Source organism: Macadamia integrifolia, chromosome 11 (assembly GCF_013358625.1).
Source record: "Macadamia integrifolia cultivar HAES 741 chromosome 11, SCU_Mint_v3, whole genome shotgun sequence".
Taxonomy (NCBI): domain Eukaryota; kingdom Viridiplantae; phylum Streptophyta; class Magnoliopsida; order Proteales; family Proteaceae; genus Macadamia; species Macadamia integrifolia.
Window position 1 is genome coordinate 13,169,250 of NC_056567.1, and position 63,304 is coordinate 13,232,553.

Here is a 63,304-nt window from a genome sequence, read left to right on the forward strand (position 1 = left end):
GCTGATACGGAGTTGTCAAACCTTGCTTAGGAACCAAGAATTAATCAATCGTCACGCCTTACACGAAAGCATTTTACATGCGTACGTACAATCAAACGTGAAAACCAAAGACATAAGGACGTGCAGATTAGAAACTTCTCCTAGACGACCCCGTCCAACTCACCTTCTTTGACTTTTCGTCAAGTTATTATCCAATCATGTGAAAGTACAAACTACTTGGAAAGTCTCTACCATCTGATCGTTGGTGTGGGGCTTAAAAGCGTCCTCCATCAAACGGTCTAGATTTGGAGGCGTACGAATTCCTGGAACCCATGTTAAGGTGTTCCGGAACCGGGAGTCAAAAGGTCAAAATAATAAGTCTTATCCAATCAGAAATTCTTTTCTGCTAATATAGAAAACATCATAATGACAAAAATAGCCTTACCGAACGTTAACTGCCCCCAAAGGCGCCAAAAGGCTTAACGAAATGGTAGTTCGTTCAAGATTCCCAATAATTCATTTCCTCTTTCTGGTTAAAATACGCGAAAGCGTTCTTGACAAGAAACCTTTGCTTCCCTCTCTAATCTCTATATAATATTCCATCAGAACTTCTTTTCTTCTTTGATCTCAAGTTTCTGCAAATTCCTCACTTCCTCTCTTTCTTCCAAATTCCAGAACTGAAGATTCATCATCACTGAAGGTTAAAGAAAAAAGATCTGATTACAAAGTGAATACTAGATTATCTTTACTGTTCTTAATGTTTTAATCCGATTCCTCGTGGTTGCAGGTGGATTGAATTCGTGAAAGAAGGTTTGTTTCTTCGAGATCTTCTTCATTCTTGTTCAAGGTTTGTGTTTGCGTTTTTTCGTATTTCTGAGAATTAGGAATTGTTGTTTCTTTGACGGAATCGGTAGTAGAATTCTTTAATCTTTCTTTAACCTGATATTTCGTGTTTAAGGAGGAATGTACGTGGAGAACAAGTCGCTTGAAAGTTTCCTCATTACAGCTTCTCTGAAATAAATTGTGGTGAGAAGAATGAAGCTGTGAATTTGATAATTTTTCTCTGTTTCACAGAGCGTTTTGTGGATTTTGATGCGAAGAGGTTAAAATGTTGGGAGATTTCATAAATAGAAGTCTTGTGTATGTACTGATTCTTTTCTTCCGCTTTGTTAATTTAGTTCCAGTTCTTTCTTTGAAGTTTTCCATTTCATCTCCTTAAATTTCTGTCAAGAAATGAGAAACTTAAGTTGATTTGTTGGATTTGGGGATTCGTATATACTTTCTTGGATTTCAGGATGCTTTTCGGATATGCATTTCCTGCGTTTGAGTGCTACAAAACTGTCGAGAAGAACAGAGTCGAAATTGATCAACTCCGGTTTTGGTGTCAATATTGGTAACAAAAACCTTTCGATTCCTATTTAATTAGTTCTCTAAAATATATAAGTGATTCAGTTTACCTCTGCTACTCTGCAACATATCGAAATTTGTGATTGGAATGATATGCGACTCTTGATGGCGCTTTGAAATTTTGAAGTTTTAATCCCATGATTTAGTTGACAACGGAATTTGAACTTGTTCAACCAAGACTCAGCTGGGTTGACTCAATACAAATGTCGATCGACTCATTGAAGTTCAAACTAGTTGTAATCACTGAGTCAACTCATGAGTTAGCTTCACTTATGACTTAGTTCAAGTTTTACATCTTTTCAAGTTCTAGTTATCCAAAGAGGGTAAGTATTTTTGCTTCCTATTACTTTTTGGAATTTAGGTTTTAGGACACAAGTACACAACTACATTCTTGTAAGATCCAAAATCAAAATAAACTCAGTAGCTACATAAAACCATTAGTTTATTAAAATATACACAGGGATTGATTAATAAACAACGAACAGAGGAAAGATAAATTTGATCTGAAGCTCATAGATTCTTTTTGAAAGGTTGAAAACATCAACTCACTCAAAATTCTAGAAATGAGGATAACTTCAGTTCATAATTACCAGTTGGATGGAGTGGCAGGAACCCCACTCTGTGATCTTTACTCTGCAGACCCTGAGACTCCAAACTGGAGTCATAAACCTCTCACCAACATGCTACTAATTTCATTTGTACCTCCTGCATTCAAATGTTGATTCCAATTCAAAGTCTCTTGACTGCTCTAAATGGAAGAACAATAATGTATTCTTCGTTTTATTGGTTAATTTTATGAGTAAATGTCATGAATATAGGTCATAATCCCAATTAGATTTGTTTAGTGATTCATAAATGTGGATTTTACAGGATCATTGTTGCACTATTGACAGTACTCGAAAGGATCGGGGATGTTTTCGTCTCATGGTATGCAGAGCTCTCTATGAATTTGTAGATATTGAGAAGTATCAAGTTCTTATAATCAATAGGCTTTTTGCTAATCCTTGCGTGAAGGTTACCCATGTATGGTGAAACGAAGGTGGTCTTCCTCCTCTACTTATGGTACCCAAAAACAAAGGTGATTCCCTTCACTGATGAATAGCCCCCATCCCTTCTTTTCAAGAGACTTAATAGTTGTAATGCCTCTGATGTCCTAATCCCAGGAGCTTAAACTGTGAATTTAGGGAACAAGCTTTGTTTATGAAACATTCTTTCGGCCATATGTTGCAAGGCATGAGACAGACATCGAAAGGAAGTTTCAGGAACTGAGAGTTCGAGCCTGGGATTTAGCAACTTTTCATTGGCAGAACACCGCCGATTTTGGGCAGACCACATTCTTCCAACTTCTCCAGTATTTCGCTTCTCAATCTTCAAAGGCATCTTCAAAGGCTGAAGGCCTCCGCTCTCAGGTATATCTATCTTATTTAAGTGCTCAGTTACATACAAAACAAAAAACGATCACCATCATAAATATAGGATCAAACCCATATGCATTCAATCGATCCCTACTCATAAACCACCAAATTTCTTCTGAATTTTGATGTTGAACCCTGCAGATGATCGAGCAGCAACCTTTCAATTCAGCAACTTCTCCAAGGGCAAGACAGCCACAACAGAGGAAGGCCACTCAGCAGTCAAGTAAGAAGTGGCCGTGGTCACCCTCAGCACCACCATTGTCGTCGATGAAACGATTGGAGACCCAACCACCAAAATTTGATATTGTCCAAGAGCAACTACCCAGTGAAATATCATTACTAGCTACTATGATGGATACAGATACAACAATATCGGCATCCGATGATAGAACAGATCCTCCTGCCCAGATCAGAACACGGCGTTCCCAAGCCCGTCCACACCAATGAACCCAAAACAGAAAAAAAAAACTATGTAGTTCGAAACAAAAATCATCAACTGTGAATTAGTGATGTGATTGATGATTAAAAATTGAAAATTCTTCCCCAATTGAAAATTTAGTTAATTCTTTTGCAACCTTTGCAATTCTATACTCTCTCTCTCTCTCTCTCTCTCTCAATCTCTCAAAAGTCTCAGTTTAAAGCAGATGATGAAAAAAAGGAGAAATATTATTTACAAATTCGCAAAGAAGAATCTATTCTGTGAAACTGCACAAGTCCGTAACAGTCGGAGTTACCATCAATTGTCGCAATCGCTGCTACCGTTCCTTGTTCCTCCCAACCCAAATCAATCCGAGCAACCGATCAAACACACGAGCAATCTTGGAAACAACGTATTGATTCAAGAACTCAAAGCAGGCATTGACCGAATTCCTCAAGTATTCCCTTAGGAATTGGAATCTGTCCCAAATCCTTTGAAAGAAATGTCGACCAGAGGAGCCCGGCGTCACAGACTTGGGTTGTAAATAAGCCCAAGCCGCTTGCTTAACAAGTCGATTTCTGATGCAGATCTCATACCCAGACTCAACACCTGGAACAGCCCTAGGAGACTGGATACCAGCGGCGGGCGATGATGGCAAGAGATCCTTCAAAGACGTGTAATTCGTCCGCGTCCTTAATGATATAAGCTCGAGATCGTCAACGGCATGTGAGACTTTACTTCCACCGTTAACGATAGGGAAGTTCAAGGTCTCATCAGAAGAAAGATTGAGCTTTGCAGGAATTACAGAAGAAGCAATAGAGTTTCTCCGTCGGCGAACTGGTTCCCGCATAGTCGTCGTCCCCATTAAAGCTGCAGGAGGAGGCATAGTAGAAAACAAAAGAGAAGATGACAAACAGTTGGGATTCTTGTGAAGACTTGAGGAGTAGGAGGAATTCTAGGTTAAATTGGGTTGAACGAAATGAAACTTCAAACTTAATTGGTCTCTGATCAGGTCAATCGCAGTAGGTAGAACACTAACCAACGGAGGAGATCAGAACCGTTGGCCTTTTCCCCTTCTCTCTCTCTCTACTTTCTCTCTCTTGGGGAAATTATTGGAGGAGGCTTGGATCATGTAGGGTGGGGGTCATTGTCTCATTAGCCATTACTCTTGGTTCATGCTGTTTAACAATATTTTATTGGGCGATGATGAGAAATTGCTTTCCTTAGCTTATTCTGATTGTGATGGAAGTAGTTTAGTACCATAAATATGCGCATAGTTAGGCCATACAAATCGCATCTAATGGAGGCGGGTACAGATCAATGGTTGTAATTAATCCATTAGAAAATAGAGCAATAAGGAGAAGATCTTTTAATAATTGGTGGGCTGTGGTACGTAAAAAAACCCATCCTCGAGATACTTAATTGTTACCTACATTCCTCTATATCAAAAAAAAAAAAAAAAAAAAGCTTCGATATTTGGTCAGTTTAAATAATGTTTAATAGCCACGTGGTTACTCTCTCTCTCTCTCTCTAGGTTGGTTGATGTTTTGGTGATATGATGATGATCATGATAATGATGGTCTTTGGGCTGTTGGACCACCCCACCACCAGGATCACGATTGGGGAAGGGGATCTGATAAGCGATGACGTGGTAGGATGAAAACCATGGGCCCCACAATACGCGTTTGTTTTGCGCGGAATCTTCTCAACGATGCGACTACCGTAAAAGGGCAGTTTCCACGTAAGCCCACGGGACTTTTCCTAATGAATTTGACTTATCTGGATAAAAGATTCAAGCATAGCCAGAAGAGTAAGTACAGTAGATAGCTTATTATCAGAAAAAAAATATATATATATATATATAGATAGCTATATATTTTTAACCATATGAAAAAGTAATCTGAAATTTCTGAATGTTCAGGCTTTTGTGAAAATGATTTGAATCCTTCATATGTCAAATTTCAGATTGGGTTTTAATGGATACTCTTATATGTAAAAGCAAAAGGTTTTATGCATGATTGTGAATATTGCACGATCAATCGGCGAGCGTGTGATATAACAATTTTGCAGTCAATTGGTCACAAGTTCAAAACTTAGAAACAGCCTCTTCTACGAAACGAGGGGTAATGATGACTTCCATCCAAGGAGATGAGGGTCTATTGTGCATTAATTCAATGGCAAGGCAACTAGGTAGTTGGCCTATAGGGTAAGTCAGAGAAAGTCGTTGATACTAATAGTGTGTTAGTACTTAATAATAAAAATAAATATAGTCTCTCACCATCTTACTGGTCCCTCATGGATCCCTATCTGGCCCAATGGGTCTTGCACTAAAAGAAAATAACACAAACAAAATCCTAATGGTTGCACCTATGCATGCTCTCACCTGTTGGGCCATACAAATAATCTCACAGTGTTCATGGCCACTCATCTTTATTTCATTTTGTGGATGAAAATGGCTGTTAGGGCATTACCTTCTTTGTTGTGAAACTTGGAACTCCTGATATTGATGTTGTTTCAAATATTATATATGGCACCAGATAGGTTTCAAGTCTGGTGCCAATGTGGGCCTTGCACCCAAAAAAAAAAAAAAAAAGAGTATTATGGCACGAGAATTTCCTACATCAATTAAAGTCTTAGAAGACAAAGAGGCTTATGGGCCTAACAATCCCCTAACAAATCCAACCAGGTCCTTATCCATCATCTACGGTGGGCCAATGCCCACTGAACTGAACCAGACACATTTCTTCTCTCTTCATAAACCAAAAACAGCCAAAGTAATATGAAACACATGCATCTTTTCTCTTTTGATTATTAAAGCTGGGTTTTCACTTCCCCCTATAAGCCAAGAACCTTCCCAAGGCTAGTTTTATGTGGATCTCCCACCCATTATTGGCTTCTTGCCAGGAGAGAACCCACACTCCTATGCGGCACCCAAACTGAAGTTCCACACTCACTCCTGGGACCCATAATTTGGTGTTTTGCTTAGAGAGGCAATATTACAACATCGAGATTGGATCCTCTGCATGTATATTCATCTGGGCTTATATCTGAGGATTCAACACATGTCCCATTTTCTATCAAATTATTTTCATAAAAATTAAGTTTCTTTTTTATGATTTTACCCATGATATCAATATGATACCTGATCCTGAATCGATCAATTTTTACGATTGATTTCAGCCAATACTAATATGATACGGACGATCCAATACCAATACCTAAAACTATGCTCATAGGTCCTATCCACACTCCAAAGGATTGTTTCATCCCATTTACCTGGTAATATGTACATGAAACTCTTACATTTAAGTTCTCATCCTTGAGTAAAATGACATTGTTCATATGTCAACTTTATGCCATTTAGATTCTTTACTACTCGTGGCACAGTAGATGGGTGTGGTGGCTTCAAGTAATAATGGAGTTGGATTTGGTGTGTTCATCAAGCTTAATTTAATTGGTTAGAGTTAAAAATTTGCATGATATTGTTGGGCGTTGGTTATTCTTAGGCATATACTAGTGATAGAATTGGACATTTTGTTCACATATTGTCACATTATATGTTTTCAAGACTGGTTATTCCAAATACATATGTGATATGCCTTTGTAAATTGAATTGAATCACCTGGGAATACTTGAAAGGATTACTATGAGTATTATAAGTAATAAGATTCTCATTAAGACTTTTTGCAATTTAGCTTTGGCTATGAAAAGGCATTGTGGTTAGATATTATAGGTTTCGGTGTACTAGCATTTGATGCCTCTTGTTACATATGTTAGCACCTGGATTCATAAATGTTTACCTATAAGTGATGGAGATGCTCAATAAAGAATACATTTCTCATACAAGAGTAAATATCAAGAGAGATGATTTGTTCATTATTGAACTCAAATTCTAGATCCGATGACATTCTCTATAAATTATTTTAAAAATAAATAAAATATTAATATTTATTTTATAAAGATATTAGAGATTGTTTTATGTTCATTAGTGGTATAGATTCTATGTATACAACGTTCCAACGAACTAAGGGGTGACCAGTGTTATCAATTCGGCCGAATAATTCGTGAATTATTCGGCCGAACCGAATTTTTCTGAATTTTATCAAAAATTCGGACCGAATCCGAATTAAAAATAAAATTCTTTAAAATTCGCGATTTTTTCAAAAGTGAATATAAATCACGAATAATTCGGACCGAATCCGAATTAAACCGAATTATTCGGTCCATTTAAACATTATTTAAAAAAAAACCAAAAAAAAAAACCCAATAAGCTTTTTTGACCGCTTTTTTGACCGAATCCTTAAATTAATCAATCGAATAATTCTCCGCCCGAATAATTCCCGAATCCGAATTTGCTAACTATGGGGGTGACAACAAGTAATTCTTTGCTCGTAAATCAATCATGTGATATTATAAAGTGAAGAGACTTTTATAATAAAAATATGGGCGCGGGTCCCCTACAGGCAGCATCACCCCTGCGCTAGTATGGAGACCAATTGGAGTTGGCATGAAAGCATTAACAGGGCCATATTTTCGTCTTTCATGAGGGGTGGGGTGTTCATTTCGCCTCCTCCCCATGTTTGGGTGCAGAGGTCACTCTGCTTTTTAGGCCTCTTTAAATATTATCTTCACCTAGAAAAGAAAAAAAAAGTGTCATATTCACTTTTGGGTGTCTTTATGTGTACATAGATTTATTTAAAAAATTAAAGGTTTATCGCATAAAGATCCAGTGGGATACCACCTCTAGACAAATTTAGCAACATAAGGAATCTATTAGTAGTTAAGACAATAAATACCAAGCATGAGAAAAAGAGACTCTCTCTCTCTCTCTCTCTCTCTCTCTCTCTCACATATCCACAAAAGTTTGTTGACGAGATGCTGCTTCTTCCCTATAGCGTGTTGCCTTGATCAGTAGCATTCCTAGGAGGATTTGCATCTGTGGACCATCATATAACCCTAAGCCTTCTTTAAGTAAATTAACTTATACCTTATTGTTACATGAAGTATAACTTTGTATAAAATTTAAAAGTGCTATATTTATCAACAAGAGGACCTTATGCCAATCTCATAGGTTAAATTTTAACATGAAATAAACCACATTAAGCAGTTAAAAATGTGTTAAAAGCCTCAAAATATGAATCATGTGCAATATGTACCTATTCCCCTCCTATATTGCACAATATATCACGTTACAGCGTGTAGCATTTGTCAATTTTACCAAGATAACGACCTCTCTATACTGTGGATCTCACATGTTTTACATACCATTTTTACATCAAAAGCATTCTCAATCAAATATGCCATTAACCATTTTTTTTTTTTCCATTTTTATTTTACATCACTTTTATCATTGAAAACTCTATTTTATTTTCAAGTTTACACAAACCCCTCATAGACAGATTATAAAGAGGTCATGGCTTTTGGGTACTTCATTGATACAAGGCCCATTATTTCCAGCTAATATGAGCAAAGGCCCATAAACCACGACCCATGAAATCGTATTGGAGATCATGGATTCAGATACTAGGAAGCGAAATCCATCTCGCGATCTGACGGACCAATACCAAACCAATCCCGATCACCCTTACAGACTTTCATCGGACAGAAATATCCTTGGTTGTCATTAAAAAACTTATTTTTATTACCTTATTACCCTTCAACCGTTTTCAACCGTTCTGAATTCTGATCATGAAGAGGATTGGGGAGCAAACATTTCGCTTACGTAAACAAACATTTCGCTTACGTAAACAAAGTGTCGTCACAGAAAGAGAAATTCCATCACTAGATCTTCAACCTGTTTGGCCCTTCTCCTTTCTTTAAATTTGCAGACCAATCACTACATAATAGTTGAACTATTCAGTAAAACCAAAGAATGGACCATGCATTTCCTTTCCACTATCCACAAGTCTGCCATCGCATCCATGGTTTTAGTGCACGTTACCAGAACGAGTATCAACCATCTCAAAAACTGATATGATATCAGATCATCCACAAAAATACCCCTGATTTTTCTCAAAAAACATATTTTTTTATCCATATCGTTCAACCAATACAGTATCGGCCAAGTATCAAGATCTGAGACATGCCAAATCAATCAACCATATCGAACGATCCGATACCAATACTTTGACCATGATCACATCAAAATAATTGGTGCGCTTTGTCATTTGCTATGACCACAAAAATGAATAGAGCTGACTGCTGATGCTGGAAACATACACATTAAAGGGACTACAACAAAGATTTTATTTTATAACTTGATAACGGGTATCAACTATATTATGCAGAACTGTACATTGGACACCCTACCTTCCACATACTTTCTTCCTGGGCCTCCTCTTCCAGTAACTTCTCATGGGATCATACAGTTGTGAGTTGTGACCACCCCGTGTGCATTGTTCAGTACCACCTCTACCATTGAATCAATAAAAATACAGGTGGATGGGAACCAGAGGCTCTGATGTCATAGCAGAGGTTTGATGAAAGTCCATCAGCCCAATCACCTCTGATTGGATGTACCATTAGATGGTACTTCTACAATACCTGAAGGAGGAGTTTGTGGCTGTGGTGTGCTGAGATCAGCCATCACGAAATCAGCATCCACATCACCCCATTCTACACCAGCTACATCGGAGTCAAGGTGACCAATCAAAATATATAAGGGGAGAAAAGAATGTGGTAATAAGAACAAGGCAGCATTGCCGAAGAAAGGATACGCTCAGTCCTCCACATGTCTGTGATGCTAACTCCAGCATCTGATAGAAGCCAGTAATCTGCATCGCTCTGCAAAAGGAAAGAATAAGTAATGTTAATATGACCACAGCAATGGGTGAAAAAGAGTTTTAACTTTTCAACATGACCAGGACACACAATTACAAGGAACCCCAATACATAAAAGAAAAAATAAACATGCTAAATATATTAATGTGTCTGTGCCAGTACCCCAATGCACAAGGCTCCAGCTATTGCAGGGTATGGAAGCGGCAAATGTAAGCATCCTTACCCTCTGCTTTGCACAAGAGGCTGTTCCAAGTTTTGAACCTGTGACTAACATGTTGCAATAGTGCAACTTAATAGTGCAATACCATTGCGCCACAGGATCACTCACCGTTTGTGCCAGTACATAAGCAACAATTTTCAGAAGTAGGTTTATGTTGTACACAGAAATGTAATACACATGTGCAAGTTGCTAGCAGGAACCATGGATTAAAATGAGAAAAAAAAGAAGCAAATGTTTTCCATCAACTTTCCAATGAAAAAAATCATCAACAGATCAGAAATAAACTTGTAAACCATCAGAGCTTAGATCAATCACTTACATCAACATCTGAGGGTACAATCTTCATGATACCACCCACCAAGTCTTGTGAGGCATTCAGATCTGAGCACATCCTATGATCATCTTGTCCCTGCACCTCTATTTCTTTTCCTCTGCTCTCTTCAGTGACCATTGTTGCTACAGTATTCTCATTGGATCCTGAACTTGATGCAATTGGAATGCTTGGAGGTGCCTCCACACCATTCAACTCCTCAAACTTCTCTTCAAATTGACTGAAAAGAAAGAAATAACAAAAGGCACTGAGCCACTGAAAAACTCCACAAAAATCATGCATCTTATCTAAAACCAAATTGACATATTGTTAAAGCCTCATTTTCGCACAGCAGATAGAACATCAATGCTCATAAAAGTTACATCATTGTAGTTGCAGCAATACCTAACAAGGTAAACATCGATAGGACCCATTGTGCTTCTAAGTACAATTCTATATCTCCTTTGGGGATAATCAACTGCCTGTTAGAAGTGAAAAGTAATGCATTAGAAACAGGAAATGCAGAACTTCCTCACGTTGGTCTTTCCTTGAATCTTAACTACCTCATCAGGATCAGGGACTTCCAAAGTAGTTCCATGTGGAGCTTTAATTGCTATCAAGGTCTCATTCTGCCAGAAGCAAGGGAAAAGAGGTTCAAACATCTATTAGTTACAAACAGTGAACTAGAACTTAATGTCTCAGAAACAGATATCTAGGAAAGTGGAATATTTACTAGATTGAAAATGCCACTAGAAAACTTGACAGATAACAAACCAACCTGGAAGCAGGGCAGGCCTTTGATGTCTTCCTCGGTTACAAAAAGCCACCTAAACAGTTGGAAGAAATAGAAGTGGGTGACTTGATTTAATTGATATATTACTGATAATAACAGAATCTCAATGCACAAAAGAGGCCAAGATATTCTACTTTTGATTGTTTTCGTCCTCACTGAGGTCTCTCAATCTTTCTTGCATTTCTCTGCAACAAATTAAGAATCAGCATCGTGCAATGGTCACAAGTAGCAAAGATACAATTTCGTACAACTATACTAGCAATTGAATTAAATATATAACCTTATTCGATCATCTAATCTGCGCTCCTCCAAGGAAAGGTTTCCAACTTCTGCCTGCAGGGCGGGGTGGGGTAGAACAGATAATGAACTCTTTTCCTGAACACCAAAAAAATTCTATAGAAACTGCAGATGCCATCTAGGTCAGTTGGTAGTCTGGGAGGTTCTTCACCCTAGACCTGGCACCTCATATTCCTTAATGTCCAATGGATTCAGACAGTTCCAAATAAAAAAGAAAGAAAAACTGAAAGATATGATAGTCTAAGTCATCTAAGTGTTTGCATGGTAGTGAACCAAAATCATTTTCTACGTACCTGTAAAATAGAAACATCATCATCAACTTCCCCCGGTCTTGAGACATCAAGTCCCCTACTCAAACAATCAATTTCATTTAAACACCGATGAGCTTCAATTTAGAAACCAAAATAAATAAATAAAACCGTGAAGAATATATAAATATATATATATATATTAAAAATAAATAAATAAATCAAATTACTTCCAACGTATTCTGTTCTTTAGCTTCTTCTCTATAAGCCCAATTCCTTCCAAGACATTTGTAATGTCATATATCCTCCTTTTTTGTACCTGTTAAAATAGGAGCCCATTGATCATTTAGTAAATTTTGACATATCTACCAAATTTGATCATGTATTGAAAATTGAAATGCTAACCTCCAAGGTGTCAGCTGCTTTGTTTAGATCAAGAATCCCATCTTCTGCACGTTTTATCAAATTGATAAACTTCTTTGTCAAGAGACCTGAAAGAGTAAAAAAAAACATCATCATCTTGCTTTCAAAGGTAAATGCTCTATGAAAACTCAAGAGGGGAACACTGCAGAACTGATCATTTTTGGTGGAGATCAGAGGCAGGGACTTAAGAACAGCCACAAATTATATTACCTAAAGAGCTGTCATAGCGACAAGTACCAACTGGGGTAAGAGTATTGCCAGGGGAACCTGCACATTGAACGTGAAATATCCTATTAATATCCCCTCTTTATTCCTCTTTTTTTTCCCCTGAGATCGCTCCAAGAAAATTAATTGCAGAGAAAGTAGACTTTCATGGAGAGAGAACAAAATTTAATGTCCCAGAACATAATGTGCATGGAAAAAAAATTTCTCACCGGCATTTGATGCAGGAGTTTGAGGCCCAGCTCTACTTTGCTTTGAGACTTTTGACTTGTTATATATCTTGCCCCCTTTTCCTGATCCAGGTGTGCGAATGGGGCTGTTGACCACTTCAGTGTATCCAGGACTGGTAGTCCACTCACTAGACTCAGCTTCAATGTCTTCTGCTTCATTCTTCCGCTTTGAAGGCTGCAAAGTGCCAAATATTTTCCCAAATTGCAGTCAGCGAGCTTGAAGAAATCAATTTAATTGCAGTACTACTTTAAATCAAATGTGCATAATGGCACTATTGTATGATAAACATAACCACTATGGGGGTATAAAACTTCACATATTCAAACTTTAATCATTAGCTTAACCCAATCCAATTGAAGCAGAAAATATTAAAAGCTTGCAATGCAACTAAGAGGGAGGAAGCAAAATTTCATTGTTGGTCATAAAAAGGGGAAGATTTGGCTAACAGGATAAGTACACATATATGTTAGACAAGTATGTTGTCAAGAGACCAGACATGAAGTGAAGGCTGGCACAGCATCACTGAGGTTTTTTAAACCAGAAAAAAGGACCAGTATTTGTAGTGCTGCAACACCAGAAGATCCTTAACAAGTAGTTCTAGAGCAATATAAGATGGAAATTACCATAGAAACTACATTTCCAGCTGCAGGAAATGATGATCAAGGAAGTCGGAGCCATATGCCAAATGATAGATGACAAATTAACGGAGCAGGTTCTTAAGATGTCTTTGTGAATTCAACACAGACACAAGGTAATCGACACTGATGTGATGGCTATGAAAGGCTCCAAAGAAGCAAAGGCTAAAGCAAATCACTGCTTAAACTAGATTTTTTTTGGATAGACGCTTAAGCCAGAGTAGTAATTGAGTGGTTTTTTTTTTTTTTTCTGAAGAGGGGGAGGGGTGGGGTTGGGGGTTACCTTAAAGCTCACACTGTAAGACCGTAGAAATTTTTTCTTTAGCATATTTGCAGAAAAGCCAAAGAAGTTGGCCATCCCAGCCAGTGAAAGTAAATTTTAGTCATTTGCACAATCAGTTGCACAGTCGAATCACCAACTGGGATTTCCCACCTGTTCTCCTTGCAACTAGCTTGAACCTACACATGCACATCCATAGGCATCACATACCAAATTTAAAAAGTCTATGTTGAACAGCTGCCCAGTATCCACAACGTGTTGGTAAATTGACTGCTTTTTTCCTTTACAAAGTCCTCGCTAGCAAAACCGTACTTAGCTAAACTGAAAGAAAAAATGATGGGCTAGGTACAGATGTAGATGAAATTATTAAAAGGGCAACAAAAAAGGTAAGACAAAGCTCACAGGCCCAAAACAGCATGCATTGTGACAATTCAACTAAATTATTTGCCCTGCAATAACCCACCCTCAGAGATCTAGTTATTTGAGCACTTCAAGGTACCAAAACCACTTTCAAGCAGCAAAACATCACATTTCTCTCAGTTTGAACTGAACTAGAACCCCAAGTTGAAAGACTATGAGCTGCATTTAATCTAAAATATTTGCCACCAGCTGGGAGCGTAGTTGTCATGGTGTCTAGGCAACCCTAGGAGTTAGAGGGGGGCTGGATGCAAGGTGACCAAGGCGCCTGGACGACTAGGCAATGCCTTGACAACTATGGCTGGGAGAGTGAAAGCACTAAATATAGATTTATGAGTGAATGATATATTCTGGTAATATCATTTGAGTAGTTGATTTCACATAAAGGTAACCTGCATTTCAGGTACAGTACAGGCTACTGATGCCACTTTGCATCATATAATGTAAAGGACATTCCATCTGCAAGTAGTTCAAAACTGGATAAGAACAGGTTATAAAGGAGTAGGGCAGCCAGGAAGGTACACAAAACATCCAGTGGCACATGTATTAGTATACCAAGCCTCAGTATTGATAGGCAGAGAACGACAGACTAACACTTGAAAACTATAATCCATGAATGGAAAAGAAACAAAGGAGAAAACATATTTACAGGAAATTATATGAAATCACCAATGAAATGACTTGATGTGAGATGGAACTTCAGTCTGAAGAAATCAAGGTTCCAACACTCAAAAAACTGGACTTCACACACAAATGTGTCGACGGTCCATTAGTTGCGACAAGTGTTCCAGTATTGATTTGAAAGTTCTGATTTTGAAGCCGTTCCAAGATCCAGAACTAATAGCAGAACAGAGAACTGAAATCAGAATTCAATGATCAATTTTAAAACAATAGATTTGGAGAAATCCAAGTAGAAGAAGGAAACTAGGCTTCGATGGGAAAGATAGGATTTTCAAAACAATTACTAAAATAAGGATTTAATAGGGATGAACAGAATTAAAAGTGAAACTAAAATAGAAAACAAATTAAAAACAAAAAAATCAGGAATCACCAGCAAAGGTTCCTACTGAATCACCACAGTAGGGAGCATTCGGAATCACCGCAGAACCAAAGGCAAAAGCCAATCTTCCATTCATCAAATTTGTGTACAAAGCAGTAACCCCTTACAAACTTATATAGAAGACTCCAAAACAGACTCGAATTCAAAAAACAAAAAGCTTAAACCAACGTTGAACTGAACTGATAAGGTAACTTAACTATGGAAACTGAAATAAGGAGAAAAGAGATTGCAATAATGCTGGACTCTTAGATACCTATTCTAGCCTCACTAAAACACTTGAAAACAAATCAAATAAAGAAATAAGACCCTAACTAGACTAACTAATAAAGTGAAGCTTGTATTATTCCTCCCAACCATATTTTAGGCCCATTAAAGTGGCCTATTATAACAAAAACCCATAGAGCAAAGGCTCGACATGTATAGAAACGAAACCAAGGCTTATTTCCACTAGAATAAGCCCACTTTTGCTGGTTTATCTGCATCAGAGACCATAGGAAGAAAATTACAGAAAATAAATAGTATACCACAAGTGTCTAGGATCCCTTTCATTCAGAAGAGTAATATTATCCAAACGTTTGTAAAAAGAATTTGTCACTTACTTCTTAAAAACTGCTAATCTGCCTGAATCATAGGATGTGCTGTGACAGAATACATTATATACCATGACTTAATTGAAAACTAAGGCTATGCAGCTGTTACTAATTCCCACAGATGGAATCAATGGCATCACGGTCACGCAGGCAATTGTAACTTCCATCACCGACTCTTCTAACAATGAAGTTTATAATCCATTACATAGCTTCCCTGATCTAAGAAGTTATCTGAATTTCATTTCATCATGATCTCCACAACATTAATAGCAAAGGTAAACAAGTTTCTGTTATAGGATTTTCGGACAATCTTTCTTCTATGGCAGCGACCATAATTTGCAACTCCCCAAGTTAAAGGAGGAAAAGGTAATCATGTTTGTCATCTTCCCCACATGGAATCATATTTTCTTATATCATTGTTTGTGTCCCCATCACTGGTGAACAAAAGCTGCATTGCCTTCAGTGGAGCCTATAAATTGCATACCAGCAATTGATCAGAGACCCAAACTACAGAAGTGCAACACTTAAACTTGAAAGCTGGCCCACAATAAACTTAGGACTGAAATTCAGTGAGATATCAAATTAAGGGACACTTAGCAATTCATTTCTATTCATCCTTTGATTCCAAACATGTACACAATGAATTTTTTTACTTTAACATGAACGGGCACTTAGCAAAACTCCAACTGTGAGAACCACTACTAAGTTTTTACCGAGTAACCGCTTACACAATTGTGCATTGTAACATATGTGCCAAGGCTTGATGTACAAGTACTTCGCAAAATGAATAATAAAATAAACGAAGTATAGAATCCTTCTCCAGCGAAAAATATTAACACCAAAATTTATTTAAAGTACTGTAAAGTAGATGGGAATAATTACAAACTTCTTAGAATTAGCGTCATCTACAATAATGAAAAGAATTCTCATTGAGAATCTGCTGATCATGGTGAAACAACACAAAGAAAGCTTCAACTTTAAATTGTGTTTCAGGGTAGGCTTACATCATGAAGAGCTTAGGCTGCGGAAGAAAGCCTGGTCAAACTCAATACCAAGCATAAAAAAGGACTTATCTAACTTTAGCCATACAAAATAAAAAATATTTTAATATATCAATTCATAAGCTCAAAATCTACATGATCAAGATGGCAAGGCAGTACCAACTTAATATTGGGATCCTCCTCCCATTATTATTATTATTATTTTTTTTGGGGGGGGGGGGGAGTTGCTTATAAGTAAACGATTACATATTTTTTCTGCTAATTGAATTAGTTTTTCATGTACAAATTACAAGTGCGTCTAAATTATTAAATTACCTCCTTACTTGGAATTGAATATTCATTATTCAAGAATGATGTGTTAATGTAATTTGTAATCATAACCAATTTGTGCATCCATATGAGCTAAATCCCCAAATCCTAAGATCTAATAGTCAGATGGATCACACTACTAGACACATCCCACACCAAGTGGCCAAATCCAGACAACATGTAATAGAGATCTCAATTGGTGGCTTTCTTGCTTCCCTCCAGGGACATGCCCTCTCTGTCTCTTCCACGCCCCCTCTCTTACTTTTTATAAATATTTCTAGTTACCAGTGAAACAGAAAGAATGAGACATTGGCACATGTTACTAGACGAACAAACGATCCTAAAATATAAGAGCTAATAATTGAAATAAGTATCTCAGCCTGAAGGTGGAAGATAGCATGTCTTTTAGGTTCTCATGCATTGAGACAACTCCCAAAAAGAGTCATTCAATGCCAAGAGTCCACGAAGTATCACTACCTAAATTATCCGCACAACCACTTCCTTTCACTGTATGACTTGTAAGTCATCATCCTCAAAGCAGACTGATAAAGAACAACAGAAAACAACAGGCAACACCAGATGTTCAAAAGGAGTTGCATCAATTACCATCTCTTGCCTACCTCAGTCGAACCCCAAGAACTTCCCCCATGGAGCTACAATCATATGGTTAGGCTTTCCACTGATTTCTAAGAGTGGTGAGCTATCTAATCAAAAACTCAGATTTTCCACAGCTTGGAAATTACGCAACAACTATATTCAGGCTAGACAAGTTAATGACTAAAATCAAGCATTAATTTTATGCTCTACAGGTAAATTTATAATCATCAAAGCATTTTAATAGAGATCACAACAAATGTTGGAAGAGACAAAAACAGATCATCGTGCAAACATTTCATCTGTTACGGATTCTTTTGTGTTGATTAGAATCGCTACAGTTGAAACAAGCCCACAAAAATCATCAATAAGAGGGTATTTTCAAGCAACTTCGACCCAGTGGCACCATCAAGCAGTTTAGGTGCATTTCCAGGGTAACAATATTAATTTCCCCCTTTTTTAAGTGAGCACATAGAGAAAAATAACTTACTAGAAAAATCTAGTCCGCATCATAGACTCAGTCGCATAAAAACTTAAAGTCAGTGGACAGTTCTTCCCCTATTTCACTCCACAAACCAAGCCAAGATCCATCAATCAGAGACAGTGGGAATTCAGAATCATGCAACCTGAATTTACATGCTCTCTCTTTTTTCACTTTTGCTTCCTTTTTCTTTGGCTTGACAAGCATCTATTACTGCTCCATCCATCCCAATTACCAGTAGCCTCTCGCACCAAATTTGCAAGAAGCGCGTGGATCGGAAAGAGAAAGAAGTAATACCTCAAGAAATTGAATCTTGTAAGGGTAACTCATTGAAAAAAATTATGAGACCTGCGTAAACTGAACCACGAAGCAACTCAGGACCAAAAGATCCCCTCTTTTGCGCTACCTCACTTTCATTCCAAGCACAGGAAAGTGAACGAATGGTTAATGAAGTTCCGAAAAGCCAGAAACTTGAACCCAGTCCCAGCACAAGCAGGTAGAGAAAAACAAAGCTCTACAGTTCCAGAAAATCCAAACTACATATAACAAATAGGAGCATTGAAAGAAGCCGATCTCAGTAGAATTCTCCTCAAATGGCAAAGAAAAAAACCACACCGGCAGAACCTAAAAAGAAACACGCATCCAAGTAAACTCACAGTAGATTTAACGACGATAGCTTCAGCTTCCTCATCGGGAACCCCGTTGCGGTTCTCCGAGGAGAACCTGTGGTAATCATCGGGTACGAACGGCGGCTTCGTAGACGAGAAAGGAAGGTGACGCTTCAAAGGTTGCTGCTGTTGCTGGAGGATCTGCCCCGACGGCTGCGCCGAACGATTGGGACCTCGGGCGCCCGACATCAAAATTTGAGCAGGTTTCCCGCGATTTTTCGGATGATTGAGCGATCAAAAAACCCTCTTGTCTTCGGTTTTCAAAGCGATCTGGATCAAGACCGAAGCCGAAGCCTCACCAAGTCTCCAACGATCGAAACAGAGGAGAGAATCAAAATGAATCTGGCAGAAATTCGGCAAAGCAGAAAGAGAAAATGGGATCTGAGAGTTCTCGAGGGTAAGAGAGAAGAAACCAATGTTGAAAAAAGCGGGGAGAGCAGAAAACGAGGGAAGAGGCAAGGAGGGAATTTAGTTCGGATAGATATGGAGGGAACCAGATAGAAATTTTTATAAATATGAAAATATCAAGAAAAAAATTGGTCCGACTGATATTACACGTGTGAGAAACCGATTTCGAGCTTGCCCCGTGTGTGGTTTATTTTATTATATAATAATTTATTTTCCCCTTTTCGTTTTTGCGGAAATCATAATATTAAGTGAGTGGGGTTCGAATCGGCGATACCCGCCTTTTATTGTCAATAAGTCAATTAGAGGCTCATACTGATGTGTCGCGATGATTTGGCGCGCTTTCGCCAACTCCAACCCCATTCCCAGTTCCCTCCCTCCCACCAAACCCTAAACAGTAGTAGTGCTTGGCGGGGTGTACTTTTTGGTAGCAACGTGGCATTTTTTTACTGGCTATGATGGACAAATGCCCACTTTGATGTTTGGTGGGGACAGATGGACTTTTCGATGATAAGAAAGCTGGTTGCGTTGTGCTGTGGATCACATGGTTTGAGGTATCGGATCGTTTGTGTCGGCTGATTTATATTCGTATCGCTAGTTATTGGCGATAATACTATAACAAAAATCAAGGGTAAAATTATCTGATACGTCGGATCTGTGCCGATATGTATCGAATCGATTTTCTAGGTAACGGATACTATGCACTAAAACCATGGTGGAGCATGACCCAAGTGGGCCCCTTTTCTGATTCCAATAAGCCATCAACTCAAAAGAATAATACGGGCGGCCGACGATGCGCCTCAATTCCTTAAGCGCCGCTTGATTGGAATTTCTATGAATCAGCAGTTCAGCACCCGAAAATACCAATGAAGCCCCTATGGCCCTATGGATCCCAACCGTCTATTTGTTAGAGGAACTCTTTATTTTGGCAGATCATCTATTGTTTGATTTGTTTATGCGGATCGTGTGGTCCGAGAAATAAATCTTTGGATGCCCACCTGTTCTACCACGTGAGAGAGATGTAGCTAGGGGTGTTAAATTTCAGTCCGAACCAGTTAGGCCGATGAAAACTGATGGGTTCAACTCGGATTGAATCACTCTAAATCTTTATTGGACCAGTTTCATTTTGGCCTTTTACGAAATCGATATAACCGAAACCGATTGAACAGACTGAAATAGATTGATCGAAATAGTACAAATCTGAATTTAACTCATAAGAAACTAAACCAAAAATAATAAGGACAAAGTTTTTCTTCAACGATGGATAATCCAAATAGGACCCCCTCTCTCGCCCTTATTGTATGGGGTTGTGTAGCCTTCGAAAAACTTGGTAAAAAAAAAAGAACCACAAATCAATTAAACAAAAATATTATATATAATTTCCTATATACATGTATGAAAAAATGAAACTGAACCAAAACCAATAGTCTGGTATTGATTTTTTTTTCCTTTTAATTATGATTTTACACAAATATGTTGGCACCTGATGTGGCAAAAATTGACCGGACTATCTTTCCTGCAGTTCCTGAAGCTTCGATCGACCTACACAGAAGAGAAGACAAGGGAGAGCCGAGCTAACCCGACGGGGGACTCTCCGATGCCTAAGTCAGATCTTTTCACAGCAGATGCTTAAGAGAGTTTTTCCAGTAAAATAAGTGATTGATCCATCCCCTATGATGGAGGCTTACCTTGGTATTTATAAGCTGATGGAGAGAGAACGAGGGGCGTTTGTGGAGAGTCTAGTTTAGGCGTAGAGTTCTTGAGGGGAGTGACATTGTGATTCTGGGAATATTCCGGGTTCCAGGGCATATTCTAGGAATATTCTCAATTGATCTCGGATGTGCAAGTCGTGAGAGGGTTTGACGCCTCTGATGACGTGTAGTGGATAGAGCCCTGCCCCCATGATTAGGGATCACGTCCCTTGAATGTAGGAGTGGATGTGTGCACGTTTCCAGGTGCATTACTTGACTATGCTGAGCCAAGGTGACAGGTTGGTCGAGCCGAGGTGACCGGTAGCACAGCCTGATGGAGGGCCGAGGTGGCAGCACGGCCTGATAAGATGCCGAGATGACAGCACAGCCTGATATGCCGAAATGGCAGCACATCCTGATGGAGGGCCGATGTGACAGCACGGCCTGATGGAGGGCTGAGGTGGTAGCACGGTCTGATGGAGGGTCGAGGTGACAGCACAGCCTGTTGGAAGGCTGAAGTGGCAGCACGGACTGATGGAGGGCTGAGGCGGCAGCACGGCCTGATGGAGGGCCGAGGTGGAAGCACTGTTGATGGAGGGCCGAGGTGGCGGCACGGCTTGATGGAGGGTCGAGGTGATAGCACGCCTGATGGAGGGCCGAGGTAGTGGGTCAGTTCTGTTCAGGTTTACATACACGCTTCAGCCGTGCTGAGGAAGGGGACATATTTTGCCTCATTACCAGCCCCCCGCTCTAGCAGTTTGAATTGATCTGCTAGAGCATTTAATTCGATGCAAAACGCGCTGCTTCACTTTCTCAGCCGAGGTTGCTCAACTGTTCGAGGACGTGGTTGTCACTTGTTCAAAGGCAAAGGAGGCAAAGCGCCTTTATGGGGAGCCGCACAAGATCACAGGCCAACTGGAGGTTGAGAAGAAAATGGCTCGATCTGAGGAGGTCCGTGCCAATGATGTCGGGTTGATAACTAGAGAGCTGAAAAAGGAGGTTGCTAAGCAGCTCAATGTCAACAGCAACTTGATGAAGGAGAATGATGCTCTCTAAGAAGAGTTGTCCGAGACTCAGGGCGCTCGCAAAGAGGAGGAGCTCACAGCTAGGGTTGGTGAGCTAGAAAGGCAACACCGGGCCGAGCTGGAGGTCAAAGAGGTGGATGAACCCCTAGGCCTGTCATAAGTTGGTTGACATTAATATTGCTTTGTTTCAGGTCAGCTCGGACGATGCCATCCGGTTCATCCTGAGTAAGATGCCAGGCTACGATATGACAAACTATGAGTAGCACGTTCTCGTCCCTACTACTTTGGTGCAGCTCTGCGGCTCGATCGATGTTGATGAAGAGGTGATCCGACTCGAAGGATAGCCAAGTGAAGGGCTAGGCCCATGGATTAGCCCCTCGAGATTAGCCTTGTATATATATATTTTATATAGATGTCTCCTTCGGGAGTGATGTACTTTAAGGGTTTTTTCCCTTTTTTTTTTATGAATGGAAAATTTGTTTTGATGTCATCTCTCAGCATTATGGTGCTTCTTTCTTTATTTTCTTGTACTTTGAGCTGGCTTGAAATGAGTAACTTTTAGAAGAATAAGGACCAGTACAACTATCTGAGAGTGGCTCCATTCCCTATATGAGTTCGAAATTGATCTTCCATGTCTAGCTTATGAGCTCTTAAGGTGCCAAGCCTGGGACTAGCCATAGGGGTGTCGAGCTGGGGCTCGATCTTTTGATGTGCCTTGCTTTAAGGTCTTTTGTGGCGCTAAGTCGTGGCTGGGGCTTGCATGCTTTATTGCATAAGGTCTTGAGGTGTTGAGCCGTGCTCGAGCTTACATGCCTTAATGCGTAAGGTCTTTAAGTGTTGAGCCATGCTCTGGATTACGTGCCTTAATGCGTAAGGGCTTGAGGTGCCGAGCCATGCTTGGGCTTGCGTGCCTTAGTGCGTAAGGACTTGAGGTGTCGAGCCGTGCTCAGTCTGTATGCCTTAGTGCATGCCGAGCTGGGTTCGGGCTTGCATGCCTTAGTGCGTAAGGGCTTGAGGTGCTGAGTCGGGGCTCGGGGTTGCATGTCTTAGTGCGTAAGGGCTTAAGGTGCCGAGTTGGGGCTCGGGCTTGCATACCTTAGTGCGTAAGGACTTGAGGTGCCGAGTTGGGCTTGGGCTTGGGCTTGCATGCCTTAGTGCGTAAGGGCTTGAGGTGTCGAGCTGGGGCTCGAGCTTGCATGCCTTAGTGAGTAAGGGCTTAAGGTGCCAAGTAGGGGCTCGGGCTTGCGTGCCTTAATCCGTAAGGGCTTGAGGTGTTGAGCCGTGCTTTGGCTTGCGTGCCTTAATGCGTAAGGGCTTGAGGTGTCGAGCCAGGGCTCGGGCTTGAATGCCTTAATGCGTAAGGGCTTGATGTGTCGAGCCGGGGCTCAGACTTGCATGCCTTAGTGAGTAAGGGCTTGAGATGCTGAACTGGGGCTCGGGCTTGAATGCTTTAATGCGTAAGGGTTTGATGTGCCGAGCCGGGGCTCGGGCTTGCATGCCTTAATAAAGGCTTGAGGTGCCGAGCCAAGGCTCGAGCTTGCATGCCTTAATGAGTAAGGGCTTAAGGTGCTGAGTCAGGGCTTGGGCTTGCATGCCTTAATGCATAAGGGCTTGAGTTGACAAACTAGGGTATGGTCTTGATAGTGCAGAGCTTGAGCACGGTCTTGGATGCTACCGAGCTTGTACCTCGGTCTTAGATGCTGTCGAGCCGTAGCTTGTCTTTATGCCTTAGTTGTTAAGGTCTTTGTTTCCTTAGAAAAGCCAGATATTTGGGAGAAGCTTCATAGTATATTGATGTGTGGTATGCACTTGGGACAAATACATTGCTTCGAAATATAATATAATCCTCTCTGTGAATAAAATTGAATAACTGAGACATGGAAGCTAAGGTGCTAACAATATAAAATTTATAAGACTAACACCCAATCGATGGGATTTCAATGCAATCTACTAATAAAACTGTCTACTAACCTCAGTGATTGGGACAATAAGCAGCTGTTATACTGGCTTGGCTTGGGTCAGGAGGCTTTCATCTCGGCAATCAACAATTTCTACCGTACATGCTAGGCCCAAGCATGGTTTTTTGATAGATTTTATGAAGTTTGCATAGCATTCCCGGGATTCCTTATGGCTAGACTTGCATTCACCAACTCCATTGATGGCGGAGAATTTGACTTTCATGTGCTTAGTGGACACAATTGCCCTAAGGCCATTGAGACCAGGTCGGCCAAGGATTGCATTGTAGGGTGAGGCGATCTTGGCAACCATAAAAGAAACCATGGTAATGGCTATCTGAGCTCCCTGTCCGATGGTTACGGGCAAGTCTACAACTCCTTCCAGCTCTGCTGGTGTGCCTGAAAATCCGTACAAGGGTCCTAGAGCTGGCTTTAGGGTCCCAGTGCCAAGCCCTAGTTTTGTGAAGGCTTCGTAGGATATGAGGTCAACGAAGGCTCCTGTGTCCAGTAGGACCCTGTGGAAGGGGTGGTTTGCCACCACTAATTGAACTACGACAACGTCATTGTGAGGCCAGTTCAACTCTTCTAAACGTAATGAATGGATCCGTTATGAGGGCTTTGACAGGTTGTTCCATGATGCATACGAACAACGTGTGGGCTTTGGCTTTTATGACTGATTCCACCGTGGGTCCGCCCATGATTGTTAGAATAGCTGGACCCACGGGCTGGTTATCGTAAGCGTCAGGTCGGTCAGTGGCTGGTTCCTTAGACAGCTCAGCCCTATCTCAGCTCGACCTGGCATCATCTCTCCTCGACTCGGGCCAGTTTCCACCATATTTTTGTTTCAAATACTTGTTGAGGTATCCAGCCTTGATGAGCTCATCAATTTTTCTTTTCAGAGACTTGCAGTCTTTGGTGTCATGTCCATGGTCTCGATGGTATCGACAATACCGGTTGAGGTTCCTCTCCTCTGGTTTAGCTGTCATTGGCATGGGCCAGCGAAATACTTATGATCTTGGATCTCTAAGAGCAAGTTTGTTCAGGAACGATCAAGTTCATATCGCTTGGGTTCATCAGTGTCAAGCGACCAATCTGTTCTATTCTTCTTCGACTCACGGGAATCGTCCCTAGGCCTCAGAGTCCTTTTCTTTTCCTTCTCCGACTGATCACCTATCCCTCTTGTGTCCAGGATTTCCTCTATGTTAGCGTATTGGTTGCATCGTCTTAACAGCTCAGGCATTGTTTATAGAGAGTAAACGGCCAGAGACTGGACCAGATCAGGGTGCATTACCTCGTTGCACAACGTGCTATACGCCACTCCTTCCGGTAGGTTTTTTACCTCCAGTGTCACCTTGGTGAATCGGGCAAGGAACTCTCTTATAGTCTCTCTCGCTCCCTACCTCATGTTCATCACGTTTTGTGTAGTTTGCTTATGCTTCATATGTAATAACCCGCTTCTTAAACCCGGTCTGATTTCGCGGTTGAACCGGTTGAACCATGCAGGAACCGAGCCAGAGGATGTTAGAGCGGGTTCCTTATGGGCTATGATGGCACGGGTGACCTTAAACACCGGCTGGCCCGACAAGTCAGAGCCAGTGCCAGAAGAGACGGGAGTACCCAAACCGTGTACGTGCACCTACCATAAGGCTATGTACGGATAGAACAGGTATTATATCCGTATTTTAAGATTATGTACGTATGCTACATTTTATGCTTGGGGTAGGGTCCGAGCCGAGGTCAGAGCCCGGTCAAAATCCCAAGTTTTTACTCTCGGATGGGTATGACCGGTGGGTACCCCACCCACCTGTGTGACCCATCCGACACTATTCACTTAAGTAGGAATAGTATATATAAGACTTTATGATTTCCTTCTTTCCATTTATTACCCCCGTACGTTTGGGAGAAAAGTACAGAGGAGAGAGAAAAAGAAGGGGAAGAAGAAAGGAAGAGGAAGAAAGGGAAGATTTCAGCGGCGCCGAAGCTCGATCTTGCCATTCCGGTGCCGGGAGAGTAATCCTCAACTCTAGATCTACAGTTGGAGGTAAGCAAAGCTGGGTTTTATGAACATTAACCATACCCACGCTTTAAACCCTTGATTCGAGTATGGTTTCTCAAGATCTTGTAAACACCCTTTGAAATGTTGAATCTAAGGTTTAATAGATGATTATTATGTTGATCTTGAAGGATTTGAAGAGATATTGACAAGGTAGAAGGAGCATTGTGAGTTGGAAGTGATTTGGAGAGTTCGAAGTCATTTTTGAGCAAAGAAGGTAAGATGGTTCCCCTCACTCGAATCTAACTTAGATCTAAGCTAGAACCATCATATAGGACTTTAAAGGTGTGAAGAATGGGTGGGGAAAAGCCCTATTTGGATCCCCAAGGAATGGAGGAAGTGGAGAAGAAACTGGGGTTTTTCCGCCAAAACCGGCGGGTACAACCGGTGGGTCCCTACCCACCCGAGACACCCACCCGAGAGGGCCAGGGGGTCCCTGGCCAAACCGGCGGGTAGGACCGGCGGGTCCTACCGGCGGGTCCCTACCCGCCGGTCCCAAACCGGCGGGTTGGACCGGTGGGTAGACCACCCACCTGAGTGACCCACCCGAGTGGACAGAATTTGATTCTTAGGTCCGATTGAGCCCAAATCGGACGTGGGACCTTCTTTCGACGTTCTAAACACGATTTTAACGTCGGATTTCATTAATTTTGATTCTAAAATGGTGAAGTACTAACCCCGCTCAATTATGTTAGGTTCACCACATCATACCCGATTCGCTCCGGATCTCACCCGTACCGAGCGGGACTCCTTGTACGCTACAAGTAAGTGGAGAGAGAGGACGTTTGGCCTATTTCAAGGCATTTGTTTGGCATTCATATAACTATATCTAATTTAGTCATGTCATCATGAATATGCTATATAGATTAGTCATTTCACACTTTGATGTGCATTTATGCTATGTTTACTTTTCAAATGCAAATTGAATGTGATGTTATATGTTGAATGTGCATATCATGTTGCATAATGCCTTGATAGATTAGAGGCCGTGGTCGGCTTGGAAACGAATGCATTGGTGGCCCGTGGTATGGGACACGGAGGCACTATGCAGTCGTACTGCATATAGGAGCATGCGGTATTAGGATTCTCACCATCCCGTGCTACGACCCTTCCCAACAGGGGTTGAGGTGTTGGGTTGCCATTTGGGGGGAAGCAGGGGTCGCGGTTGTCGGACACTGTGGCGGTTAGGCATTACGCCCGGCGAGTCGTGTAGGACAGCCGGCAACCCCGGTGGTATTTCAAGAGGGCCAATCGTACTGCTTTTAAATTGCTGGAGTCAGCACTGTCATTTAAATTATTTACATTTCTGTTGAGAGCCGGTGGACGGCATTGTCTTTATTTTTCCGAGTACTCACGGTGGGCCTTCTCCAACAGCCCTATGGGCGTATCGCGGGAGGGAGTTCGCGGCTCGTACCCGGAGTATACGCGCACTGTGGTTGTAGTAGCACTAAAACCAAAGACTTAGTAATGTTGATTAGGTGTATGTGATATAAAATGACTTGCATGGCATGTAGAGCATATGATGTGTTGTGATTGTGTGGACTGTTGTGCGTGGTCCACCTCTCTACTTACTGAGCTAGTGAGCTCATTCCACGTATACACCCCTTTTTAGATGATTTTGCAGGTCATGCATCTGAGGAGCTTGGGGTGGGTCCCGCAGTCGAGTTTCCTGAAGAGGATTGGTGGACCCCTGATGAGTTTGAGCACGGCGTAGACTGCGCGTGTGAGAGCTGTGCTGCAGGACAGCAGTTCTGAGGCCGAGCTGAGCTCCAGCCTTGAGATCGAGCCGAGCTGTGTACTCTGATGTTGTTGATAATTTCCTGTATATAATTGATATTCAAACTTTATTCTTTTTGTGTATATATATCATGCCTTCGGGCCCAAATGTATATAATTATGGTATCGCCATTTGGGTATCAGGTATATGGGAATTATTACAGGCAAAAATTAGTCTTCCGCTGATTTGATGAGTTGATGTTAGTGTGTGTATGCTGTGGTGGAATACAGTGTCTGATGATCCTGGCAGGTTTGGGTTAACCGGTGTTAACTCGGTCACCGCTCTGGTTCAGTGCGAACGGGGTGTGACAAACGGTGGTATCAGAGCGTGATGCTCTGCTTCACTCACAGCATACCATTAGAATCCCGTAGACTCTATAATAGGAAAATGGGGTTGGGCTAATATAAAAGCTTTAAAGATTTAAAAGTCAAAGAAAGAAAGTATAAAATGGAGTCATATTATAAACTGCATTCATGGCATGCGTGAGTGTAGATAAAAGGTAACTAGGATGGTACTATAACCTATAAGGTGCTATTTCGACGAAATTTCGGCAGCATAACGGCGTAAAGTGGGATTTCCAAAAATTTTACACAAAACCTGATAAACAACAGATAATAATATAACAAAGAGCAAAAATAGAAAAGTCACATCACCACAAAACCACACAGGAACTCCACATATGAAAACATTATAATAGTCCAATATCCAAAGCTGTTTCATTCCATAAATGAAAATCAAGTTACATTGCAATTACAAGGAATGAGCTAAATAAATACACAATGTCTACAAAAAGGAGAGAAAAATGGATAAACAGCTAGTGTGGGCAAGCCAACCCCTCACTGGTCGTCGTCATCGTCGTCGATGATCACCAAGTTCGCTGGAGGCCTGGAGTTAAAGTCGAAGCGGTGATCGTAATAATCTAACCTCGTGTTCACCAATCGTACCTCCCTCCGAAGCCGGCCATAGTCTGCTGAGATAGCGGTGGCCCTGGTATCCAAGTCCTGACCCAGCCTACGGAAGGAATCCTCCAAGGTGATCTGCCGGGAGGAAATCTCGTCCAGCCGCCGCAGTATCTGAACCTGGCCATCCTGCAAGGCCCGCATGGAGGCTGTCCTATCCTCGTAGTCGTAGTCACCACTCCCAGGTGGTGGGGCTCCATATGGTGGGGCTGCAGCTCTGGAAGAACTAGGGCCCGTACCTCTCGACTCCTGAGGCACCTCCTCAGGGATGCCACCACCCATCGGCTCCTCCTCCTCGTCCTGAGGAACGTAGTCCTCATCCTCCTCACTGGACTCCTCCTCCATGAGGACATCCTCTACAGGGGCAGCCCTCCTACCCCTACCTCTCCGAGCTCCCGATCTGGGAGGTGAATCCATGAGGGTGTGGAGACCAATCCATCCATCTACTAAGTTTTGGTCAAATTGGTTTGCATTCACCTATCGATCAACCCTGATTCAAATTGATTTTTGTTGATAATTTAAGACCCAATTCAATTCTAGTTTGACCTGATTTGATAAGTCCTATTTAACTAATTGAATCAGTGGAAAGATGAAATTATGTGTTCTGAATTATTTTATATGATTCGACTAGTGAGAGGATATTTTTTTTTTTTTTTTTTTGAATGCAAGAAAAGTGAGAATAGAATCAAAATTTGTTCCTGAACTGTTTTGGAACTCAGTTTTTGTTTCATAACTATTCTAGTAGTGTTCTGTCTTCGTTACATTGTAACTCTAGAATTGTATTTTTGTCGATGCAAATGATTGCAAGTTTTTGTATTGATTTATCATTATTATGATATTGAAAACTAATTTATGATTGAAATATGTAGATAATTCATCGCATTTTATGCTTGCATGTTATACTTGATACACTATATGATAAATAAATATGTTAGAATTAAACTGAGTTTGAATTTATAGAAATTGTTTTGAATGAAACTGTGTTTTTATGTAGTATATGATTAAAGGGAAAAAATAGTTGCATAGGAGTTGCTATCCCCATCTCTTATGACATACTTGCATCCATTGTGCCTAATTGTGTCATGTTGCAAGCAAATTTTACGGCCTTTCTCACTTTGGATAATTTTTGGGACTCGGTACTCTCTCTCTCTCTCTCTCTCTCTCTCTCTCTCTCTCTCTCTCTCTCTCTCTCGCTCTCTCTCTCTCGTACAGAGACAACTGATTTAAAACTGCTCCCTCTCCCCCATCTTTCTCTAGATTTATCTATCCCGACAGAGGGAATCTTAACTTTATCATAAATAAATAAACAAATAAAGACACAGGAAATCTTAAATAATCTTCTGCATTAGAATATATCACCGTGGCCCGCAGGTTTGTAAATAAGACAAGATAAGGAAATTATTGTTGGGGTAATATTTGCATTATCGGATCTTGTTTGTCTTTTTCTTGGTAAATTACTAGATCATGTTAGTCTGAATATCTTTTTCATCAAAAGATTATACCAATTAACAAAAAGGGAAAATTAAAAATATTAATGCCTGAAAACGAAGGATTTTGGATTTGGCTCCTCTGTGGCATAACACATATTTGTCGCACATCCAACATCCAAATGCAGTCCAAGGCATTTCTGGGCATTAAATACACGTCGAACACTGTATTGTGCCACAGAGGAGCTCAATCCAATATATACGATCGATTATGATACACAATCATGCACAAAGCTATGAATGAAATGAAGCTATACGGTGATGCACCTAACTCTATACTATGGCTTTGTGCATGATCGTATACAATGCACGGCTGTCCATAGAATATTTTGCCCAAATATTAAACCAAAAAAATAATTAAGGAGAGGAGATTTCTGATGACTTAGTCTAGCAATCCAATTTTGACATGGTTTCGCGGCGTTGCTAGAAATTGGTATCCTTCCTCTAAATATAAATATTCTACTTGAAGAGCTCAAAAGAAGTGAAAATTTTTTTACTTCCCAACCCGACAAAGTTTTGAGTTCTGCAGAGCAGATTTGCCACAATAATGGCGTCCAAACCTGTAAATTTTGGAAGTTCTCTAGCTGTACCTAACGTTCAGGAGCTGATGAAGGTGCCCATCAACACTATCCCACCACGCTACATCCGTACCGATCAAGACCCTCCAATCATCTCTGGTGCTGCCACACTCCCTGCAGTCCCAGTAATTGACTTGCAGAAACTGCTGGCAGTAGAATCCAGTGACTTAGAACGGGCCAGGCTACACTCTGCTTGTCAAGAATGGGGTTTCTTCCAAGTAAGTGATTATTGTTTTCATCTTTATGATTCATGTTAGAGTTTCAAAAGCTTAATTTAAAGTTAGTTATGTCACTATTTTAAGCATGACTCGACCACAGAAATTGGGAAGCCAACCCTCCTCCCAAAGAAATAAGGATATATACCAAGAAGCCATGGTTGATCTAGTTTACTGTTTAGTGACCAGATTAATCTAAAATCCTTGGGCAAATAGTATTCCATTTGGTTAAATCTTTTGGAAATTCTCATCTTCGAAAGGAACGAAACAGAAATAAAGAAGCAGACAAAAAGTTGCTCTATTGTTGTCGTAATACCATTGACAGAATAGCACAAAACAAAAATGGTACTGAAATGGGATCATAACAGTACCCATTACGTTTTTGAACCAACATCCATGGCTGTCCACTTCAAATTAAGTAACTATTTCTAAGCGATTCCACTCTATTACAGGGGTTCTATCTAGCGGTAAGTACCCATTTCCTAGTGGCTTTACTCTAGCATCAGGTTGCCCATTCCAAGTGAGGGTTGGGATCGGATCAACTGCTCTGATAACATTAATACGAACATTGGGAGAACTCAACCCCCATAATTCGGCTTACAAGATGTGAAAACTGAAACCATATCAACCCATACCAAATTGCTTTCAAAACCAATGTGGAATCAGCCCTTCATATGACTTTTAGGGGATTGCAACAACTCTGCAATTTGATACTCAAACCCAAGCCTCCATTGTAGCATTCTCTTTCCTCTGATTCTTCCCATTGTCTCTACATTGGTTTCTTGATTAGTTTTTATATACATGTTCCACTCGTGTTTTATCCCTTGAACTCATACTTGGATCCTCATATCTTGGATGCTTTCTTGGACCATCACTCTCCCTCATGGTAAACATCTCTCTCTTTTTATAGAACACCTCTTCCACCCTTGTAATACTACACCATTTGGAAGCTCATGATAACCGACCCACCAAATCTTACAGTTGTAATTTTATTTAATTACCTGTTTAAATGGGCAACACTTCCACGTTACGTAAATAAAATTAAAACTAAACTAATAAGGAAAGAAGCGTGTAGAGTTTATTTATCTGACTAGCAGTGGCCTACACCGATCTTGAAAGATTGGAGAAAACTTCTCCCTAAGGCTTGGAATCGGTTTTGAATTTGAGTCAGATAGGAGCTTGAGAGTTATGGATAGTATATGTTCCTCTCTTTTGTTTTTTCACTCGGTAGTTTTTCTCATGCATGCTCTTATAGATTTCATTTTATCAACCTCTCCTCTCTCTTTGGTCGATAATCATAGATAAGCATCAAAGGTGAAGGAAATTTGGGAAAGAAAAGGTAAGCTCAAAAATCATCATTGCCTCCACCGCCCCCTCTCTCCATTCACGAGATAGAATCCGCTGTCTGTACGATCACCTGGTCGTACGAATCAGCGATCAACATCTGCCCCACTTTATGCCATTACAAGGATAAAGAGGGGCATATCTGAAAACAAAAAGGACAGGTGTCGGTCGCTGACTCATACAACCAGGTGATCGTATAAGTAGCAGATTCGTTCTCCTATTCACTCCCATGTATTATAACAATGAGGTCAAAAGGTGAGTCATAGAATTTTCATTAGATAAGGATTGAATTCACTAAATATGCTCTAGGATGAGTCGATAGGTGTCCAACAATGGAGATAAAAACCAAATATACATGGATAATTTAGGTAGGAAAAATTAGATTTTATCTCATCTAATCCTAACCACTTGACAGATGTCCAAAGGAGAGGGTATTGTAGACAATTAAGAGAAACCTTAAATGGTTTGTCTAGCCTTAAGACATCCCAAGAGAGCTTAAAGTCTCAAATGGCATTTAATGTGATCGAAAGGGGGGGGGGGGGGGGAGAGTGGGCTGTCCGTTTGTCTTGGCTCAAGCCAAGTTGACTTGGACTTCACCTATATGGCTAAGGTTTTAACTTTGGCTAAAAGGGATGAATTTGGCTTAGTTTAACATGAATTTGGGCTTCATTTAGCCTAATTAAAAAAGGGTTTTAGCTTGACTTAGTTATCTTCAAATGGGTTGAATTAGTTCATTGCGTTTTGGTGTTGTCCAGTAAGGCTTAATGAGGTTCAAACTTTAGGAACACATTGTCAAACATCTAGTTATTCAATTTTCACGTGGGAGATATCAATGGATTCTTAGTTTCGAACACTGTTCAATGATGACAATGATCGAACATTTGTTTGGCTTGATCGCCATTTTATAGTGGAAGATGTTATTGACCCTCTAGCGGTCACCTCCCCATACCATTGAGCAGTATCGGGCTGGATCCCTGAGATTTCCTATGCTCAACCATATTCCATGCATGCACACAAAATGCATTAGGTTAGGGTAGCTAGATTTAGCTAAGTTGACTGGGTTTGATCAGAATTAGCTGAGTTGGCTGGGTTTGACCAGAATTGGAATTCCTCCATGAAAGAGAGCATTCTAACCTCATCTCGTCTATAAACCATCATTGTTGGAGTGTCTACAGAGACCATCACCCTCACCTTCGACATTGCCATCGGCAAGGGAATAGCCCGCCAGAGCAAAGATCTATACTCTATTTACACACGAATCGATAAATTGGCTGACAAGAGGCATCCACTCGTTGCTCTTCCTGAATTCTTAGAGGAAGCAATGATGTAAGACTGAGATTACTAGATTTTGCTGTGTTTTTCACAACTAGATAATATGCTATGTTTTTTTTTTTTTTTTTTTTTGTTGAATATCTTCTATGGGATTAGCTTTCCTAAACCAATGAGTTAGCTTCCAATGAATAGACTTCAGGTAGGGTTGAAGGAAAATCCAGTCTTGTCTAACACACCACGAAATAAATCCACTAAGGGCTGCCATAGAGACCGCTACAGAGTCACATTCCACCCACAAGTTTTGAATTTGCAGATCCTTTGCCATCAACAATCCTGCCACTAGAGCCTTAAATTTTGCCTCATAATTCGTTTTAATCCTAGGTAATTATTAATTGAAGATGTTACTTGGGCTTCATCTTTCTGAAAGATTCCGCCAACAACAGCTCTTCCTCGATTGCCTAAGAAGCAACCGTCAATATTAAATTTCACCCAACCTACTTGAGGAGCACACCAAAAAAAAAAAAAAAACCTCCTTAATGAAACGAGCATTACGAGGAATAATAGGGACACTGATTCTTCTAGAGCACAGAAAAGCTGCCACCAAATTTGCATGACCCCTGAAAGTGGGCAATTGGTCCTTTAGAGAACCCAAAACCTGTCTTAACACAAACTTTTCATGGGCCTTCAAAATGCCTCATGTTCATTAACCTGCACAAAAAATATGGAATCAAAACAAAACCGATCCGTCAAGCTTCTTTTAGAGAGTCCACCTTCTCTTTCTCTTTCCACCAAAAAAATAATTCATTTAATGAGCCCTGCTACTGCTACTGCTGCCATCCCATGTTGAAAAAGTTTGCAAAATAATTTTATATGGCCTTAGAAAAACCGCATTCCAGTATAATATGATGCATCGACTCATTGGCCCCGAACAAAGATCACATCTTGAGGGTAGCAGAATTCCCTTTTTACAAACAATGTCGTCCGTTCATAACTTCCGCAACACCTTGATATCATCCAATCTAACCATCGGATTCACTTCTAATTTTGGCAACCAATTATAAACTTCTGAAAGGCCATGTGACTAGAGTTGCATCCAGTTTTGAAGGATTTTGACTAGGTGACTGATATTGCACTAATTGAAGGTAATTGATTGACCTGGTATACTAGATCATTGAGAGTAACTTTATCTCAGCCTTTAGTATTTAGATAGCCATAGATCATTTGATCCACAACTTGGCTTTGATTACCAGATATCATTCAAGACCAACATTAAGCAAAGAACTCTATTACAATAACGATCAAACTGGAAGGAAAAGGTATCATTCTTTGTAATTACAATTCTTGCCCCGTACCTAGAGGATGTATCCAAATCTTTCTTGGACAAGATGATTGCAATCTTTGAAACAAGTCGTCTTGTTTCATACATGTGTAAGGACCATTGCAATGTTATAAAATAATTTGAACTTGTGAAAACAAGAACTATATAGTCAGCATATAATTTCAACTTATGATGCAAGACAACAATCTTAAAAAGGGAGGGGGGGTTTACCTGGATTGGTTTTACTAAATTCTGAATATTACTACAAATTTTGGCTAATTTCCCAACATATTTTTAGAAGTCAATTTCCTCGGCCGGGCTAGGGTTCAACCCATCTGGGGATTTCACTGACTGATGGTGAGATGTGCTGGGGTGGAATATGTAACCTTGGTTTGGCTACAGTTGGCACCAACATGACTAAGGCTACACATTGTACCCTATATTCTACCCTAAGTTGCTTGGGGTCATGGTGATCCCACGAAAGAGCAAGCTAAAAAAGACCAAGATAAGATATTGAGAAGCACAGATAAGAATTGATTTTGTTAATAAGAATGACTTAGATGTTGGGCATCTTTATTTTTTAATTTCAATATTGGATTCATGCAGCCGACCCCATTTAGTTGGGTTAAGGTTATGGTTGTTGTTATTGTAATGACTGAGATGTGCTGCAGCTGCTAAACCATGGAGTCAGCTCTTCACTGGTGAAGAAGACAAAGTTGGAGATTCAAGAGTTCTTCAAGCTACCAATCGAAGAGAAAAGGAAGTTTTGGCAGCAACCAGGAGCTTTGGAGGGCTTTGGGCAGGCGTTTGTTGTATCTGAGGAGCAGAAACTTGACTGGGGAGACAGGTTCTACATACAGAGCCATCCAACATACATACGGCAGCCCCATTTATTTCCCAAACTCCCCATTCCTTTCAGGTTATTTCCCTATGGATCCGTTTGGTTGCAATGGAAATTTAAAAGGAAGGGAAGTCATATTTAAAAAATAAAAATAATAAAAATAAGAAATAAAATAAAATAAGTAAATAAAAATAAAAAAGAAAAGAAAATTAAATAAAAAAGAAAAAAAGAAAAAACCTTTTGTGATAACTATCCCTTGTGATCTTATGTGATTGTATAAACTAATTCAATTTCTTATCATATTTAATAATGATATATTTTACATTTAATTTTTATTTTGCAATTTTTGGATGCAAAAAAGTAAAATGTAATAACAAAATATGAAATGATTTGCAGTTAGTGATATAGTCATGTAGGGTAATGATTACAAAATTTCGTTTTTAAATTTGAAAATTTTACTTGCATGCCTTCTTTTAATTCCCTTGTGATCAAACGGAGCCTACCATTTTCTAGTTAATATTAGTTTGTTGGTTTTCTTATTATAGTCATTTATTGTGTCCATGTTTATTTTATTTTGCTCGACGGTTAGTTTCTCCTGGAGTCTAGCTCTGCTCTGTTATTGTAGTCTGGAAATTTCCAGTCTTCCTCTGTAAATTCTTTTTTTGTTTTCTTTAATATAAATGTGCTTCTAGAGAAAAAGAGGTTCTCTCTCTCTCTCTCTCTCTCTCATATGCTAAAAGCCTTCTCTTGCAGAGACACATTGGATGTTTATTCCTTGGAGATGAAAAAGTTGGCCATGGCCTTATTAGAACAGATGGGGAAGGCCCTGACGATGGAGACTGGTGAGATAACAAAGATATTTGATGATGGATTACAAGGAATGAGGATGAATTACTATCCTCCATGTCCTCGACCAGAGCAAGTAATTGGCCTTTCACCACACTCAGATGCCGTGGGTATAACCATTCTTCTTCAACTTAATGAACTTGAAGGCCTTCAGATAAAAAAAGATGGGAACTGGATTCCGGTTAAGCCTCTTCCAGATTCTTTCATAGTGAACATTGGAGACATCATGGAGGTAAAAGACTTCATAAAAGGAATATTGTTAGCCTCTTGGTCACTATTTGGCCTTTCACCACACTCAGATTTGGTTTCTTTGTTATGATAGATTGTAAGCAATGGGATATATCGCAGCATTGAGCACAGGGCAACAGTGAACTCAGAGAAAGAGCGGCTCTCCATGGCAATATTCTGTAGCCCAAATCCTGATGGAGAAGTGGGTCCTGCAAGAAGCTTGATTGGCCCAGGTAGACCAGCATTGTTTAGAAGGGAAGGGGTTGCAGATTACTTCAAAGCACTGTTTGCTAGGAAGCTTGATGGAAAAAGTTATATAGAAGCCATGAGGATTCAAAATGGAGAAGGCGGGGCTAATTGAGTTTATATGTACTCAAGAACCAATATGTGCTCAAGAATTGTCAAATGCTAATAAGCATATTTATAAATAATGCGCTAGGGTTTCCACCTCCGACGCCCATGTACTAATTCTGGTGAAGGAGGAAGCCCACTCTAGAATTTTCAAATTGAAGGGGACTATTTAAGACATTTCACTGTCTTAGGGAACAATGACTCTGCTTCCCATAAATAAATTGAGCTTTTCTCTAAACTTGCAAATGTGCTGTCGTGTTTAATAAAAAAAAAATTTGTGGTTTATTCAGGCAACTGGAAGGAAATTTTAATTTATGCATGGTCAATTCAAAATTGCATCTCTCTATGTTGAGAATTATCACTCATTAATGAAGTCTGAGACTTTGGATGTTTTCATGTATTTTTTAGCTTTCTCTACCTTATAACTTAAGCTTTTAGGTTAAAATGTTGAATTACATAATATGATATTAGAGCATCCCTTATTCCTCCAATGATTGTCTTTCCATGTGCACCATGCACTCTCAACATTCATCCCTATTAAACTACCTGTAGCTAGAAGAGAAAGAGTGATTTTCTCTTTCCCCTTTGCCCGGAAGGAAAGCACTGAATAGAACTACTTTGGCTGCTGTACTTTGAGGACTTCGTAGATTTTCTAAGGTACAACCTCCTGAATTAGTTCTACGATAGAAGTTTTTAGTGTACACTCAGAGAGAAATCTTTCACTCATTGAGAAGTAAAAACCTGTGGCTTTATTTTCCTGAAGATGGATGCAATTCAAAGAAGTGGAATTTGGAAGTGCTGCTAAATTAACATTTAGGTTTCAAAATAACAAAGCTTGCATTGTCTTTGTGCACTTAGGCACACATTCGCCATCTCATCTTCTTCTATTGCTCTCTTTTTGTTTTTTCTTTTGTAAGAATCAAGAAATATATTCTATTTTATTTGGGAGTCCTATAAAAACTCTAGTACATAGGATGGTGAAAAAAGAGAAATTTGCAAAGCATGTGAAGAAAAATCTAAAAATGTTGTGTAAGTGCACTTCATGACTAATCATGAACTTGCATACACTTCTAATGCAACCAGAACACTTGTGATCATTCGTAGATACTATGGAGCTGAATCATGTATCAATCACACTCCTTAAGACTACAAACGCCAATGGTGCAATCCAACTAATGTGAATTAGCCTTCAAGATGAAACAACCCCGCTGGTCATCTAGCAATTGTTACACTCACTTGCTAAGCCACATCTAGACAAGGGCTCAATCAATGAAAGGAAGGTGTTATGAATTTTTGCTTCATTTTAAAAATTTTAAAATACATAATCCCCCATAAGATTCAAAATAATGATCAAAACAAAAATGGAATAATTAGCACATTAAAACTGGTAGGATTTGGATTTGAATTTACATCAAGTCTAATAAATCACTCTACAGAATACATGTGAAGTCAGACTTTTGAAACTTGATATAGCTAACTTACTTATCGTCCACATCCTACAATTCAACTCTTTCACATCCCTAATGTAGGTTGGGATTTCAAATCCGATCAATTCAAAACTCAACACGAAAACCCTCACATTTTAGGGGAGATCCAAACCAAGATAGCTCCTCCCATGCGAGATTGGGGATCCTAAAAATAATCCCATGCGTCAACATTAAATTTGGAACATTCCAAATAACATGGAATATGGAAAATCTAGTAATTTTGAAAAATTGCCGTAATTCTTCCTTCTTTTTTGGCAAGTCTAGTTCAATATGTGAATTACTAAATATGGGAGATATACTTTCCTAATCAAGCATGGTTCCTATTATGGTAATATTGGTTTCATTAACAAGGAGTTTTCTATTTTGCACGAATGTATCATATATATATATATATATATATAAGTGCATGTACTCATGCTTCGTGAGTAATCTTTTCATGGACTACTTTATCCTTATTGTTTATTTAAATATATATATATATATATATATCTCATCTTTTCATTATCTTCTTCTTTCTTACTTTTTCTATTTTTGGGTACCCTTTACATTTTGTGCAATTAAATATTTATTAAAAAATTAACCTGTTTATTCCAAAATCTCTCTCTCTCTCTCTCTCTCTCTCTCTCTCTCTCTCTCTCTCTCTCTCTCTCTCTCTCTCTCTCTCTCTTTCTCTCTCCTTACTACCTAAAATTACTCTCCAAAGAAATCTCTCACTCCTCTCTCTCTCGCACTTTCTTTTTCCTCTACTCTCACATTCCTCTCTATTTCTAAAATATAATTTATTATATATTATCCTTATTAATTCTTTTCTCACCTTTTATCTTTTTTTGGTAGAATATCCCACCTTCTATCTTGCGATAGTCTATATCTTTCTATATTTTCTACTAAAAAATATCTATATCTTTTTATATTCTCTACTCTGATTGCTTTCCTAGTTTCCTTTAATTTCCTTATTATAATGACTCTTTTTTCTTTTTTCGAACTTTTTATACGATATATCCTTGCTATAGTCTCTCTTTCTCCTCTTACATTCCATGTCTTTCTTATAGAGATCTCTTCATTTCCCGATTTCCTGGATCTATCTCTTTCCTCTCAAGTCTAAATCTTAACTAAAATGAAATTTTCTAAAAAAAAAAAAAAAAAAAAACTAGAATGAAATTTCTTTACCCAAAAAAAAAAAAATCTCCCACGGTAAGGCAAGTAGAAAAAACGAATCTCTCTTTATCTCCTTTCGTGTCCTCTCTCTTATTACGAATTTTCTCACGAGTATTCTCAATCTAGACCTCCCCTTTTCCGGCGACCACTCAGGTGAGCTGCTATCTCTGCTATTCCTACAATCACCAGGAAGTTAACTAGATCTCTCTCTCTTCTTTGTGTATCCTTTGTAAAGAAAATGCAAGCCTTCATTCTATGATGTGTACAATTGTATGGTTTTATAATTGTGGAATGGGCTTTGAAAATGCAGTGAAGTTCATGCTGTGAACCAAAGGTGCCCAGCAGTTCATCAGAGCTGCTTGGGTTATGAAGCTAGCTTTGAAAATATGGGGAATTTCTGTTGCCCCTATTGCTTATATAGATGTGTAGATGCTGAATCTAAGAGGGCAAAGAAAGAGTTAGAATCTGCAAAAAAATGCTTTATCTATATTTTGTGGTATGAATGTGGCAGAAATTGATGTCAGAGGCAAGCAGACCCATCTATTACCAGTAGAGAAGAGGAGAGGAGACAATTGGTCATGCAATTCATATTTCCCCAATCAAACAAATAGCTCACCTAGCAGAGATGATGTGACCACAGGTTGTTAACCCATCACAGGCTTCAGCTATTGAAATAAATACCAGTGGAGAGGAAAATACTGGAGACGAGAACAAAGGGGGCGTTGCCTTGGAAAAGTCAATCAAACCCCAAGGCGAAACTATACGGTCAGGAGCTCCTCATACTTTAAGAACATTTATTTACAAAATATTGTAGGAAGAAAGCAAATATAGAAGTCTATGGACATGCTCCAGTCCTTATTGATTGAGCTGTAAACTTTTCTGACTTGCAGGTCAAACCAAACATCTCCAAATTTGTTGCAATAGGAAACGGCTTTGGACAGCTGAAGAGGAGGAGATGCTAAAGGTATCAGTTACTGGTGTATGTCATATTTTAAACAAACATTGCTACTAAATTGAGCTAAAACAAGCATAGCCTTTTACCAACTACTTGGGGTCAGGTCCTCATACGAGAATCATTCTCGTGTGCGGTGTTTGATCTACACTTGGACTCCACTTAATCTCTCTTTTATTTAATTGGTTTTTATTTTGAATGGAGTCCAAGTGTGTCAAACACTGTACAAGGACCTGATTCGGACTCGGGCTACTACATCTTCATTTGTGCCATAAGAATTCTATCTTTTTTCAATTCTTGCAACCATCTCTTATTTATCTATTTATTTTTAGGTGAAGCAGAACTATAGACTTCCATTAATGTAGACAAACTGTTTGGATGCATTTACAATCAAATTAATGAAAAATAAAAATGTAAAAATAGACGCAACCATGAACAGGATGTCCATAGAAGCATGTAACATGGCAAGAAACAATCTACTAAAAATATATTGAAATCTAACAGCTTTTCCAAAGTCTTCTCTACATCACAATTTCAGGGCCAGTACACAAGCAATCCACGAGAAAAGAACAAATATAAGCCCACAATCTTGTAATTGATATACTCTAATCATCAAAATTATTCAATTTCTCCCTTCCACATCCCCATGCTACATCAGATGGTACATATTCTTCTTCTTCTTAATAAAATGGGTAACATGATCAATTTAAAATCTGTTTGATGTAATTAATATCCAAGCAAAGATTTTCCGTTGAAAGTGCAACAACAATGACTCAGCCTTATATCAACTAAATGGATCAGCTACATGGATTCTTGTCCTCCAATTATAACTATTTGCGGTCATGCTTGGAAGTGCCTTTATCTAAAGGGAGAGGGATAGGTATGCTAGCGCATTACCTAGGAATAAGGTATGCTAGCGAAATTTAAACCATTAGATGAAATATGAAAAATCTCATCCATCCATGTGGCTAGGTCTTACAAATCCTACCCAATACCGCTGCTCCACGGTTTTCTTCCACCCAACTCTTCCTTTGCCCTCACCTGTCGCCGCTCTGGTTGCTACTCCCACAACCACGACCCTTTCTCCGGCTAGTTGCCCGAAGCATCACCGTGGAAAGTTCAAACGTTCCTGTAAAACCACCAGAGGCACCAAGCTCCGAGTTAGCTATGTGAGATCCATCTTTCTCTTCCTCCTCTTCCATCGTCTCCTTCTCCTGTTCTTCTTCCTCAGAAGGCGGCGAACCTTCCTTGCGAAACTCTTCTTTCTAGCGGAGTTCAGGAACTGGGGTGTACAGTAGAGGATCACGGCGGCAAGAATTTTACAGCAATGGTACAGAATCTCTTACAATATTATCATCTACAGCCAAAACCCTCATTCCATCAAGAAAAACCTCTTTATCTTTGCTCTCTGCAGATTCCACAACCTGAGACTGATCATCTTGTTCATCCTTCTCTGGATGATGTTCCATTCCCAAAAAGGAAGGAGAAAATAATCTCAAAACTCACAAAAATCTCTCAAGAACTCAGTATCAGAGATTACTTTCCCAAAAATTATACCCTCAGAGTAAGATTTCACAGTATTGCCTCAGGAACATAAAATGAAAATAAATAGAAGGAGAACTTATTACAATCACTGATGTAATAGTGTTGTGGGGATTCTCATAGCAATGGATTTAATAACAAATTAAATACACAAAATCTTCTATTCTTCAAAGGAAAAATCTACAAGAGTAGAAAGAAAATCTCCCGTGCCTTGAACATTCCAAATCCCCTTCTTTCCAAATAATAAAGAGAGAAAAAAAAATCTAATTTCCATAAATAAGATTGTAATATAGTGAAAATTTGATCTTTAAACAAAGATGAGAGTTTCTCTTATTTTTCTATTTCACCATGAATTTAGATTTTCCAGAAAGGAAACTACGGAGTACAAAATCAAGTGGATGGGTATTCACAGAAGGCAAGTTCTGCATTCTCTCTAAAAATTTTCGAGATGGGAAAACTCTCAATAGTTTGGGTTTGCTCCAAAAACCATTATCTCATAACCCAGTTGCTCTATCGTTTTCTTTCTCACTGAACTCCCACTAAATTGCTCTCATCGACATAAAAAAAGCTCTGGATCATCTGTTCTAATATATTTTTATTCCAAAAATTCAGTATCAATTAACCCAATTTTCAGATTTGAAGAGTTGCGTGAGAATCAAGTATTCCACTTGAAAGATTTCAGTTCCTCCCACTTGAGAATCAAGCCATGAACAGAGCTTGGGATGCTTGGAAGAAATTCTTTACCATTGCTGTAAAATTCTTGCCGGTGAGCTCATTGGAAGAACCGATTAGCCCTATTACCACCAGATTGTGAGAGAGAGAGAGAGAGGGCGGTGTTATTGGCGGTGGAGGGTTTTGGGAACTGCCGGTGGCAACGTTCCGACAAGGCTTGAATTGTTAAACCAAGGTTAGGGGGAGAGATAAGGTGTAGCAACGGTGGATTGAAGCATTGGACATTTTCTCTCCATCTAACGGTTTTATTTAAGATGGTCAAATCCCATGGTTAAAATCTCGCTAGCATACCTTATTCCTAGGTAATGCGCTAGCATACCTATCCTTTTCCCTTATCTAAAATTCTTCTTGCCTACCAGTCAACTTCCAACCTTCAAAAGATAACCCAAAAGTGGACCTAACCAAAAAACAGTCCTTTCAGACCATCTTCAATTTTCTAAGTTGGAGCTTTTTGGATGAATCGTAAAATTAGAAAGTTTTGGAACCAACGCAAACAGTCATTTACCCCAAATTATATTAAAAGGAATTAACTGCTTGATTTCTCCATTTAATATTCCATATTGTTCCTATTAGAGGTTGTTAATATTAGCTTCCACATGCAGTACATCCACTGATCCTCCCAACCTTCATCTTATGTCCCACTGTATGCCCAAACATGACCCTAAAATATATCATGAAACTTCTTTTTTCTCCATTTTTTTTTTTTTTTTTGGTGGGGGGGAAAATCTTCCCACCCATAAAGTATCTAAACCCCAATTCCCAATGGCATGAAAAAAAAAAAAAAAAGGATAGCCCAAATCATATTTGGAAACGAATGCTTTTCAAATTCTTGTTGAAATGGAACCATGCTATATATCTCCACCCCCTCTGAAGAAAATATATAACTAAATAAAATAAAATAAATGGTAGCTCAAATCCTATTTGGAAATGAATGCCCTTCACATTCATGTTGAAATGGAACCATGCTAAATCTCCACTAACTTTTGGAAAGGAGTGGTTACTTTTCCCCACACCATCATGCATTCAAGATGTGTCGTATAATTCTTTTTCATTGGCATAGTTATTTGTCTTCAATATGTTATTTTATAGGAGTGAGTTGGCATACGGTATACTCCTAGACATGAATATACTATCAATAGTCATTTGTTTATTGAGAATGACAATGGCATTAAACCTGGAAAAATTCAGAAGGTGGAAGTACCACTTGTAATTTGTTGCTTCTGTTGTTGTGTGTAACAAAAAAAAAAAAAAAATGTAACGATTCTCTTTCATTTCATCATATTTTCAAATATTTCTTATTTAATTTTTAACTCCGGATTTTAAAATAGAAACGTTCTTCTTTCTGTTCCAATCTTTCGGTGAAAAATTTTCTTTGTTGTTGAAACTAGATGATTTTAGGCTGTTGTGTCAGTACAGGTAAGAACTTAACTTTCCTCGTAATTTCTTGTATATATATATATATATTCTTATTTGCAAACAAATAAAACTCTTAATGTTTTCCTGACAGGGTTCCATCATCACGCTTAGAAAAGTGTCTTCCATTTCATCCTATTTTTAAAACCAAGATGACCGAATCATTTACACACAGAATTTGCATGATGCTTGATATAAAGCACAAATGTATCATAGCCAAATTAGAAGTGCAGTGTGTAAAGCAATGAAGCCAACGAGGGCAGATTTAAAGAATTGGACCATACTGGTTTCACAAATCGTTCCCTTCACTTCCGTATTTGAATGTATAGAAACATCTCTCTCTCTCTCACACACACACAATTGGCTTATTATTTGTCACAGATAGAGAAGTGAATAAATTACCAAAATATAACGGTGCTAAACCTATTGAATGATTTTATAAATTTATATAATCACAACAATAAAGGATTGTCTATAAAAAATGACGATCTATCAAAATGGGTGGTTAGCACAAGTTCTAAGTCAATTAAATTTGTGAAGCATTCAAATAAAAAAGGTAAATATAAAGTGTTATGCTATTTTGTTAAATCATTTTTATTTTCTAACATTTCTTATTTAATTCTTAACTCCAGATTACAAAATAGAAACGATCTTCTTTCTTTTCTAATCTTTCGGTGCAAAATTATCTTTCTTGTCGAAACTAGATGATTTTACATTGTTGTGTTAGTATAGGTAAGAACTTAACTTTCCTCATAAATTCTTTTTTTTTTTTTTCTTATTTGTAAACAATTAATAAGTTTAATGCATTCCTGACAGGATTCCATCATCACACTTAGAAAAGTGTCTTCCATTTCATCCTATTTTTAAAACCTGAGATGACCAAATCATTTGCATAAAGAATTTGCATGATGCTTTATATAATGCTCAAATGTATCATAGCCAAATTAGAATTGGAGTGTGTAAATTAAGCAAAGAAGGCAGTGGGGGCAGATCTAAAGAATTGGACCATACTGTTTCCACAAATCGCTCCATTCACTTCCGTGTTTGAATGTATAGAAACATCTCTCTCTCTCTCTCTCTGACATACACAGTTGGTTTATTTTTTGTCACAGATAGATAAACGAATAAATTGTCAAAATACAACTATGTTGAACCTATTGAGTTGATTCTATATCTGAGAAAATTTATATAATCACAACAATAAATGACTGTCAATAGAAAATGACAATCTATCAAAGTGCATGGTTATCACAAATTCTAAGTCAATTAAATTTGTGAAGCTTTCACATGAAAAAAGGTAAATATAAAGTATTATGCTAATTTGTTAAATCCTTTTTATTCTCTAATATTTCTTATTTAATTTTTAACTCCAGATTCCAAAATAGAAACAATCTCCTTTCTGTTCCAATCTTTTGATGAAAAATTCTTTTTCTTGTCGAAAATATATGATTTTAGACTATTGTGTTAGTATAAGTAAGAACTGAACTTTTCTCGTAAATTCTCTCTCTCTCTCTCTCTCTCTCTCTCTATATATATATATATATATATATATTCTTATTTGCAAAAAATTAACACGCTTAATGCTTGCCTAACAGGGTTCTATCATCATGCTTAGAAAAGTGTCTTCCATTTTATCATATTTTTAAAACCCGAGATGACCGAATCATTTACATACATAATCTGCATAATGCTTTATATAATGCTCAAATGTATCATAGCCAGATTAGAATTGCAATGTGTAAAACAAGAAAGGCAGTGGGGGCAGATTTAAAGAATTGGACCACACTGTTTCCACAAGTCGTTCTCTTCACTTCCGTGTTCGAATGTATAAGAACATCTCTCTCTCTCTCTCTCTCTCTCTCTCTCTCTCTCTCTCTCTCTTCTCTCTCTCGTCGTCTCTCTCTCTCTCTCTCTCTCTCTCTCTCTCTCTCTCTCTCTCTCTCTCTCACACACACACACACACACACACACACACACACAATTGGTTTATTTTTTGTCATAGATAGAGAAGCGAATAAATTTTCAAAATACAACTATGCTGAACCTATTGGGTTGATTCTATATCTAAGAAATCTATATAATCACAACAATAAAGGATTTTCAATAGAAAATGACGATCTATCAAAGTGTGTGGTCATCACAAGTTTTAAGTCAATTTTAAATTTGTGAAGCTTTCGAATAAAAAATAGGAAATATAAAGTGTTATACTAATTTGTTAAATCATTTTTATTTTCTACCATTTCTTATTTAATTTTTAACTACAGATTCCAAAACAGAAACGATCATCTTTCTGTTCGTGAAAAATTCTTTCTTGTCGAAACTATATGATTTTAGATTATTGTGTCAGTATAATTAAGAACTTAACTTTCCTCATAAATTCTTGTCTATATATATATATATATATATATTTCTTATTTGCAAACAATTAACACGCATAATGTTTTCTTGATAGTGTTCCATCATCACGCTCAGAAAAGTGTCTTCCATTCCATCCTATTTTTAAAACCCTAGATGACCGAATCATTTACATACAGAATTTGCGTGATGCTTTATATAATGCTCAAATGTATCGTAGCCAGGTTAGAAGTGCAGTGTGTAAAGCAATGAAGGCAGTGGGGGAAAATCTAAAGAATTAGACCACACTGTTTCCACAAATCATTCCCTTCACTTCCGTGTTCTAATGTATAAAAACATCCCTTTCTCTCTTACACACAATTGATTTATTTTTGTCACAAATAGATAAGCGAATAAATTGCCAAAATACAACGGTGCTAAACCTATTGAGTTGGTTCTATATTTGAGAAATCTATATAATCACAATAATAAATGATTGCCAACATAAAATGACAATCTATCAAAGCGCATGGTCATCAAAAGTTCTAAGTTAATTAAATTTGTGAAGCTTTCGAATAAAAAAGGTAAATATAAAGTGTTATGCTAATTTGTTAAATCAATTTTATTTTTTAACATTTCTTATTTAATTTTTAACCCCAGATTCCAAAATAGAAACGATCTTCTTTCTGTTACGATCTTTCAATGAAAAATTCTCTTTCTTGTCGAAACTAGATGATTTTAGACTACTGTGTCCGTATAGGTAAGAAATTAACTTTTCTCATAAATTCTTGTCTATACATATATATATATATATATCTTATTTACAAACAATTAACACATTTATTGCTTTCCTGATAGGGTTCTATCATCAAACTTAGAAAAGTGTCTTCCATTTCATCATATTTTTAAAATCCGAGATGACCAAATCATTTACATACAAAATCATAGCTAGATTAGAAGTGCAGTGTACAAAGCAATGAAGGCAATGGGGCAGATCAAAAAAATTGGACCACGCTAATTTCACAAATTATTTCCTTCACTTCCGTGTTCGAATGAATAGAAACACCTCTCTCTCTCTCTCTCTCTCTCTCTCTCTCTCTCTCTCTCTCTCTCTCTCTCTCTCTCTCTCTCTCTCTCTCACACACACACACACACACACAATTGGTTTTATTTGTTGTCACATATAGAGAAACGAATAAACTGTCAAAATACAACGATGTTTAACCTATTGAGATTATTCTATATTTGAGAAATCTATATAATCACAACAATAAAGGATTGTCAATTGAAAACGATGATCTATCGAAGTGCGTGGTCATCACAAGTTCTAAGTCAATTGAATTTGCGAAGCTTTTGAATAAAAAAAAAAAGGTAAATATAAAGTGTTATGCTAATTTGTTAAATCATTTTTATTTTCTAACATTTCTTATTTAATTTTAACTTCTAATTCCAAAATAAAAAAGATCTTCTTTCTGTTCCAATTTTTCGGTGAAAAATTATATTTCTTGTCGAAACTAGATGATTTTAGGTTGCTGTGTCAGCATAGGTAAGAACTTAACTTTCCTCATAAATTTTATATATATATATATATATATTCTTATTTGCAAACAATTAATATGCTTAATGTTTTCCTAATAGGGTTTCAACATCACGCTTCGAAAAATATCTTCCATTTCATCCTATTTTTAAAACCCGAGAGAGAGAGAGAGATATAACCAATGACTATTGATAGTTCACATAAAACTTGCTACGAGCAAGGGAAACTGATGACTATTAATTTTTGCATTATTGAGGGTAGTTCAATGTATAATCTGCAGTAGAACCTGGATAACATACTATCTTTTTGTAGTTATTACAAGAAAACACATTTTTTGCGACAAAAAAAACAAAAATCGTTTCTAAAACTAAAGGCGACGGTTAATTTTTCGTTGCCAATTCTGTCGCCTATACTGCCACAGTTAAAAATAAGCGACGAAAAAACATAGGTCGTTGAAAAAAATAATATTAACAACAGTTTTATATGTTCCGTCGCCAACTGCAAATGCCGTCGCCTATAACTATATAAATAATAGACAAAATTTGTTTATAGCAACAACATAAAAAAATCCGTCACAAAAAATGTATATGCCAATGGTAATTACCCGTCGCCTAAGTCTAATAATAATCTGTTTATAGCAACGGTATAATAAAATCTGTTGCCAAATATAAAAATAAGAAAAAATAATAATTATATTAGTAAATTTTACATATTACCTAGAAATTATCCTTGTAATTACATCAATATACATTGTCCAATTTAGAAAAAGAGATCATTCTAAAAATCCATATAAGAATATATTATTTTCATTCAACTTTCAAAAGTCTTAAAATCGTAATTAAGAATTCATTATTTTCATTCCACTTTTAAAAATTCTTGTAATCATAAATAAGAATTTGTTGTTTTCATTAATTCCACTACTTCATAAAACATTAGTATTCCTACACACCTCCTAATATGTAATGCCTTCCCAACTTTCAGTAGAAATGCACACCATCCCATTTTGCATTAGCAATAAAAAGTGCAACTGCTGCAAATGTTGGAGTAAGACTGTCTTTAGGAACTGTTTTATCATCTGTGTAGGCTGGGTATTTGATACCTCCTTTGGTATGGCTCTTATACTGCCCTATCAACACATTGTCGAGTAGCAAAGGCTTCATTGAGGGAAGAACTTTAACCTACCAAACAGAGAGAAAAAATTAACTGAGGAAGTCTTGTGACCTACAATTTAGAAAAGTACATGCTTATGTTTTCTTCAAAAACCTTTCATTCCTAATGCCTTCTGCATCTAAGCTGACAGGAGTTTCCATGGCAAAAGTGATAGTATTTGAGTCAGATGGTTCTGCATAATGTCCCTTATAATACCGTAATGGTCAAAATACCTGAATTTAATAAATAAAGTAAGAACCAAGAAGCACCCCAAAAAAGTTCTAAGGCCAGTATAAATGACATTGTAGAGGAGGCATACCCTTCTCGTCCTTCAGTGCCAAAATCTTCAAAGAAAAATGAATGTGCATTTCTTGCGTATTGCCTTGACCATAGAGGTTCAAAGATGAAATTGGAGAAGCGGAGTACAGATAAGTTCCCCATTAGTTCCTTTCCGAAATAGTGGTCAATCCTACAGTAAAAATTCCACACCAATCACAATAGATTCCATAGTCCTTTACCTACAAGAAGCAACTTTAGTTCAAGAAAGTCACCTAAAAGTTTGGTCTTCCTCTAAGTATTCCCTCAATCCACTGGTCAAAGCAACAGAGGATTCAGAATCCCTCCCAAAGGGTTTTTCCACTATAACTCTTGTCCAGCCATTGGTAGAAGAATCCGATGAGCTTGCACATCTTACCGCATCAATAAAGATATTGGGTGGAATAGATAAATAGTAGAGGCAATTTTGAAACCCTACCAATTACAAAGATAAGTAGGTGGAACTAATGTGATGAAGCTCCCTTGCTAAATAGAACACATCAGAAGATTCAAAGGGGTTTCAATATGATGAACTTATTATTCCCTGCCTTCACAGGGATGCCAGAGTTGGAAGAGGTCACTCATGGCTGCTACCGAACTTATAAATTCTGTAAGTATTACTCTTGAAAATTAGAATGTTTGTCAGATTGTGTATGTTGTCCAAACAAAAAGATGTTTCTTTCCAACCATTTGTTGGAGTAGAAATAGGGAGATTTCTACATACAAGGAGAGCTGTTGTAGGGTAGAATTATTTACCACTATATACAAGGAGAGCTGTTGTAATTGGAACCATGCTTAGGACAGTTTATTCACATGGTTGTTGACATGAGATTCATGCAGCAGAGGGTTATGCCAAAATAATTTTGTGCTCTGTTTAAGTATTTCTATATTCTATGGACCATTCATTTATCTGTGATGGGTTTTTTTTTTTTTTTTTTTCCTCATGGAAAACCCTGCCCTCTGTTGTCAAACCATCTAATTTATTTCTGTTGCAATTGTGCCAACTTTCATTCTGCTTTTTCTTATGAATTTATTTGAGAGGTGCTAATGCATAGTTGTCAAACACATTTAATCTATCTATTGGTTTCTAAGGTAACTATAGCCTGAGTGGAAAGACAGATTCCAAATGATTGGGGTAAGGTTGCCCACCACCCCCACACCCCCCCAAAAAAAAAAAAAAAAAAAAAACCTTCTCCTTTCTATTGAGTTGAAAATTTGAAATAGGAAAAAACAGAGGTAGACAAGATTAGGATGAGCCTTCCCTGTAATGTCTTCAACTACAACAGAGAAAATATTGGTAGGGAAAGTAGGTAAACCGGTATGGGCTTAGCCAGCAATTCACCCATACTTCCTGGCATACCTGCAACTATATTTAATTCTGTCATGTGTGATAGAACCAAACTTCAGAGAATATTTAAGTCTGAAGTCACTGAATAGCTTGTATAGTAGTCCCAAGTACTTTTGGGTGGATAATATTATTGGTAGAAGGGTGTTAGAGCGTTGGGGAAGAGAAAATTCAGAAAGAAAGTTGGAGATAATTTAGGAAGATTTTATTTTTGGTAAAAGATAATTTAGGAAGATTAGTTTTCTATATATATATATATATATATATTTATATATATTAAATCCATAGTAGGGAATAGAGACGTGTGATGAGCAGATACCTGCAAAGAAAGAGAATAATTGAGATACTATAGGAACATTAGAAGATTAGTTTCTCAATATATACAAATTTCTCGAGAATTCACAGAATTATCTCTCTCTCTCTATCTCTCTCCACTTTCTATACATCTCTACGTTAGTTGAATGGAATGAGGGACAGCATTAGATTGGAATCTACTCTTTTTCCTTCTAATATTTCTCATCATGTCCCTAACTCCATTCTATTACTCTAACATCAATATAAAGAAAAACACCCTTACATAATAATATAAACCCAGCTAAAATGGCAACTCTATTCTACCAAAAAACTAAAATGGCAACTAAACAATCTAAGAAACATCTTAAAAACTAGCAAAATAATTCCAACTTAATCAACCCACTCAAATTAATATATTGAAATGAAATAGAAGATTACATCTTATGTCAATTACTAGCCCCCTCTGTCCAGAAAACCAGGTTGGGCTAGTTCAGTCTCATCTTAGGTCTCTAAAGAGGTGATCATTTTGGTCCAACCAGGATAAGACATCTATTTTAACTCGCATATTTTGAAAATAACTAAGAAGATCATTTGAATCAATACACTAGAGGAGGAATGGTCTTCCTACTTGAGCTTAATTTGAAGGAGATCTTTACTAAAAGAAACTTCATTTCTTTGTTATCGTGGTTGAAAGAGTAGGTATTTGCAAACACACAGTGTTGTGCCTTCATATTAAACAACCACGTTAGATCAAGAAAAAGGTGACACACCTTCAAAGGGAAGACATCACATCATACATTATCCACAAACTCACAAATAAAGTATGCGAGCAAACTAACACTTATTAATGATTCTGTGAATGGTGCTATTCACCCATGAAATTTTGTTTTAGTCCACAATCCAAGCTTAATAAAAACGTCTTCATAAATGACATTAGTACAAATACCCTCATCAATCACCAAGTTACATAAATGGTCATTGCATTTCACAAGGACCTTGCAAGTGATCGAAACATGATAATGAACACAAAAAGATTTTTGCTTCCCTTCACTATACCATTGACTACACTCAGCTCAGGCTCTGCCTCCAAATTAATTGTCTAGAGAGTCAGCTGCTCTTCTAGGACAAAAGGTATAATTGATGAGTCCTTGTCAATGTAAGATACCAAATAGTTGCCACAATAAGCAGCGATATGTCCCTACCCTTTTCATGTAACACATTGAATGATGGCCTTCAACATCACAATAGGTCTGTCAAAAACATGCCCAAGTGGAGAATACAGATGATTCGTCCAAGAGGATACCTTAGAAGAACCACTAGACTATTGCTTGCTGAAAGACTTCTCCCATTGAGAAGGTTGCTTGTTCATGCTATCAAACCTACAGAAATTGTCTATGAAAGTGTTCCAAGGAGGCCTCTTCATACGGCACTTGTACTACATCATCCATGTTTTAGTCATCCAGATGCTAATGCAACACCAATCTACAAATGCAAGCTATTATGAAATTGGGCCACCAATATCGTTTCGTCTCATTCAAAGTCAAATTGAGTGTAAGGCCTCTTTAGGCTTTCTTCAACCAAATTCTTCTGATTATGCTTTCGTTGTATCTACTTTAAATAATTTTGAGACTGCGGTTGATTGGGCTACTATATACCTCTATCATTGAGGATATTTTAGATTGAGTTATCTCATTTTCTTCTATAAGTTTCCAATTCATTTCCAGATCTTGTAATTCTGAGACTCATTTGCTTACCTCTAGAGTTGTTAGGTTGTGTCTCTCTTGAGTCTGGTTTTCTGCCCCTCCACCTGTACTTGTCTCCTATAAACTCTTCAACTCATAGAGAGTTTTCCTTGGCTTCTTTGAGTTGAATGAATTGTTTCGATTGACTAAAAGAAAAAATAAGATTCTGGGAGATTTTTTTTTCCCACTCCAAAAATGCCATTGTATTATTAATCTTATCATGGTACGCGCACATAGTCATTTATTGACATTACATGCTTATATGATATATTGCATCCATTGAAATAAATGGCTTCTTGTTGCTTTCATTATTTCTTACTCAATTCATGTTTTTGAGATCGCTCCTTCGTCGCATGACCTTTGCACCTGCACGGGGCCAATGAGAACATACATAGGACATCAACATCAATGAGGTTTCTGATTTCACAAGGGATGAAGCAATAGTTTTGCAAGTCCTTATGTCTTGGCATAGAGACCACGCTACTAGGCAGCTTTCTTTTTCTTTCTTACGTTTTTTGCACATTGTTTTCTGTGTTAAGTATAAACTTTCTTCATGGAAGGCTAACTTTTTGTCTTTAGCAGAACGAATTGTATTATTACAATCTACTCTTGCTTCTGTTCTGTCTTATTTAATATCTATCTTTTTATTCCCTAAATGCATTTGTAATAAACTTGACTCTATCTACTTGCGTTTCTGGAATGGGGACAAAATGGACAAAAACCGCTTGCACTTTATTGGATGGCACAAAATCTTCTTTCCTAAATCTATGGGTGGTTTAGGGATTAGGAGACCGAAAATCCAAAATAAAGCCCTCATATTAAAATTAGGGTGGAGGTTTCTGACTGAATCTGAAGCGTTGTGGGCCCAAGTGCTCTTTCCTAAATATTTTCCCAATCACTCTAATTTCCATCACACTTCCTTCAAAAAGAAGGGCTCCCTTTCATGGAATAGCATTATAAGTATCCTTCCCACCCTTTCTAAATGATAATCAAGAAAATTGGTGATGGATGCAATACGGATATCTGGTGGGACCCGTGGATTCCTGGCCTAGGGAATTCATTGGCTTCATTAATGACTGGATCCCTTGATGGTCACAGCGAAAGCAAGGTATCTAATTTTATGCTTGGGAGCATGTGGAATTCTAGTTTTTTGGATTCTAGCCTTCCTTCTTCTCTAGCAAATTCAATTGTAAATATCCCAATTTCTAATCGATCTGACCTTTGGTGGTGTCACTTGTCGAAAGCTGGTATCCTTACCACCAAATTAGCAGCTAGTTTTTTAAATAATACTACACCTACTAATTTGGTTGAATTATCAAACATTGTATTTGCTCTTCTTCTCTATGCTCACACTGGTGGTGATTCTTGTGGAAACTCCACATCCACCTCAAATTTAAGATTTTCTTTTGGAGAATATTGCGAGGAATCCCGATTACGGATGTGGTAAGGCAGTGGATACCTGTGGCCCCTTCTTGTGTCTTGTGCAAGAACCATCATGAAACCCTTTGGCACATCTTTCTCTCATGTGAGATCACCAAACACATCTAGGCAGCCAGACCATTGGGGTTACACACCACTTCTCTTAGTGCTCCCTCTTTTCAACACTCAATTATTTACTTCTTCAATACCCTGTCTCTTTTAGGGATGGACCTATAAATTTTCTTCTCTGCGTTTATCATTTTCTGATACTTTTTTTGGTTCCATAGAAATAAGATTTTACTTTCGTCGGATAAACTTAGTCCAACCAAATCCTTAATCATGATTTATGGTGGGTAAATTATTATAATCGACTGTTTCCACAACAAGATTTGGTACGCCCCAGTACCAAACCCCTTGCTTTGTCTTTAATTTCCCAATTATGGTATATATGTGCTATGCTATAACTCCATCAATCACTGGATGAACTATCTATTTTATTTCTAATTGTAAGTTTCCCTTACTAATGACTGACTACCTAATGACAGGAGACATTTCTGAAGGATACGTGAGGGCGTTACTTTTAGGGATCAAAGATGCATTACAGCAGCACTGGGAAGTAAAGGAAGTGTGGAGCAATTCTGACTTTTTGCAAACTCTAGCTTTTGATCTAACCTCGACCTCTTGGCCTTTAAGTGTGGCCCCATTAGTTTTAGATGTTTATAAACAGTTGCAACACTTAAACCTTTTGTTTTAAACCTTCTAGTGAGGTCGTTATTTTGTTGGCCAGCTTGGCAAACCAATCCATCGGAAACCAAAGAACGAATGTATGAATATAACCCGGATGGATGTATTTTTCAACCTACTTTTTAATTTAGTTTTTCTTTAGTTTATAAAAAAAAAAAAAAAGATTCTATTAGTAAAAGTCAGTCTATGATTTTGTGGTTCTATTCGTTTTAACATCGCATGGACCTACCCATGTGAAGTTGTGTGAACCAAAGGTAAGGAGTTGTGAGAGCGAGAGAGAGAGAGAGAAAGAGAGACGCCCCAAGCTTCATCACCTTCACTTATTATGGTCCAATGAACTATAGAAATTCTTGGCACTCAATGTTATGTTCTTGGCATTCAAAACAGACATACACCATTCATTGCCTTGTTTCATATTTGCGTTTCTATTATTGCTGTCTTATCTGTGCCTTTTGAAAGATGCAAACCCTTGGCCCCACAGACTGTTTCTCTTTTTATTTTCAAGTCAATTTTTATATTAATGATACAATAAAATAAAAGTTGTGTTGTTGGTCACCAGGTGCCACGCTTAGTTATAGAAGTGCGTGAAATTACCTTCTCACCCTGAATGAGTTCAGAATCTCATTCATGTTTATGCTTTTGCACGTGTTTTCATTGATCCCTCACTAGTGCAAGGGTTATGCGATCAAACAGAGATCCCTTGCCCAAAGACAAAGTGGCAGGTGGATGCCATTACTAAATAAAGACTTTATATTTTTATTAATTATCTACAGTACAAGGGTAGGAAAGAGAAGCAACATGTTTGATTCCTTGTTTAGACTCAAGAGAAGCAACCATTGTTGTGTTCAGCTCACCAGATTTAAAGAAACGGCAGAAATATTGATCATGACAATTTGATTAGTGTTCTAATCCTTTTGTTGAGGTTGTCAATATTATTTAACAGAACAAAGTTTTCCTTTATTGCTCGGTGAAGGAAGAGAGGGTCTTGATGTGACCCTCCTCTCTCCTTATATATCTCCTCCCTATTGTACAATGTCGATGGGCCATAGTGAACTGATGCCCATTCACCGTAGCCTCATAAAAACTCGATCCTAGTCAAGATATCATGCATCTTCATCCCTACTTTGAGTCCTATTCTTTTTCAATAAATCCATTTCTTGGTTGTGTGTTATATTATTTCCAACATCATGCGCTTTTCTCGGGCTAATAATTGATAATTGCATACACCTCCCCCCCAAAAAAAAAAAATGTTTTTTTGATTGACCATAATTTGGTTCTCTTAGAGCCCATTGATAACTTTCCCAGGATGATATTTTCTATTTTTTATCCCGCCTAAAAGGTGTAACCTGATTCTCACTCTTGAGAAAGGAATTACCAAACACTTTTTTGTCCATTATGGACAAAAAAGTGTTTGGTAATTCCTTTCTCAAGAGTGAGAATCAGGTTACACCTTTTAGGCGTTACTTCATTTCTAGGATTATCTTTGGGAAAATAAAAGAGAATCGACTCTCAAAAAACCCAAAACTTTCCACAAAACCTAAAATCCCCAAAAAGCATCAGTGAACAAAGGAGAAGGCGTCGTCATCTCCGTTGTTTGAGTGGACATTAGAGGGCCCTTTTCTTCATTGCTATCCACGAAGCACCACCGATCCCTGCTGCTCGTTGTTTTTGAAGCTCTACTGACCATGTAGCCCCTCCACATCAACTTCCTTCAGAGTTGGTGATGTGATCCAGAGGCAAAAGGAGATTCCCCTCATTCTCAGGTCTCCAAATGAACGAATCAGAACAAATCGAAAGTTCTGAGAGTTTGATTGGAAATTGGCACCTGGTTCAAGTTTCATTTCTCCCTGAAATTGACCACATGAAGTTCTTCTCTGTTTTCTGCAAGGAAGAAGTTGTTGCTGCTCCATCTCTGCGACGGTGAAAATCATTCTTTGCCCTCTGCTACCACCAGGCTTGTCTAGAGAGACGATCTGGGCAGCTTCTTCCCAAGCTCTTAGATTGCTTAGAGAGATAAGAAGGGTTCCTTTCTATTGGATTTTGATTTGCAGGTTAGGGAGAGAGTAAGGTTGAGAGATTTAAAAAAAAAAATAAATAAATAAATAAAGGAAGAAGGAAGAAGGAAGAAAGGGCTGAGATCTGCGATTATGGTGGGAGCGAGAGGTTGTTGCAAACGAGCATAGCTGAGGGGCAAGGGAGTCAGGTGGGCAAGACGAATTGGCTAGAATCGCTAGGGTTCAGTCCTAGACTGTCCCAAGAGACTCCTTCTACAAATGGGGCAACTGCATGAATATAGTGCAGCATCATTGGGACTCGACCACAACCTTAGCCGGAAGTAATAGCGGCTCTGGTGGTGTTGTGGCTTCCCAAACTCATCAGGCTATGAGGAATGTCTCGACTCTAAGAACAATTTTTACCAAACGCCATTTCGCTCTAGAAATTGTCCCCAAAAGGGTTTCGGAACAGGTTTACCAAACATCTAAATAGAGTCAAAATATCATCTTTTAATAAAGTAATACAAATGGATGATTTTGTAAATGATAATTTACATCAACCTCCCCAGTCGTTTTCTGAAATTACATAATCCCCCCTGGAAATCAAAAAATTACATTTAAACCCACAAAGTTGACACTGTTAGAGATGTGTTTGTTAAAAAATTAATACTGACGAAATTACCCCTAACCCTTTTAAAGACTCTCCTCTCTTCTCTTTTGTACCCAAAAACTATAAGGTGGAGACGAGTAGAGTGCGACAGCGGAGGAGGAGAGGAGCTGATATTCCAGCGGGGTTTTCAGGCGACGTCTTCGGCGAAGGTGGTTGGTAGTCCCTTTTCTCTTTTCTCTCTTCTCTCTTCTCTTATAACTAATCATTTAGTTTGTATTATTCCCCAGATTGAAGCCTATCACTGATTTTGAGAAGTTAGGGCATCAACCGATTCATTAATCTATCTAGACACATTCATTAAAATCAATCAATAAAATCAAGACACATTCATTAAAATCAATCAATAAGTTATTAAAGTGAAAAAAAAAATTGAACAAAGTTAGGCAATTGAAAGACAGAAAGCAACATCTACGACAAATCATTCTGGAATTTGACAATGACATGATGGCTCAATTTTCTGAAGAAAGTGCGAAGAAGTTGGATTGCAGAGATTGTATTTGGGTATAAAAGAGAAGAGAGCCTAAGGAAATCTCAGGTTTGGATGCATCTAATTTGTTCCTAAACCATTACCCAGCATGATTTCATGGTACAATTTGCTATGGTAGTAGTATTACTGTCCAAGGAAGAAGTAATATAGAATTTAGGAATAGCCGATTCCAGCGGGCTACATTTGAGAAGTTAGGGCAGGTGATTATACATATGTGTTTTGGTCAGATTTATTTTGATTCCTCCATTGATGCTTCTCTTCTTCTTGCTTTATGCAAACAACTTTGGGAATAATATAAGAACAATGGTAAATGAATATTTTCTAAGATTTAATTTTTTTGTGATTGAACTCCATTTTGGGGGGAAAAAATTAAACTGAAGCATTCAAGAGAGAGATCTGCTAACACCATTGTTTTTGTTATTGCCTTTTTAGAACTATTTAGCAATGTTGGTAATGTATTTTGAGTGATTTGCATTCGAATAAATTTACCTTACTATATTGTTATTTGGGTTTTGTAGATACATAATGTCAACATCAAGTGTGAATGACAACAATCGAGGTTCAGTACTGAAGTACTTGAACATTGTATGTCATTGCCAAAAAAGGGCACTAGTTAGAATTTCAAAGAAAGCTAATATCAAACATAAGCTCTATTATTGCCTCCAATGCACCACGTGGTTGTGGATTCTTTTCTTGGTGTGATCCTATAGAAGAACAAAAAATGTTACCTCATGCTAGAGATAATATCACCACAGTCACTCCATAGACATTTGTTGGTGGCCGAAGTCTTGAAGATCAGCGAGTAAAGGAAGAGATACGTGCTTTGAAGAAAAGAGCAAAGGGATTAAAGAAGTCTGTTGGAACTCTTCAAATTGTAATAGTGGTGCTTGTTTTGATTATTGTTATCATGTTTGGGAGAAAATGAGGAGTTAGGAAGACTATCGTATTACTTTTATTAAGTTGTAATGAGTAGCTTTAACTCTTCAACTTTCAATTCTATTGCATTGATTTTATTAATTTAGTTCTCGTGTCTCTGTAATTGTCTATCCCATAATTTTAAGTCAATAGACAGCATTTCCTTTCAACATAGGACAATATGACAATAAGGTTATACGCAAACAATATTATGCGTACCAATTAATCACATTACTTGACCCATTTTTTTGAAAAATAGACAGTATTTCGTTTGAATATGAGACATTATCACAAACTTGTTAAAGTGCATCTATAGACATATAAGCTTTCCATATCACAAACTAGTTAAAGTGCATCCATAGAGTACCAAATAAACATCCATGTTTCAAAACCCAAATAAACATCATTGTTCCGAAACCTAAATAAACAAACAATTTGTTCCATAACACAACTGAACATCATTGTTCCAACACATAAGGAAACAAACAAATAGTTTCATAACCCAATAAACATTTGTCATAACAACTTTCTCATCCCCTAAAAAAAAAAAAAAAGTTTGTTTCATATCCCAGTTGCTCTCACCAATTCCATATCCCAGCTACTCTCTCCCATCACCAACGTACATTTGCCTACTTCTTCTTAGCATATTTGCTCATCCATTTCAAGTACTTGATAGCTTACCAGGCTAAAGTTCTATCATGAATTGTGTGTTGTGTAGGCTGAGATGTTGCTTCTGACCTTGTTAATACTTGGGAGCTACTACCTTCATGCTGAATCTCATCCCCTTGCTTTTTCTGTGTAAGTAATGATCAATTGTAAATTACATGTGAGGAGTCATACCTTCTTTCCTTTTCTGTTCTTTTTCTTTGGTTGTTCGTCACCGCGAGGACATGTTCTCCTATTGTGGCCAAGTATGTTGCAGATATCACGTCTTACACTTGAAGATTTATTCTTGGCAGGACCCTCATCGAGTTTTATTTTCTTACTTTTTCGAGATCTACCAGGTCTTCTCTTAAAAAGTGGAGGTTGGACAATCCCAGAGCTGGTATCAATCACTAAATCAGCCAATGCTGGTAGTGGTTCAATGAACTCACTATATGCCTTGAGATACATGTTAACACTATAGTATGGACTGCAATAAGCTTGAAGTGACCCCCTACTATGTGTGATAGATGTTACTGCATGTTTGCATGGCAACCCCGTAAAGTCCCAAAGCTTACAACCACATGTATTAGCTGATAAATTCACCACAACCCTGCCACCATACATATCTACCACCTCAAATGAATGTGAATTGGCTTGGTGCACAATGCATTCTCTTGCTTTCTATTGTACCTTGTTTAAACTTGTCTTCATTTCAGGAGTGATTGGACTAGATACTTGATAACTGGAACCATTCTCAAACATCTTAAACATCCTATTCATTATCTTCAGCCTAATCTCATCTATGAGCAACATAATAGGTTTGTCTCTCACTTCTTCTATCCAATTGTTGAATGACTCAATCGTATTATTGATTTGTTGTGGACTCTTAGCAGCAAAATCAAAGGCATGTCTTGACCAGTATTTTGTAGGATTTTTCATCATCCAATCATATGCATCATTGGATATATCCTTGATGTCTTTCATTTCTTTCTCAAATTGGATGACTGTTGTTGAAGAGGCTGCTGACCGGAAGTGCTTCCTAAGCAACTATCCTGAATGGCCTGTTGACTTGAAGTTCTAGTATAAATGTCTGACACAACACCTTTAGTGTGCATTAGGGGATACTTTAGTGATGGCATCCGATAAACCCTAAGCATTTTAAAAAAGAAAAAAGTCCAATATTTATCATTGATTAATAGGAACAAATAAATATGGTGATTAACAGATTGGTAACATACATTTTGTTTGTTTGACATAAAAGTCAGAGCCATATCATCAAATGCCATACCAAGAGCTTCGTGTAGACATTCAAGGAAAAAAAGCCAGCTATCTTTGCATTCAACTTTAACTACAGCATATGCCACAGGGAACATTTCATTATTCCCATCATACGAGACTACTGACAAAATAATGCCTCCATCTCGGCCCTTTAGGTGGCAACCATCTACATCAATTAATGGTCTGCATCCCTTTACAAACCCTAAAACACATGCTTTGAAACTAACAAACACTCTCTTGAAGATAGGGTTCCCTGACAAGTCACGCATCTCCTAGTACTGGATCTTGAACAGATTACCTGGCATCTTAGGTTGCACCATCCTACCATATGTAGGTACATAGAAGTATGAATCCTTATGACTACCTTGATTCATTTTTAGAACAAGCATGCGTGCCCGGTGTAACTTCATTTAAGGGGGCCAAACCATGTAAGGTTGATGTAAGAAGGTACGCAAAGACTTTATTGACATATCTAGCTAAACTCTCAAGGGATGAGCAAGTTTTTCTGTAATCCATTGTGATGTAACACTCTTCGGCTTGGTTGACAAAATGCATATGTGCTTGGGATTGTATGACTTTATCATAAATGTTGTAGAATGCTTAACACCCTTATCCTCATCAACCGGTGAAGCATGTACTCGCCAAGTACAACCAGGAGCCTTACACACTGCAGTAACTCTAGTTTTCTCATTCTTAATCTTTAATATGTCAAAACCCTCTTGAATCACATACTGTTGGAGGATAGCCCTGAAATAATTGACATCTTCATATGTAGCTCCTATGACTAACAGTATCATACCATCCTCAATACCATCATCATCATAATCAGCAACATCATCATCATAACCAAAGTCCATACCTGGATACCCCTGTACATCATCAGCATCTGTCTCGACTTCATCAGTGAGGCTTCCTTCACTTTCACTGGAGTTTTCCATGGACTCATGTTGTTCTACACATTCTTCATCACTTGTAGAAGATTGGAGCATCTAAGGCAATGTAGTTCGTGTATCTCAACATGACTAACAAAGTTAGGTACCATACCAGAATGTGACTGAGTTACCTGTAAAGACTCATTATCTGAACTGTCATTAATGTTTTGAATTTCCCTTTCAGCTCTACTAGTATCTCGTCTCTGGGGTGAACCATCTATACTAGCAGAACTATTACTAACAGCATTCAACCCATTGGTTTGAGCAACACTTGTACCAGTTGATCTACCAGGAATAGCAATAGCAGTAGCATTGGCTCTAGCCTTACCCTTATCTGGAGCATTAGCTGTAGCATTAGCAGTGACACTATCTTGGCTATCACTGTCATCACTAAAAGCACTGGTGGTAGCTTTACATAGCCCATCACTTCTCTTGAAATGATTCTTTTCCCTCATTTTACTCCCTAAATCATGATCCAGTTTCCCACTATTTTGACCAACTGCATAAGTTTTTTGGGCAAATTTATTGTGATCTTTTGTATCTCTAAAAACCACATCACTAGAGTATTGGTTTACTTTCCACTTTCCTTCTACATCACTAGGATTATCTTCAAAGTCATAAAACCACTATTTTGATAATACCGACCCCATCTAAACCAAATAAATTGAGTGTACTGGCATCATCTGTCACTTCCACATGCATTTCATTAGAAATCTCACATCTGACTTTAAACCTCACATTACGGCCTTCAGGGATATGGACGATGACTGAATTGTATATATCGCATATCATAGTCAAGTAAGAGTAAAAATCAGGGTCAACAAGCTTTGTGCGGACTCTCCCACACCAATTAAACTGTATAGGACACTTCACAATCATTGCTGCAAAATTTTAAGTTTAGATTGAAACATATATCAACACAAGCAAAACATGACAAATTCATAAAAACACCAGAAGTGAAAAATTCAGAATAATCTTAAAAAAACATGGAGTTTTTGAGATTGACATATTTCTGAGACTTTCTGAAACACATGTGCAGTAGAGAAGAAAGCACAAGCAAATGCAAACACACATGTAAGAATTACTGTGTTCATATCTCC

At 38.2% G+C, this 63,304-nt stretch overlaps 5 protein-coding genes across 7 annotated transcripts; 2 read left to right on the top strand and 3 right to left on the bottom strand.

The window, feature by feature from the left end:
- Positions 1 to 518: 518 nt before the first annotated feature.
- LOC122093349 (putative HVA22-like protein g) lies at positions 519 to 3,389 on the top strand. Of its 2 annotated transcripts, none has more exons than XM_042663668.1 (8): positions 519 to 679; positions 767 to 826; positions 1,054 to 1,119; positions 1,274 to 1,372; positions 2,257 to 2,313; positions 2,401 to 2,464; positions 2,571 to 2,795; positions 2,943 to 3,389. In XM_042663668.1, the coding sequence occupies exons 3-8, from the start codon at positions 1,088 to 1,090 to the stop codon at positions 3,246 to 3,248; spliced, it is 783 nt and encodes a 260-aa protein (XP_042519602.1). In that variant the 5' UTR covers positions 519 to 679; positions 767 to 826; positions 1,054 to 1,087; the 3' UTR covers positions 3,249 to 3,389. The 2 variants fall into 2 exon arrangements, with proteins under 2 accessions (XP_042519602.1, XP_042519603.1); XM_042663669.1 differs by having other exon boundaries at positions 767 to 789.
- A 60-nt stretch (positions 3,390 to 3,449) lies between these two features.
- Positions 3,450 to 4,235, bottom strand: LOC122093350. The gene has a single exon (XM_042663670.1). The coding sequence runs from the start codon at positions 4,103 to 4,105 to the stop codon at positions 3,557 to 3,559; it is 549 nt and encodes a 182-aa protein (XP_042519604.1). The 5' UTR covers positions 4,106 to 4,235; the 3' UTR covers positions 3,450 to 3,556.
- A 5,212-nt stretch (positions 4,236 to 9,447) lies between these two features.
- On the bottom strand, positions 9,448 to 19,243 carry LOC122094363 (transcription factor E2FA). 2 transcript variants are annotated; one of them, XM_042665136.1, is made up of 15 exons: positions 18,767 to 18,887; positions 13,662 to 13,837; positions 12,725 to 12,917; positions 12,501 to 12,557; positions 12,273 to 12,358; positions 12,098 to 12,186; positions 11,913 to 11,967; positions 11,603 to 11,655; positions 11,457 to 11,507; positions 11,308 to 11,356; positions 11,093 to 11,158; positions 10,935 to 11,011; positions 10,539 to 10,770; positions 9,936 to 10,002; positions 9,448 to 9,843 (listed from the first exon to the last, which is right to left on the bottom strand). In XM_042665136.1, exons 2-15 carry the CDS (start codon positions 13,734 to 13,736, stop codon positions 9,719 to 9,721), a joined length of 1,275 nt encoding a protein of 424 aa, XP_042521070.1. In that variant the 5' UTR covers positions 13,737 to 13,837; positions 18,767 to 18,887; the 3' UTR covers positions 9,448 to 9,718. The 2 variants fall into 2 exon arrangements, with proteins under 2 accessions (XP_042521070.1, XP_042521069.1); XM_042665135.1 differs by lacking the exon at positions 13,662 to 13,837 and having other exon boundaries at positions 18,767 to 19,243.
- Positions 19,244 to 30,568: 11,325 nt separating this feature from the next.
- On the top strand, positions 30,569 to 37,330 carry LOC122092664 (protein SRG1-like). The gene is made up of 4 exons (XM_042662894.1): positions 30,569 to 30,926; positions 35,529 to 35,776; positions 36,452 to 36,776; positions 36,867 to 37,330. Exons 1-4 carry the CDS (start codon positions 30,678 to 30,680, stop codon positions 37,131 to 37,133), a joined length of 1,089 nt encoding a protein of 362 aa, XP_042518828.1. The 5' UTR covers positions 30,569 to 30,677; the 3' UTR covers positions 37,134 to 37,330.
- Positions 37,331 to 41,754: 4,424 nt separating this feature from the next.
- Positions 41,755 to 60,462, bottom strand: LOC122092924 (glucose-6-phosphate 1-dehydrogenase-like). The gene is given in 10 exon segments (XM_042663223.1): positions 41,755 to 41,982; positions 42,064 to 42,211; positions 49,225 to 49,264; positions 49,267 to 49,455; positions 49,540 to 49,593; positions 49,596 to 49,657; positions 49,744 to 49,893; positions 49,976 to 50,113; positions 60,088 to 60,143; positions 60,190 to 60,462. Coding segments are annotated over 10 exon segments (1,338 nt in total).
- Between the last annotated feature and the right edge of the window lie 2,842 nt (positions 60,463 to 63,304).

Bases quoted from the DNA above. Each gene is read 5' to 3' on its own strand.
- LOC122093349 (XM_042663668.1), top strand. From the start codon at position 1,088: ATGTTGGGAGATTTCATAAATAGAAGTCTTGT. The intron at 1,120-1,273 runs GTATGTACTGAT...CTTGGATTTCAG, and splicing joins TTCATAAATAGAAGTCTTGT to GATGCTTTTCGGATATGCAT. The intron at 1,373-2,256 runs GTAACAAAAACC...TGGATTTTACAG, and splicing joins CGGTTTTGGTGTCAATATTG to GATCATTGTTGCACTATTGA.
- LOC122093350 (XM_042663670.1), bottom strand. From the start codon at position 4,105: ATGCCTCCTCCTGCAGCTTTAATGGGGACGACGACTATGCGGGAACCA.
- LOC122094363 (XM_042665135.1), bottom strand. From the start codon at position 18,967: ATGTCGGGCGCCCGAGGTCCCAATCGTTCGGCGCAGCCGTCGGGGCAG. The intron at 12,187-12,272 runs GTTAGCATTTCA...CTATTTTAACAG, and splicing joins AAGCAGCTGACACCTTGGAG to GTACAAAAAAGGAGGATATA. The intron at 10,771-10,934 runs GTATTGCTGCAA...CTTTCTTTTCAG, and splicing joins ATCGATGTTTACCTTGTTAG to TCAATTTGAAGAGAAGTTTG.
- LOC122092664 (XM_042662894.1), top strand. From the start codon at position 30,678: ATGGCGTCCAAACCTGTAAATTTTGGAAGTTCTCTAGCTGTACCTAAC. The intron at 30,927-35,528 runs GTAAGTGATTAT...GATGTGCTGCAG, and splicing joins AAGAATGGGGTTTCTTCCAA to CTGCTAAACCATGGAGTCAG. The intron at 35,777-36,451 runs GTTATTTCCCTA...CTTCTCTTGCAG, and splicing joins AAACTCCCCATTCCTTTCAG to AGACACATTGGATGTTTATT.